Source organism: Panicum hallii, chromosome 2 (genome assembly GCF_002211085.1).
Source record: "Panicum hallii strain FIL2 chromosome 2, PHallii_v3.1, whole genome shotgun sequence".
Lineage (NCBI taxonomy): Eukaryota > Viridiplantae > Streptophyta > Magnoliopsida > Poales > Poaceae > Panicum > Panicum hallii.
The window spans coordinates 1,559,699-1,626,293 of NC_038043.1; the positions used below are offsets into that span (position 1 = coordinate 1,559,699).

The window sequence follows — 66,595 nt, forward strand, 5'->3', positions numbered from 1 at the left end:
TTAGGATCGATGTTTAGTAGACGTCCCCACGAGGTCCCGGTCCGGCCAGCAAAGGCCTCCTAAGTTGCGTAGCGAGTCAGAGCACTAGGACCTAGGTTCGGGTATTAAAGGGGTCCCGGCCCGGGTCCATGGTTCGAGGTACAACGGTACTCACCTTAGGAGGGCAGGGCGTGTAGGCTTAGGGTACGGAACCAGGCTAAGCGGCTACACAACTCTGGACCCCAGCAAAGGACGAGTACGTCGCCCTGAAGCTAGTTCCTAGGAGTCCGGTTCCTTTTCTCCTGCGAGACAGAGGTCCCGGGCAGAGACGTAGCGTAGCAACTTAAGAAAGGCCTTGGGCATGACACAGACGCAAAAAACCACGTGGGGGGTTAGCGTAACAAGAAGCGAAGAAAAATAGAATTGCATAGACTTCAAGGACACACTGAGAAATAAATTTTTCCTTAACGAATTGGTACAGAAGTGTTGTGCGATGTACGCCAGGGGCCGGGTTTACGAGGGCGGACCTCCACCGCCCTGGTCCGCACGTTGATGCTACCAATTACAAAGGAAAAATTTCCTCTCAACTAGGTCCTAGGGATAGAACTTACGGAGGTGCTCAATGTTCCATGGATTGGATAGTTGCATGCCTTCCTCCGTAGCCAGGCGAACAGATCCGGGTCGGCATACCTTTGTCACCTTGAAGGGCCCCTCCCAGCTGGTGGAGAGCTTGTGCAGGCCCTCTCGGTTTAGGATTCGCCTTAAGACTAGGTCCCCGATCCGGAGCTCCCTACTACGCACGAACCATTGGTGGTAGCGCCGGAGCGCTCGCCATCTACGCTCGTCGACAAGGTCCACGTCTTGGCGGCGCTGCTGTTCCTGCAAGTCCTCATCAAAGGCCTGGACTCGTAGAGTGCCCATGGTGATCTCCGGGGGAAGGCACGCTTCGGCCCCGTAGACCAGGAAGAAAGGGGTTTCCCCTGTTGCCCGGCTGGGAGTGGTCCGGTTCCCCCATAACACGCTCGGAAGCTCATCAATCCATCTTGCACCATGTTTCTCAAGATCGCAGTAGGTCCGGATCTTGAGCCCTCTGAGGATCTCAGCGTTAGCCCCTCAACTTGGCTATTGCTCCTGAGATGCGCCACTGAGGCGAAACAGAGCTGGATACCAATGTTCTCGCAGTACTTCTGGAAGTATTGGCTCGTGAACTGAGTCCCATTGTCAGTGATGACCCGGTTCGGGACCCCGAACCGGCACACAATTGACCTGAGGAAAGCAGTTGCTGATGCCTTGGTGATATTGACCATTGGGGTTGCCTCCGGCCACTTGGTGAATTTGTCAATGGCGACATAGAGGTACCGGTACCCGCCAACGGCCCTAGGGAAAGGTCCTAAGATATCCAACCCCATACGGCAAAGGGCCAAGAGGGAGGAATCATCTGCAGCGCCTGAGCTGGAGTGTGTATCTGCTTTGCATGAAACTGGCACGCTTTGCAGGACCTTACCAACTCAGCTGCATCCTGGAGCGCTGTCGGCCAGTAAAAGCCATGGCGGAAGGCTTTACCAATCAGCGTGCAGGATGAAGAATGACTTCCGCACTCGACTCTATGAATCTCCGCAAGCAAGTCGCGGCCCTCTTCCTGGGTGACGCACCGCATGAGAATGCCGTTGGCGCCACGGTGGTAGAGATTCCCTTCTACCACTGTGTACTGCTTAGCCATCCGGGCAATGCGCTCAGCAGATGCTTGGTCTTCAGGAAGTTAATTATCTTTCAGGTAGTCCCGGATCTTAGAGATCCATGCATCGGGACCTTCCTGAGAAATCGGGCGTGGCTCCCTGAAGTCTTCAGGACCCTCGAGGGAGCACACAACCCTTGGCGGGCTCCACGGATGGAGCGCCGCCGGGACCGGTAGCTTTGAGGTGCTAGACCGACCCCCTTCGCCCAGGTCGGTAGGCTGGGCAGAAGGCTTCAGCAGACGTCTCTGGAAGACGCCCTCAGGCACGGGTGCCTGAGTTGATGCGCTCGCGGAAAGTGCATCAGCTGCTGAGTTGCCTTCGCGTGGAACATGTTGCAGTTCTATCACATTGAAGTCCTTCTCCAGCCTCCTCATACGAATGAGGTAAGCTGCGAGCTGGGGGTTGTTACAGCAACATTCCCCCCGGACTTGCCTGATGACGAGTTGGGAGTCTCCTTTGACCAGGAGTTCCCAAACCCCCAGGGACAGAGCCGCCGTGAGTCCAAAGATTAAGGCCTCATACTCCGCTATGTTGTTGGTGGCCTTAAAATCGAGGTGCACCATGTACTTCAACTGCTCGCCATGTGGGTCGATGAGGACCACGCCAGCCCCTGCCCTCTTGCTGCGGGCGGACTCGTCAAAGAAGAGGGTCCAGTGGGGTCCGGTGAACACCGAAGCCCTGACTCCCGAACGTGCGGGGTCCGTGCCATGGTCCGGACCCCCTGGAATGCTTGGTGCTGGTGTCCACTCCGCCACGAAGTCAGCAAGGACCTGACTCTTGACGGTGTGGCACGGCTGGAAGTCGAGTTGGAATCCAGTGAGCTCAGCTGCCCACTTGGCGATGTTGCCCGTAGCGTTGGAGTTGTGAAGGATGGCCCTCAACGGGTAGGAGGTCACTACCACAATCTTGTGGGCTGGAAGTAGTGGCGGAGTTTTCTGAACGCAACGAGTATAGCATAAATGAGCTTATGCGTCTCAGGGTACCTGGCCTTTGCTTCGTGAAGGACCTCGCTGACATAGTAGACCGGCTTCTGGATGGTCCTGACTCTGCCAGGTGGACTGGATCCTTCAGCTTGAGCTGGGGACACGTCGGGCCCCAGGTCGTTTGGTACTTGTCCAGGTCGAGACCCGGCCGGACCCTCCGAAGTAGGGCCGGTTGTTGGAGTGGTGGAGGCCGCACCTCCTTCTCCTGCAGGAGCGTCCGCGGGGCCCCCTGCGGGAGATGCTCGGCCCTCTCAGTGACCAGCACCATACTGATCACTTCGACCGTTGCTGCAAGATAAAGAAACAGTGTCTCATCTAGGCCCGGAGCGACCAGGACCGGCAAAGAGGTGAGGTACTGCTTCATCTCTTGGAAGGCACGTTCTGCCTCTTCAGTCCATGTGAATGGACCGGACCCTCTCATCAGTTTGAAGAAGGGTAGTGCCCTTTCCGCCAGCTTCGAGATGAAGCGGCTGAGAGCTGCAAGAGACCCCGTCAACCTCTGGATATCCTTGACGCGCGCAGGGGGTCTCATTGTCTCGATCGCCCGGACCTTATCCGGGTTGGCCTCGATCCCCCGGTGGGAGACCAGGAAGCCAAGGAGCTTTCCCGCCGACACGCCGAAGACGCATTTCTCGAGATTAAGGTTGGTGGAGGTCGCTCGTAACTTGTCGAAGACTTGAGCTAAGTTTTCTAGGAGGGAATTTGATTCTCTAGTCTTGACAACGATGTCATCAACATACACCTCAACTATTTCTCTAACCAAATCACCTAAAGTGATGTTCATTGCACGAGCAAAGGTGGGTAGAGCATTAAGCAATCCATAAGGTATTACTATATAACAATAAAGATCATCCACTGTTACAAAAGCTGTATGCTTCCTATCATCCTCAGCCATTTTAATTTGGTGAAAACCAGAATAGGCATCTATGAAGGACAACAAATCACACCCGGAGGTGGAGTCTACAATCTGGTCTATACGCGGAAGTGGATAAGGGTCTTTTGGACATGCCTTATTAAGATTGGTGTAGTCGATGCACATCCGAAGCTTCCTATTAGCCTTCGGGACCACGACTGGGTTGGCCAACCACACTGGGTGGTAGACCTCCTCAATGAAGCCAGCCTGTAGCAGCTTACGGACCTCTTCACAGATGAAGTTTTGCCACTCGATGGACTGCTTGCGTGGCTTCTGCCGGACCGGCCTGGCGTCGGGGTGAATCTTCAGATGGTGCTCAATCACCTCTCTAGGGATCCCGGGCATCTGTGACGGTTTCCAGGTGAACACGTTGACATTAGCCCGGAGGAAGGCGATGAGCGCGCTTTCCTATTTCTCTCCCAGATTCCCCCCGATGCGGGTGGTCTGGGAGGTCTCCGCTCCGACCTGGACGGTCTTCAAGGGTACATCGTCCGTGTCGGATGGACGGACCTTGGGCGCCTTGGCCAGAACCTTGGCACGCAAGGTGGAGGGGTCGGACCCCTGGGCGCCAGCTGCAGCGGCAAGCCCTGTTGCCAGCGCATGGAGCTTCTCGATCGCCACGACGGCGGCGGCCCGGTCGCTCTGGATGGTGAGGACGCCTGTCGGAGAAGGCATCTTCAGGACCAAGTACCCATAATGGGCAATGGCCATGAACTGGTACAGGGCCGGTCTGCCAATGATGGCGTTGAAGGGGAGGTTAACCTTCGCCACCTCGAACTGCACATTCTCGGTACGGAAGTTGTCCTCCATCCCAAATGTAACCGGTAGGGTGATGGTCCCTACCGGGTACACCGGGTCCGGGCCCACTCCGGAGAATGGGCGCGAAGGAGTCAGCTTGGACTCCGGGATCTGCAGGTGTTTGAACGCCGCATAGCTGATGACGCTGAGGCCTGCACCTCCGTCGATCAGCACGTGGTGGGAGGCGGACGTTGGAGATGGTGGGTGACGGCCAGGCGACGGCGCGAAGGTGATCTGCGAGCGCGGCGCAGCCCACCCCGGACACCGGTGCCTGGACAGGTCCCTGCGGGGCCGGAACCACCGCAGCGAATTCCGCATCGAGGTTGCGACCCTCGATATTGAGCCGGCGACCTCGCGCCCGCTCAATGGAGACACGGGCGTCCTCTCCCGCACATCTGCGGTTGAGCTCCGCCCGGAGGTCCTCGGTTCGTGCACTCCTCACTGATGGTGAGTGCACAGAACCGGATGCGCCACCCTGACGACGGCGTTGCCTGGAGGCAGACCCCCCCCCCCCCCCCGCTGAACATGAGGAAGCCTGTGCCAGGTTGAGTAGGCGGTCGACGTCGTCATGCCATTGCCTCTGGGTGTCGGGCGAGGCCGCTTCACCAGGGGGTTGCGAAGCCACTCCCTGGCTGCCATGAGCGGCCCATTTGGTGGGGGCACCGATTGGGCCACGGAGGCCCGCGCCGCAGCACGCTGTGGTGCTGCCCGCGCCACCCTGAACGTTGGACGACGGGAAACATGTGGCGTCGTGGACGCCACTTCCTCGCCCAACTGGAGGTCGTGGTGACCATCCTTCCGCGCCATTGCAGTCTTGAGGGTCGACCGAGCGCAAACCAAACCTAAACCCCCCACCTGGCGCGCCAAATGTCGGAGGAAATCTCCAGCCGGGTGGCGGAATGCACCCGCCTACTCCTAGTTAAGGATGGGTTTGGAGGAGACTTAGTAGCGCTAGATCGGTGAACAAACGAACGCAGGAAAGACGCAAGGATTTAGAGTGGTTCGGGCCGCCGAAGCGTAATACCCTACGTCCACTTTGGTGTTGTATTGACTGTGTCAGCTCTGGATGGAACTTAGCCTGGACTTGTGTTCGTGTGTATGAACCTTGTCTTCTAACGAGTACACTCTCCCTTTTATAGTCCAAGGGGAGTGCTTACACTGTGCAGGGCCCCGACAGGTGGGCCCGGCCAACAGGAGCCTGCTCTATGTGATATGGAGATCTCCATCTCCAGCTCCTCGTTGTAGCCTTCACGGTTGGGAAGATAATGTGCGTATCCACAACCTGGATACGGCCGTGTGGTGCCTTGCAGGCACAGTGACCGCTGTCAGTGTTACCCAACAGTGGAGCTGTGTTACCACTGTTGGGTGGGAACCTGTCAGACGAAGGAGCAGCGCTGACCCGCTGCGCCGTTGCCTTCGCGTGCACTGTGGCAGCGCACGTCTTGGCTCTCCTGTTACAGGCCATCATCACGCCGTGCGCAGCGCTGTGACAGGACTGTACGCCGCTGGCGCACAGTATTCGGTGACACGACGCGGCGCCTTGGAAACAAGCGGGCTTACCATGGTGCCAGCCTACCTGCCCCGTGTGTCAGTGGCAGGCCACGCTTTTTGACTTGGGCACGCCCGGCCCAACTACCGCATTAAATGCTGGTAGATGGGCTGGAGACCCGCTGAGGGCCTCCAGCCATAGGCACGTGGCAGGGCCAGCCCCGCTCCCACCGTAGGGGCGGCACGTGGCGGCACCGGACCCCTTCCCGGGGGGAGAGAGGTCCGAGCCCCCGAGGCCGGTCGTTGCGGTCTGGTCTGTGATGGTCCGGCCATCACACGTGATGGCCCCGGACCTCCCTGGGGAGTCCGGGGCTACGGGGGCTACCCGAGAGCTCCCCTGCCTTCCCGGGCACATGGAGACCCCGGACCTGGAAGAGTATGGGAGGGTCCGGAGACCATGGTCCCAGCTGTCAGGCCCGGGCCGTATGCCACGTCACCCAGAAGGCGAGGGGGAGATTACGAATTGTGAGACGCCAAGGGCCTGGACACCCTAGCAGGAGGTACCCCTGTCCGTGTGTACCGACAATCTTCATGTATGAAACCTTTCCACAGCAGTAGAGCATTTTTTTTGCATTTGGTTTGATAGATTGCAGTTTTGAATAAGGAAGTTTGGAATTGTGTGTACACTAGATAGATACATATGAAGTTTGGGTGATGCCATATTTCAGATGTATGAAAATTGCCATGATTTCCGTCCGTTTCTAATCCAACGGCCCAAAATGCATGTAGCCCTAATCATCATCCTTTCTTGTTTCCGCACTGCCTCCTTCTCGAGCGATAGGAATGCCGCCAACTGCTAGCTATAGCCACCAATGCAATGCTGATTTTTGGCGCCTGGAGAATATGATTATTTGTGACAGCATTTGTATATGTAATTCGAGTTTACTATCAGTGAAACGATTCCCACCCCTTTTCACTGTCAATTCGGTGAGTATCACTACAGGTCGGTTCGTCAGAAAAATTAACATGAAGACAGGAGTTGATGGAAAACCACACAATATTTTTTCCTGAACGAAGAAAACTACACAATATTGTCTGACCTTAACAAAAGGCCAGTAGTAAACCACCGCTACTAATCTCTCCCTCCTCAATTTTTAACACACCTCTCTCTCTCTCTTTCCCCCTATATATATATTATTTTGTTATAATGCAGCTGGGTGCATTTTGTATATAAAATGCACCCACCCTCTCAGTTGCAATTGTGACGGTTCTGGTTGCAACTGGATTGTGTCCATTGCAATCGGGTCGGTTTGAGTTGCAGCCGGTTCACGTCCAGTTGCAATCGGGTTGGTCTGAGTTGCAACCGTTCGCGTCCAGTTGCAACCGGATCGGTCTGAGTTGCAACTAATTCGCGTCCATTTGCAATTTGTCTATTCTCCTAGTTGCAATCGATGTAGTCTCTCGATTGCAACTGCAAAGTGGGTGCATTTTGTACAGAGAATGCATCTTGTTGCATTTTATATATATATATATATATATGTATGTATGTATGTATGTATGTATGTATGTATGTATGTATGTATGTATGTATGTATGTATGATCATCATCACCTATGAGCATCACCGCATATGTTGGATGCCTAGCACTGGTGGTTTTTTTCTTTTCATTTTTCTTGTTTTCTTTAAATGTTATCATTGTTGGTTAAGGACCGAAAACTATAGTCCTCAACTATCATTGTGGTTTTCACCTATAGTGATGGAGTTTTGGCATGGAATGAGATGTGCCATTCTCCTATAGTGTTTGAAAGTAAAATGATGCTGGAAGCTTTGAATATGTCACTTGAGAATCTTCAAACTTTCCAGAAGTTTTGAATTCATGACTTGAAAGTTTGGAGAGATGACAAAGTTTTGAATATGTATTTGGAAAGTTCTTTATAATTCGGAGTAGATAGTTGTTTTCTGTTTATGCTTTATTTGAGAGGACTTATATAGAAAGTTGAGATCTATTATTTGAAACGTTTTTTTTTCAAAGATATGGGTAGAAAGTTTTCCTATCTGTTATTGAAAGTTGGCAGGAAATAAAATGAAGTTTGGGAAAAGTCAAAAACGAAAAGAAAACGATACAAGTCTAGCGGGAAAAGGAATGCAGTGTCCTGAGTCCTGGCAGGTCTGGTTGATCTTGAACAGTCGTTGTTGTCTCAGATAGAATCAAACAGAATGGCGATTGGTTATTAATGCCATGTCTGTCACATCACCATGGATTCTGTAAAATATGCACTTTGGAAAAAGCTTGAGATCTTAAACTGAGTTCAAAATAAAATGTTGAAGGTTCAGATCCAGCACATCTATCTCCACATGGAATTTCAGCCCACAACTGAAGCAACTCTGCAAGAAGGAGAAAGGTTGCACCCCCCCCCCCCTCCATGGAAATTTTAACTACTGGTAATCCTCGATATTTGAGGGAGACGAAACATACTTTTTCTCTATGGGTTGAATTTCAGTGTGGGACGGGCTGAAAGTATCGCTCTCAAGCTAGGGCCAGGCTCGAAGAGTTTCTTTAGCGCCTGCTTGCTAACCGGGCCTGTGGCCTGAACCTCTCATTGTGGCCCAGTTTATAAGACCAGATTTGGATTTTGCTTTTTGGTACCTACTGGCAACAACCAACAAATCTTGGGAAAATCTGACGCCACAGTAAACTCCCAAATCTGATCCCAGTAAATTTGCCGAAATTGTGTTAGATACTCAGATCATGCCGTATCACAAGATCTTTGGCGAAATTTAAGAAAGTGAAAAGAGCTCGCACGCATGGCTGCAATTCAGCGCATCACAGAAGGAGATCCCGAGTCACTGCAGGTGGGCTCCCTAGCGGTTTTCATCTTCCACCTTGCCACAACTGTCGTCGGAGTTCGGAGGGGGTCCCGAGTACTTGTAGCATCCGAACCTAGAAAGAGGAGGGAGGGAGTGGCAGGGAAGCCCGATGACGGCGGGTTGGTGGCGAGTTAACCGGTGGGCTAGGATCCGGACGAGTGTGTGGCAGCCGGCGGTGGTGATAGCGGGATGGAGGAGGCCGGATTCGGTGGCGGGAGCCGCCGAAGACGATGAAGGCAGGCGGTAGGGGCGAGCTCGTTGTGGGCCGTCGTGGGCTTTCTACGGCGCTTATCTTCCAATCGCAGGTGTGACCCGTACCACGCCGAAAAAGAATCCTCCAAGCAGCCGACATGCATCAACGAGGAATCATCGCTAATGGCACATTTCATGCAAGTTTTCATCTTGACATTTACAAAAAAAATTTACAATGCTTTTTTTTTTCCCCTCTGAAGGTATCCATGATTCATGCTTCAGGCGGCAGACATGTCCTCCACGATCGCTCTCCTATAAATGAGCGTGCTCTATCTCTTCCTGTTGCCATTGCCATCCGGCCGCCGCTCACCTCCGCCGGCCCCATCCATCTCAACCGCGAACCCTGCAAAAACCCTAACCCCCCGATGGCCGGCGGCAGCGGCCTCGCCGACGACGGCTTCCCGGCGGCGCGGCTTTTCTCGCAGGGCGTCTCCTACACCTACGACGACGTGATCGTCCTCCCGGGCTACATCCACTTCCCCGCCGACGCCGTCGACCTCTCCACCCGCCTCTCCCGCCGCGTGCCGCTCGCGGCCCCCTGCGTCGCCTCGCCCATGGACACCGTCTCCGAGGCACCCATGGCCGCCGCCATGGCCTCCGTCGGCGGCGCCGCCGTCGTCCACAGCAACGCCGACCCAGCGACCCAGGCCTCCATCCTCCGCGCCGCCAAGGCACGCCGCGTCCCCTTCGTCTCGGGCACCCCGTTCCTCGCCCCCTCGTCCGTCCCCTCCGCAGCCGACTTCGCCGGCTGCACGTACGCCCTCGTCACCGAGCGCGGGGACGCGCTGTCCCGCCTCCTCGGCGTCGCCGCCGCCGCCGACCGCAAACCCGGCGTCCCCGTGTCGGAGTACATGACCCCCGTCCCCCGGACGGCGTCTGCCGCCTTCGATTTCGAGCAAGCCGCCGCCTTTCTCGCCGACGAGGGCCTGGACTTCGCGCCCCTCGTCTCCGACGAGGGCGCCGGTGAGGTCGTCGACCTCATCACCGCGCAGGACGTCGAGCGCATCCGGAGCTACCCGAAGCTGGGCAAGCCGTCGCTCGGAGCGGACGGGAGGTTCGTCGTCGCGGCGGCGATTGGGACGCGGGAGGAGGACAAGCGCAGGCTCGAGCTGCTGGTCAAGGAAGGGGCTAACGCCATAGTCATCGACAGCTCTCAGGGGAACTCTGTTTACCAGCTCGACATGATCAAGTACGCGAAGAGGATGTACCCTGAAGTGGATTTGATCGGCGGAAACGTGGTGACCATTGCACAGGCGCAGAATTTGATCGGCGCCGGCGTGGATGGGTTGCGGGTGGGGATGGGTTCTGGATCGATTTGCACGACGCAGGAAGTTTGTGCTGTGGGCAGAGGGCAGGTATGCTTGCTAATTTCTCCGTATGGTACTTAGGTTTACACATGAATTAATTGTGTTGAATTTGTTTGCTGTTTTAATTGAGTTCATTGAGTACAGTAAAGATTACTATTCATCTGAGCTGAAATTAGGAAGGATTTCAGTAATTCATTTGACCTTGATTCAGGATGGTATCTGAATTGTTGTGCTACATTTGTGACTGGCATAGTAAAGTCGTGATGATGTTCTGGAGCTTCAGTTTTTAACCTAATGAAACGCGAACAATCAGTCGTGATAAATCAACACACTGGACAGAATGGATCCTTCTCTGACGATGAGAACTTCTAATATCTGTGGAACCAACTCCTATCCGATTGGCAGTTGCATAGTTCTATGTTTCAGTCTCGTGAAAAGCTACATTCTGAATTGGTTACAAGAATGCTTTATGTTATATGCTTTCAATATATTTTTTTTTCTGGAAGGAGCAACATGATTCATCAATAATCGCGCAGTGTATTCATATCATAACAAGTGCTTTCTACAAAGTATCTTGGTGCTTTAGTAGTGGATGCAATTATAAACTATAGGCCCTTAAACATACGGTGTATTTTACATTAATTTACCAACCAATAGTGGTAGGACCACATTCTTATCCTCCTATACTTTGCCTTTGCCACCTTTGCTTCCTTGAGGTGCAACTTGAGTTCCACTATTCTCTCATGTATTTTTCTTTTTCTCTATTATTTGTGATAGGCTACTGCAGTTTACAAGGTCACATCATATGCGAAGGATCATGATGTGCCGGTTATTGCCGACGGTGGAATTTCAAACTCTGGACATATTGTGAAGGCTCTGACCCTAGGAGCATCTACTGTTATGATGGGTAGTTTCCTAGCTGGAAGTCTTGAAGCCCCTGGTGTTTATGAGTACAAGGTACAGGATTATTATGTAGCTCTTTTCAGTTTGTCTTCTTTTGTTTTTTTATAAGCACACAGTAATTGGGCAATCAGCAATGAGTATCACTTTTTAGAACAACATGCTTTATTTGTTCAACCCACTTATGGGTAGTGCTTTTAAAAGAGATCCCTCTATATTTACTACAAAAGTGGTGCCAGTGGATAATTAACCAAAGATTGTTGTAAGAGGTTTATGTGCTCTAGAATAGAGCATACGGATTGAATATTATCATTTGCTTTCCCAGTCTCTGCTTTGTACATGAACTGTAGCAGCAAAGTATTATTATGATACTGCAAAGTATGGCGTGCTGAAAAGCAGTGTGGTAAGGTAAAATTAAATACGGGATTTAGGCATATACTGTCTGCAGAGTGCTGCTAATAATACTAATTATAGACAGCTGTGTTCCTCATGCTTTGTCGTATCGTCTTCTGCATGTGTTCATTTTTTTAGGAAGTGCCTGTATCCATTTTTAAATAGCGATGCATGTTGGTCCTGGTAAAGATATAATAACAGTAAATAAAGAAGACCTCTGTTCTTACGGATATACCAGATGCATGTGCATACTATTTCCCTCTTGAAATACATGAACTCTTATCGTTTCCCTGTTTAACTGATAATGTAAGCTCTATGCCCATGGATTGTTGGATTTTCTTTTAAGCAGACAGCAGCTAGCTTACACGACCTAGCTGTTAGTGGTTAGCTTGTAAAGTTGAAGCCTTTGCATCATTAAAAAACTTTTGTGTTGTATATGAACCTTTTGATGGCGTGAATGGGTCTAGAGGGCCTTAAACTTACTGAGTCTTCTAAATATTCAGAACTGGAATAATTTGAAGTTTGGTTTTCGACTTTTTTTTTAGGGTCACCGTGCGGTGAGTCACCCCCACCTGAATATATTGATGGGCCTTTTTAAAGCCAAAAGCTAATACATGGTGGGTTCAGAGATTAGAGAAAATACAAACTGGGTGAGAAGAGAACACCAACACCGAATTTTATTTTATTTATAACCAACTTTTAGTCCTAGGAGTGAGCAACACCAGCTACTTGGGACTGTATTATCTTAGGAATTCCTGATTTCTGAGTGATTTTTTTTGGAATAATTTATGAGTGAAATGTGATTAAACTTTACCTTCTACCGTATATGTGACTCATAATAACTAAGTCTGCTTCTATTTAAATCTTTGATCCAAGGATGGACATCGTGTCAAAAAATACAGAGGGATGGGTTCCCTCGAGGCTATGACAAAGGGGAGTGATGCCAGATACCTTGGCGACACGCTTAAGCTTAAGGTTGCTCAAGGAGTTGTTGGATCAGTTGCTGACAAGGGCTCTGTATTGAGGTTCATACCTTATACGATGCAAGCTGTCAAGCAAGGCTTCCAGGACCTGGGTGCATCCTCCTTGCGGTCAGCCCATGATCTTTTACAATCGGAATCTCTTCGACTAGAGGTATGCACATTAGATGCAATTAAAAGTGAAAAATAATATTCTCATCTATGATGCATTCAAAGTTTGCACATGAACGTTTTTTTTATTGTGAATTTTGGGAACTGATCATCTAAGAAAGCCAGAAGATTTCATTAATACAACTAGCATTCACCCAGGTCCAGGCAAAAGAATAATACACACCTTGTTATCATTGAAATAAAAGTTGAGGCTAAACATAGTTCCCCTTTAACAGCAGTCAGTAATTCTGCAGCTTCTTCATGTAAGCCAGTCAAGTATAAATACCCATAAGTTACATTGTGGTACCACCATAGAAACTGTTCTTTTCCCAGTAGTGGAGTGTAGGTTGGACTTCATGGGCTAGAGTGATCCATGGACGCCTCGTGACTTTTCAAACATGTCCTACTACTTTTGAAACAGCTGCCCTTATCCTCCCTGCTAGCTCTGAAAGTCAGGGGCAGGCCCATTGGCAACACCCTTTTTATCCCCTCAGTTCCTCAGTAAAATCCAAATAGTTCAACTGGATGTACGCAGAAGCATAACGAACATCTGTCTTTCAATTGAAGTATAGTGATCACTGCTGACACTGTATTTGATATATCCTAACCTACCTGTGCTTGACACAAAATGTAATGTGCCACCTTATCAACAAACTGATCCTTGAATAATTCAGGTAAGAACCGGAGCTGCCCAAGTCGAAGGAGGGATCCACGGTCTTGTTTCTTACGAGAAGAAGGCATTCTGATGCAGTGACCTGCATTGGCCACGGTCCAGAGCGCGCGGATGGCTGAAACTCCAATTCCATTGTGGTCTTCTCTGAAGCCTGGTAGCTCGTCTGAACCCCTGTATGTACAATTCTGGGAACTGTTGGTTTCGCTTGCCTGCAAGCACGGTGCCAAGCCCGGCACCGTTTGTAACTTTGTGGTCCCATTTCAAACACTAACTCAGCATTCCAAATGAACAACTGCTGTGCTTTTGGTGAAATAAGTTGGAAATGGATTGTTGATGGATGCTATGCATCTCCATGCCCTCTCTGATCTGATCATGTAATGGTATAGTTTGCCTGAATTGACATCCAACACCAAGCTAATATAGTGCTACCGATGGAGAAGGGACGGGGGCCGATCACTGCTACCGATCAGTGCATGCATGCAGCATGCACTGTAGGACAGCAGATCGGATGCAGGCGAGGCCGATAGCCAGGGGCACTGGGGCAGGAGCAGGACACGAAGCTGGCACAAAAGAACAACCTACGTGCGGTCCCGGTCCCAGCGGGGCTCGCAGTCGCTAGGCTTCTTCAGAAGAAGAACGTCGAGAGCTGTTAGCTAGCTAGCACCTAGCAGGAGGCTGTGTCTACGCTGAGAGATCCACTTCATTACTAGCTAGATGATCTCTTAAGCATGTCTTGGAAAATTATCGAGCAACATTGACATGTCCAAACTCTCAGTCTCAGGGCGTCCGATGCGTGCCGCAGTAAGTGCCAGCAGCTTGACCATTTCTATATTTTAAAGATTTATCCGTCTCTACCATTATAAAAAATAATCTAAAGTAACTTCAATTTATACCTAAACTAGCAGCACGGTGTCAGTATATTGCTACAGTACCCGGATCTGTACGAGACTATCAATTTTGTGCTCTTTAACTTGGGTACAGGTTGTGCCGCAACTGCATGCGGCGTTGATTGTCCGGGTTCCGACTAGGATTTCGATTGGTTTGCCTAGGTTTCGATCAGGATTCCGATTAATTTGTCCACGTTCCGATTAGGATTCCGATTGATAGATAAAAAATCATTGCTTGATTTAGAAATAGTATAGAGATAGAGATTACTCTATCATTATGAAAATAGTCCAAAATATCACCTAGTATTTATCTAAATTATTACCCACCGATATCATATAAAAATTTAACTTAAGCCCTCTAAATTTACATCTTATGCTCTTATGAAAGATAACCCATAGTAACCCTAAATCTATATCTGAGTTAACTAGTTCTGTCATTATAATTTATAAACTTGTCATGGATGTCATACAAATCCATAAAATTGGGTCCTTAAATATGTTAAATGTGCCATCTAGGTTCAAAGTGGCTAATCCCTAAGATGCTAACGTGGCATGCCATTGTGGAGGTCTCATCTTGATAAGTCAATAATATAGGGGTATTTCGGGCATTTGGATATGGACGATATTATTTAACAAGGCTAAGGACCGCATGTACATTTCACTTTTAGGAAAAAAATTATCTCAACGTACACTCATTTGTATGCTTGTAAATTATTACACGCTTCAGCCATTTTTATATAAAACAATAAAGGTCTCAGGTAGGCATGCATGTACAAGGTGAGATTCGTCGTATAGACCACACATACATGTGTCGAGAAGCGATGGGGTCTATTTCCATGCTAAACGCATAGCCCGAGCTAAGGTTTTATTGGTTGATGGACTAGTTTTTCTCAAATGTTAATGTAAGCTCAAAGATCTCTCAAAAACTGTCAAAGCAAACAGATGAATGCAAATCCAAAAACCACTTGAAAGATAAATCAATGTACACCAAATGCAAAAACGCTAACACATGAATGCCCCCAATCACACGTACATGAACACATGAATGCAAGTGAAGATTGAGCGAAGGCAATGGCGTGGAGCGTGCCCTAGCTAGCCAAACGTGTTGAACAGCAATGGCAGGTAGAAGCCAGCCGCGCCGTTGGCGGTCGGTCCTCCAAAGACGCTGCCGTGGTCGCAGCACTCGAAGGGCACACCGGTGAGGTACGCCGGCGGCGGCAACGGCACCGCAGGAGCCACTGACGCCGTGCTGTTCGCGTGAGGGAGCGCGCCCGCGCCGCCGTCGTCCTGCATGGAGGCGGAGGCGGAGGCCGCGCCGCAGGTGCCCTGCGGCTTGTTCCGCTTCTTCTTCTTCCTGCTGTAGGAGATGCCGCGCGCCCTGGCCTGCGCGTCGCGGACGTCGCGCAGGTACAGCCGGACGGCGCGCGCGGCGAAGGGGTTGGCGCTGGCGCCGTCTCCGGCGTTGTCGGGCCGCGCGGTCGCCACCCCGCTCCCGCGGGCGCCGTGGCGCTCGTCGAACGCGGCGCGTAGCCGGCCCACGAGCGCGTCGAGGCTGCCCCACGCCTGGCGCAGCGGGCACTGGCACGCCTCGGCCGCGCTTCCCGGCGCCGGCGCCGACGCCGACGCCGGCACCCGGCCGCCGCCGCCGTAGGCCGGGCACGGCTGCGCGTGCACCCGCGTCTTGCCGAAGCGGTCGAGGTAGCGCAGGAACTCGAGCACGTGCGCTCCGCTGCACCGGCGGAGCTGCAGCGGCGGGCGGTGCGCGCCCAGGTACCGCGTGAAGGTCTGCCAGTCCCGCCGCTTCTGCGACTCGTACCGGCTCGGCCGCCGCGCCGGCGACGAGCAGTCCGCGCCGCCCGTCGACATCGCCCACCTCCGATCCGCCGCTCGTCGACGCTCTCTGCACGCGACAACCTCCTCGAGATCCGACGATCTGAGAGCGGAGCCGAGGCCAAAGGGAGGTCGGGCTCGCTGAGCTTCCCGGCCGCCGGGGACGTGTGGTGCGGGCTTAATATAGAGTGGTGGTCTCGTCCCTCCTCAGCACAGCCATAGCTCCTCCGTGCGTGACGCAGCCGAGCGGGGACGATGACGCGCGCGGCTGCAGCAGGCAGGCAGGTCACAGGTGTGCCACCGAGCTAGATGCGGCAGGGGCATGCTCCAACGACGCGTCACAGTCACAGCGCAGCGGCCGCGTGTTGCGTTACCCCACGACCACGAGACGCAAGGCCGGCCGCCGGCCGGCGGGGGCAGCGCGGTCGGGGCCGTAGGGGCTCGGCCGCGGCCGCGGCAAGGCGACGAAACGTGGGTGGGCCGGGGCAGGGCGCCAGGAGTGTCAGGGTGGCCGGGACCGGGCGGCGCGGCCGCGTCATGTCAAGTCGACCAGGCAGACGGGCAGGCTGCAGTGATCTCTGATCTCTCTCTCTCTTGATTTGACTGGCCGATCGGCGATCGAGATGGGTGGGATCCACCGGCCGGCCGATCGATGGCAGATGGCAGCCGTCTGGCGACTCGTACGTCCTGTGCTCGTGCCAGTACCAGACTTGCGTCTCGTCAGTGTGCAGTAGTCGGCCTCGCCATTGCTTGGGATCGCGTGAACGATCGTGTACGGTCGGCGGCGACCCAACGTGCAGCCTGCTGCGTCGTCGCCGTACGCACGCGTGGCGCCTTATCCGTTCGTGTGGCCGTGTTGCGCCGTGCTTAATTTGGTTTTGGGCTTTTGGTCATTTTAGTACGTCTCATCAAGATCCACCGTGTGTGGCATTCATTTACCCCAACGTGGATTTGAACAACTTAAATGCATGTGTCTTCATGGATATAAATTTTTTGGACATGCAGGGGTGTGTATTTTTAAGTTAATTTTTTAACAGTGGCACTATAGTTAAGATATGGGTAATGAAGAAACTTGCCGGCCAGATGCAATGGCAGGGTATTTTTCTTGGAAAGAATTTCTAGGTTTTAACTTTTTCCTAGAGCGTCTCTCATCTAATTAAGGATTAATATGGAGGCTCTAAAATGAGCTTCCATTGAGAAATAGTAAGATGAGATTAAGTTAACATCTTCGAGCCAAACAAGCATGAGTAGGTAATCATAATCCAATAAGTGTAGCTTGTGTTTCTTACGGTGAAAGCTACCCACCTGGGTTCAAGTTGAGCATGGACACTCACTTTCTTGAATTTAAATTCTAGGAACAGATTATGTTTTCTTTCATTGGTAGACAGCTTGCTTGTGCCTTCATCAATCTCATAGGAGTACAGTGTGCATACGGTTATGTTCGTATATAGAGGTAAGTGTGCATGAGTTTATATGGTTGTGTGTATTTACTTTGTTTGAAAAGATTCAAATTTTGCATAAAAGCGGAACCAGTATAGTGCCTCTCAATACCAATAAGTAATGAAATATGAACTTGTATTATAACTGTTTTTTTAAAAAAATACCAACAATCTAACAAAATGGAAAATATGTTAGTAACTAAGATAAGAATTTTAGTATAATACTCGCCGGGCATCTGGATCCAGGAGTCGAGGGGCGTGTTAGAATTGTCATCGTGTAACAATCATGTAACAAACTCCGGGATGCTTGGACTCTACATGTCTCGGATAGAATTAGAGATAGAATAGTGTCGGAGGAATTCTCCAGCCGGGTGGCGGAATGCATCCGTCTAATCCTAATTTAGGATGAGTTTGGGGAAGCCAAGGAATGCTAGATCAAGAGGCGTATGAACACGGAAAGCACTCAAGAGATTTAGAATGGTTCAGACCGCTGGAGCGTAAAACCCTACGTCCACTGTGTGTTGTATTGCTTGTGAGTCTGAGTGTCTCTGGGACTTTGGAAAGCTTGTGTGTGCTTGTGTTTTAACATGTGCGCTCTCCCTTTTATAGGCTTAAGGGGAGCGCGTATACTAAATAACGTACACATTGGAGCCTGAAATGCTAAAGATTCGGAAATCTTCCTCTTCGGCTCCTGTGCGTATCCTCCGTCTGGATTTGGTCTTGTGCCGTCTCGCCTGCACAGGGCCTGCTGCGAGTGACATGCACAGTGGGAGACGTGCTGACACTGTTGGGTCACAGTTCCCGCTGGCAGGCAAAGGGGCTATGTTGACCTGCCGTGCTGTAGCCTCCGCGCGCACTGTAGCAGCGCACGCCGTAGCCCACCTGCAGCAAATCATAATTACCCTTTCTTCATGCGCGCGGTGCTGTGATGTGACTACACGCCGCCCGCCTGCGCGCGCAGCGTGGTGATGTGACGCGCCACCTCGGTAACAGGCGGGCTTACCGTGGTGTCAGCATACCTGCCCAACGTGTCAGTGGGCAGCCCATGCTCTGTCTTAGGCACGCGCACCCCACCTACCCGCATTTAATGCGGTAGTTGGGCTGGCGTCCCGCCGAAGGCTGGCTGCCACCGGACACGTGGCAGAGCTGGCTTAGCAGCCGCTTCCTCAGGGGCACGCGGCGGCACCGGACCTCTTCCTCGGAGGGAAGGGAGGTCCGGGCCCCCGAGCCCAGTCCAGGTGCACAGGCCCTCTAGGGGTCCGGCTTCCACACGTGGCGGCACCGGGCCACCCCGCGGTGGTTCGGGACCGCGGTGACCGTTCCTGAGCACCTTGTCCTTGTGGGCACATGGAGGCGCCGGACCTGCTAGAGCACGGGGTGAGGTCCGGAGCAACGATTACATTACCGGCAATGCAGCATTTATCAGTGAGCTCCGGTAACGACAATTGGTTGAAAATCGGTGAAAAATCGCCAAAACCAATCGGTAAAGAGACCTAAATTCAAAAAAATAAAAATCAACAATTTATCGTCGATAATCGATGCAAACTGAACGATTTATCGCTTCGCCTACTGAAAATGTGTTTTGGCAGTGGAAAAAAAATAAAGGTTTGATAGCATTTAATTTTTTAGGTTATGTATTATATTATATTAGATAAATTACACATACATGCACAATTTTACATATAGAATTGCCTAAGAAATAAACATATTTACATATTTTGCCCATAAAATTGCATAAAGCACATGAATTTGCACATGTATATAAACCACGAAGTGCATAGTTCATATAAACAAACGAGTGCATAGTCCATACAAACTTCATAGTTCACAAAAATAAAAGAGTGCATAGTTCATACAAATCTCATAGTGCATAGAAACAAGAGTACATAGTCTATATAAGTCACGTACAAACTAGCAAGCATATAGTCCATACATGAAGGCATTCGGCGTATCAATTTAATCATTCTTCGGTCTCTTCGATTATTGACGCCACGATCAGCTCCCTCGCTCCCAGCTGCAGCATCATCGATAATCGCCGCATATATATTGATTATCGGCCTTAATCGCATGAAAATTGGCCTTAATCGCACGAGTTAGTGGATGGTAATGGGTAGTTAGATAAAAATATTTTTTTCTAAGCAAACAATTGTTGCTTTCAACATGTGACAACATTCTGGAATCAAGAGAAGGTCTAATTTTTTATAAAAATAAGTTCTCTACTTTTTATAAATTTTTTTAAATTTTTGAATTTTCCATTGTAATCCAGCAAAATTCCAGTCGGTTTACGTTTTCAGCTAGCATCGGTAACGATAAATTTCACCAATAATCGCGATTATCGAGCGGTTTTGTATTCCATGGTCCGGAGACCGTGACCCCAGCTGTCAGGCCCGAGCCGTACGCCTCGTCACCCAAAGGCTTAGCGCGAGGTTACAGATAACCTCGCGCCCCTCGGGTTGGACACACTAGCAGGAGGTACTCCTGTCCGTATGTACCGACAAATAGATTGCTCTACAAGTTTGTAACAAACATATATGAGTACAACTCCTCTCTTGTAATTGTGTTGGCAATTGCCTCCTATATAAACATGCAACCATGATGCTGCCGATATAGGCAATCACGTTACCTCAAACTTCACATGGTAATCAGAGCTACTCTTCCATAATACATCCACACACCTTCCAAGTTGATCCATGGCATCCTCATCAACTTCATCGGTGCCACAGCTTGGCGTTGTCTTGGAAAAGCTCACCCACGACAACTATCTTTTATGGAGGGCGCAATTCCTCCCTGCCGTCTGCGGTGCCCAGTACATGGGAATTTTCAACGGATCAGATCCAGAGCCGCCCCAAACTATCAAGGTGGCCAAGGCAGACAAGAAGGAGACGGTGCGTAATCTAGAGTATACCTCATGGATTGCCAAAGATCAGCAATTGTTGAGTTACCTGCTGAATTCCCTCACCAAGGAGGCATTAGCGTCGGTTGCAACGGCGACCACATCAGCAGAAGCTTGGAAGGCGCTTGAAGAGATGTTCTCGGCACACTCCAAGGCAAGGGTGGCAAATCTACGCATGAAGCTTGCTACTCTCAAGAAGGGCAATATGTCCTCATCAACATACTTCACCAAGATGTGCTCGATCAAGGACGAGCTTGCTGCTGTTGGTAAGATCATAGATGATGATGAGATGGCTCACTATATACTTACTGGTCTTGACTTTGAATACAACCCTTTTGTATCATCTGTCCTCATCGAGTTGGTTCCATCTCCTTGAGCGATCTGTACTCTCAACTCTTGGAGTATGACATGCGCTTGAAGATGTACCATGATGGAGGACAATATCAGTCTTCGGCCGATACAGCTGGTCGAGGCCGAGGAGGAAGAGGTCGGGGCTATGGCAATCGCGGTCGTAGCAGTGGTGGCCGTGGAGGTCAGAACTACAACAGCAAGCAGAAGGGATCTAGCACCAAGCCCATTTGTCAAATCTGCAAGAAAGAAGGACACGAAGCCCCAAGATGTTGGTACAGATATGATGAAGATGAAGAAGATGACCAACACAACAAGACAGCTGGCGCAGCTACCACTGACTACGGCTATGATACAAATTGGTATGTCGATAGTGGAGCTACACATCACATGATAGGAGAACTAGAGAAGCTATCTGTTCGTGACAAGTACAATGGGTGTGATCAAGTACACACTGCCAGTGCTTAGGTATGAGGATTAGTAAGGTTGGTCATACAATTCTACATACCCCTAATAAAGATTTGCATCTCAAAAGCATCTTTCATGTCCCTCGTGCTAATAAAAATCTAGTCTCAGTTCATAAATTAGCATGTGATAATCATGCTTTCCTAGAATTTCGTCGTAACTTCTTTCTCATTAAGGACCAGGAAACGAAGAAGGTTCTACATTGAGGTAGATGTCAAGGTGGTCTCTACCCCTTTGGCCCAAGTTCGGTCAAAGAAGATTCAAGTAAAGAAGTTTATGGAGTCAATAAACCATCTACTACAAGATGACACAGTAGGCTAGGACATCCTACCCTTCCTATTGTAGATCGTGTCATAAGTAGCAATAGTCTTCCTTTTGCTACTAGTAAAGATTTAAATTCAGTTTGTGATGCTTGTCAAATGGCCAAGAGCTATAAGCTTCCTTATTCTAGTTCAAATAAAGTGTCAAGTTCTCCTCTTGAGTTGATCTACTCATATGTTTGGGGGCCTGCCCCTGCTTCCGTTGGAAAATACACCTATTACGTCAGCTTTATTGATGATTATAGCAAGTACACATGGATCTATTTATTGCAAAGGAAATCTGACGTGCTCCTGTTTTCCAAGACTTTCAGAAGCTTGTTGAACGCAAATTCAACAAGAAGATCATATCCATACAATCTAATTGGGGAGGAGAGTATGCGAAGCTAAATTCCTTTTTCAAGAAGATAGGAATCCCTCATCGTGTCTCTTGTCCCCATGCACATCAACAAAATGGTGCAGGCGAGCGTAAGCATCGTCACATTATGGAAGTAGGCCTCGCTCTCTTAGCAAACTCTTCTAAGCCACTTAAGTACTGGGATCAAGCCTTTCTTACTGCCACCTATCTCATTAATCTCCTTCCCAGCAAGGTGATCAATTATGAAACTCCTATTGAACGCCTCTTCCATGAAAAACCAGACTATCTCTTTGCACGTTTGGATGTGCGTCTTGGCCTAATCTTAGGCCATATACTCTAGGAAGCTCTCCTTTCGGTCCATCAAATGTGTTTTTCTTGGTTATAGCTCTATGCACAGGGACTTTAAGTGCTTAGATGCTAAATCAGGACGAATATATATTTTAAGGGATGTCGTATTTGATGAGAATCATTTTCCCTTCGCTCATCTACATCCGAGCGCCAACCACTACTCATTGGACAGATGTCAAGAGGATCTTGAGATATGTCAAAAATGCATTGGATGTTGGGCTGAACATCACTAAGTCTCGGTCAAATGCATTAAGTGCCTTCTCTAATGCGGATTGGGCTGGTAGTGTTGATGATCGAAGATCTACGGGTGGTTTTGCAGTTTTTCTTGGTCCAAATCTAATCTCTTGGAGTGCTAGGAAGCAAGCAACAGTTTCTCGTTCTTCTACTGAGGCTGAGTATAAATCAATGGCCAATGCAACTGCAGAACTTATTTGGCTCGAGTCTCTGCTCGCGGAATTAGGTGTACACTTGAATCAGCCGCCGGTTCTTTGGTGTGACAATTTAGGTGCATCAGCTAATCCAGTGTTCCATGCACCACCAAAGCACATTGAAATAGACTTTCATTTTGTGTGAGAGCGTGTCACAAAGAAGAAGCTCCAAGTTTGGCTCATACCTTCCAAGGATCTAGTTGCTGACGGGTTTACAAAAGCATTACTAGTGGCAAATCTAGAAGATTTCAAGGTCAATCTAAATCTCAAAATGAAGAGAAGTTTAGATTGAGCGAGGCTATTAGAATTATCATCGTGTAACAATCATATAACAAACTCCAAGATGCTTGGACTCTACATGGCTCGGATAGAATTAGAGATAGAATAAATTGCTCTACAAATTTGTAACCGAGATATATATGAGTACAACTCCTCTCTTATAATTGTATCGACTATTGCCTCCTATATAAACATAAACATGCAACCGTGACGCTGCGGATACAGGCAACCACGTTACCTCAAACTTCACAGGGCGTGTTAAGCTCTTGTGGACAAAAAGTGTGGTCAAGATTGTCGGGTTCCGAAAAGGTGCGAGGTAGGACGACGTCACTGCTGGCTGGCGATATGACGCCGACAATCTATCAGTTTGCTAGTAAGCCCATCCCGGAGCTATATCAGTGTAGTAGCTAAAGATTCTAAGAGCATCCACAGCAGTGAGTTGATTCATCCAAAAATCGAGCCAGCATTCTCCAATGGCGTGTGGAACCAACAACCGAAAGATTCCCTCCCCTTTCCTCTGTTGCACGTCCGCAAGTGCTCTTGAGCACTGTCATTCTAAATTTTCAATTTTTCGGTGGCTATGAATCGATGCATATCTTTGCATCGACTCTTCTCTCTCCTCCGTGATTCGAGTTTCTTCAACAAATGATTCGACTCCTGCAGAGCCCATGGAGGACGATGCATCACTTTTATTCCCACTGGAGATGGCCTAAGGCTTCCTCCAACGGCTGGCGACATCGCCAGTAGAAATAATATTCAAATCGATGAACAGTTAAAAAAGAGCTCGCTAGCGCTACGTTAGTCGCTGATCTCGAACGGATTTAAAAGTTCCTCTTCTCACTGCACCTCAACCGAGATGTCTGCCTGCGTGTGCTGCTCTCTCTCCTTCGTCTACTACCGGTGATTTCGCCACCCCGCTGGAGGAGGCCTAAGAAGGTGAATCATCATTTCTCGATCGCGTAGGTAGGGGTCCGGACAAGGGTGGCATGCATGCAGGGAGGTACTTTATTTCGTAGTACTAGTAGAATGGTACCACCTAGCTGTTGGACCTGCCTGCCTGCCATTTGACTGTGCATGGGGTAGTATACGTGCACTCGTGGTACATAAAGTGGTAACAGCATGTTTAGTGGGGTGTGTGTGTAGAACTGTAGATCGTAGTTCATCGTCCGATAGAAGCTAGACGAATGGTTTCTCTACACGACACTCGGTGTTTTTTATTACCTATCCGAGTTCATGGAGCCCGACTTTTTCCTTTTGCCATTAGACAAATATATGTGCAATGGCCGTCCTCCATTTTCTACCTCCAGCAGCCGCCAACGCCGAAGCCATTCTTCTTCTTCCCCATTCCCCAGCCTTCTTGCCTCACCAAGACCCTATAGCCGAGAGACCTGAAATGGTGGTGTGTTGTTAATTGATTAGCCGATGGGTAATACATGTGGAAAATTTGCCTGATCAACAAGAATTAATGCTGCACTGCTGCAACATCAAAGAAAGAAAAAAAGGTTTTAGCATTCTTGCTCATGTTTCGAAGTCAAATTGCAATTTTACCACTATTTTTTCGACCGTGCGAATTTGTCTTTACTTTTTGAAAAAGAAGGCACCGTTTACCCCTACTTTTAACTCTCTTAGTTAGAGGCTAAAAAAATAAAACAAGTTGGAAAAATATTCAGAGCGATAAGAAAAAATTGTAGTACCCACCAGACTTGCTGCGGCGTGGCGTGGGGCGGCCAACTTGCGCCGACTAGACTCCTGTAGTAGCCCATGGGCTGGGTTTCCCGCAGCTGATGCTCTGGCCCACTGACCGCATCAACCGGCCTGACCGAGAGTTGCAGCTGGGCCAGGCCAGATTACACTCTCATCGCAATCATCGGCGGCGGAGCATGAGCGCGTGGAATCGCACGTGACGCCTCCGCTTTGCCAGCCACTGACAGCAGGCCCCCGCACATCAATAGTACTAATCATTTTTATCGTCGGCGGACAATCAACGGGAAACACACGATAAACAATAAAATGCGTCGTCGTCCCTTTTTCACTGGTTGCACGCACATGCGATTATGATCTGTCTGGACAGGAGGCGCCCATGCAGGGGCTATTAGCGGTTGCATGTGTGACTAGGTGCAGAACTATGGTAGAAAGCTCCCAGCCTCCCCCGCCTTGGGCCGGCCCGGCCTCCCCTCGTCTTCTTCTCCTACATCCTCGTCCATAGCCCCGGCCGGCACCCATCCATCATCATACCGTCGGTCTTGGATCCAGCCATCTTCATATCTCGTCACCGGCCACCGCCCATCGAAGATCTAATCTCGCTGGGCCGGCAGTGCTCCCGCACCGTTGACCGAACCGTCACCACAGCCAGACCACCGCCGCCGGCGACCTCCCCTCTCTAGAGCCACAAGTAATTGGAAGCCCGACAACTCGAAACTCTAGTCCCGCCACCTCAACTACCACCCCAACCGCCGGTGACCTCACCGGCCGCCGCTCTACCCCTCGCCCCTCCCCTCCCCTACCTTGATGGCACGGCGGCGGTGGGCCACTGTCATCAAAACCTTCTGCGACCCGTGGACTACCACCCGTGCGCATGACCCTTAATATTAGCGCCTATACATGCATATATATGCTTCTTGCTCTCCATCCTACTCGTTGTCGGCCACCTTTACTTGTCTTTATTTAATATATACACTTTGTTATTTTAATTGTACACACGAGTAATATAGTTATTAATTGTATCGCTAGCTGTGTACCACATGGAGAGAAGAGGAAAGGATGTCGGTCGGTGGCGCAGGTTCTGCTGGTGGCTCGTCGACATCGGAGTGACAAATAACTGCTTAGTGACGTAGTGCACTGACTCAGTTTGTCCGTTCTAGTTCTGACGGAGGATCTTGCAGAGCTCTCGGATTTGATGTGCCAACGATAGCAGTGACAGTGATTTGATGAAACTTTAGGCACGGTATGTTGGCAATGACACTTGGAGGAAGGATTCTTCGCTTTTGATGCTGGAGGTGCGGAGGTGATTTTCCGCACCAGCAAAAGGTGCAGACTAGGGTTAGGCAGCCGTAGTGTCCGGCAGAGGAAGATGGCGCGTGGATGGATGAGGAAACCGTGTCCGGCGCGGTCTACGTGGCTTCCTCGGCTACCGGGCACGTCACGCGCAGGTCACCCCATCATCCGCTCGGGTCGACCGCCGACGACCCGCGTGTGCACAGCTTCCTCGCCCTCCCCCTCCCGTTGGAACTGGAACTCGTACGCAGCGAGCCAGCGACAGGCAAGGCGGACGAGGACAAGATTGGGAGTGCGGGGACCACTGAGCGAGGCAGTGTAGGATCTCGCTTGGTGTACCTTGCACCCAGAACAGGTGAAGCTGAAGCTGGTAAAGTAGAAAAACAAGTTTCGTCTAGTTTTTAATTTATTTTAGCACGAGCTTATAAGACAAACAGCTTCTTCTAATTTATTTTAGCACGAGCCTGTAAAACAGAACACGCTGCGGTATCGCTTTGTTCGGTAGGTGGCCGCTCCCAACGACACTCTCCTCCTCCGCAGCAATCACCCGCCATTCCACCAGGCAGCCCCCGCCGCACCGCGCCTTTCCTCTCCCTCCACCCAGCAGGCCGCCCGCCACCACCATAGGAAGGAAGGCGCGCGGCGCGGCGACCTTTTCTTGGCGGCTTCCGCGTGTCCCCGTCCCGCGATTCCGGAGGGGGGCCGCCGCGCGCGACCGCCCGCCCCGCTTAGCTTTCCTTCCCCTCCCGCAGAGGCTGTAAAGCGTAGCTCCCTCGTGGCCTGTCGCCGCCTCCCTCCACTCCTCCCCTCGCCGGCCTGGATCTGCCGCGGGTCTGCACGGTGCTCCACCCGGCGGGGTTCTCATCTCTCCTGCCCTGAGGAGAGGCCGCCGCCGCAGATGCTGCCCACCAACCGGAGCAGGCCGCAGCAGAGGCCGCCGCCCAGATCTTGGTCCTTCTCAGGTCCCTTTCCTCCTTACAATTGAGGCGAAAAACCGCTGCAGATGTTACATGTTTGCTGAACCCGCCCGGCGGCTCCTCCTCCCTGCCTGCACTGCAGAAATGGTGGACTTCTCCGACCCCAAGCGCAGGCCGCGCTACCTCAGCAAGCTCGTCATGGCCGCGCTCCTCACCGCCATGTGCGTCCTCATGCTCACCCAGCCGCCATGCCACAGGAGGGCCGCCCCCAGCGTGGTAATATATATACATGAGTACCTCTTCTTTCTACTGCTACTCCTCTTTCACCACTATGCACTGTGCTTTGGATCCGGCTGAATTGGGGGGATAATCAGGTCAACGGTGAACTATTATGGGCAGTACAACCATTTTGTACTACAAGTGCTATAGTAACTGATTATCTTGTCACTGACACTTCAAGTGGCTGACGTTAGGATCTTCACTCTTGTCATGTGCTCAGTTCTCCATCCATCAACCTGGGGTCACACACGTGCTGGTGACTGGTGGCGCCGGCTACATCGGTTCGCACGCTGCTCTCCGGTTGCTCAAGGACTCCTTCAGAGTCACCATAGTGGTACTTTCCTCAGAACTTTGCATTGTTGTTTCTAGCACGAATCCAGCATCATTAGGGCCTTGTTTAGATCGCAAGTTTGTATAACATTTGGAACTTTTTGCTACTGTAGCGTTTTCGTTTGTATTTGACAAATTTTATCTAATTATGGTCTAACTAGGCTTAAAAGATTCGTCTCGTGATGTACAATTAAACTGTGCAATTAGTTATTTTTTTACATACATTTACTGCTCCATGCATGTGTCCCAAAATTGATGTGATGGAGAGAGAGTGTAAAAATTATAACATTTGCAATGCATCTAAACGGGGCCTAGGACAGCTTACAAACCTTTGGTCTCTCCCTCTAGGACAATCTTTCAAGAGGAAATATTGGGGCCATCAAGGTTCTTCAGAACTTGTTTCCAGAGCCTGGGCGGTTGCAGTTCATACAAGCTGATCTAGGAGACCCGAAAGCAGTATCCTAATATGTTAATAATCTTTGTGATTAATAATGGGATATTTCTCTGCATTTGAAATGTGCCCGGCATGACGGTACATTGCTTTCAAGATATGATTCCTTAACATAAGTCTCAGGTTAACAGAATATTTGCAGAGAATGCATTTGATGCTGTCATGCACTTTGCTGCTGTCGCTTATGTTGGAGAGAGCACACTTGAACCTCTGAGGTACTAGAATGTTACTTGTCTTGTCAGTCAACTTTCCTACCTGCACATGTACTGAAACACTTCTTACAGGTACTACCACAACATCACTGCAAACACTTTAGTGGTACTGGAAGCTATGGCAACACACAATGTGAAAACTCTGATCTACTCTAGCACATGTGCTACTTATGGAGAACCTGAGAAGATGCCTATCACTGAAGAAACTCCCCAGGTCAGCTGTTGCTTCTGCAATTTTTAGTTCTTTGCAAAATAAGTTGCAGGTTTTTTTAAGATGGCATAAACAGAAAGGTGAGAAATTTGCAAAGTTTTCCTCTCCAGTTCTGAGCTAAATTATTTTGTGCAGTTTCCGATCAACCCATATGGCAAGGCCAAGAAGATGGCAGAGGACATCATTTTGGATTTCTCAAAGTCCAAGAAAGCAGATATGGCTGTCATGATTCTAAGGTTGGCACAGTTAAGTATCTTTTTCTAGACATCATCTGATTGCTAGTTTACTAACGAGTGACCTTACAATACTAGATACTTCAATGTCATTGGCTCTGACCCGGAAGGGAGGCTGGGTGAGGCTCCTAGACCTGAATTGCGTGAGCATGGCCGTATATCAGGTGCATGCTTCGATGCAGCACTGGGTATAATCCCAGGTTTGAAGGTGCGTCGACTAACCATTGCTATCTGTTGCGCAATTCTTGTCTGAAAGCAGTATCTTACTATCTTTTGCCTTTTAGGCATATTTTGTGTTCACTAGCTTATAGTAAATCATTGATTAATATCACTTGCCGCTGCAGGTTAAGGGTACTGACTACGAAACTCCTGATGGCACTTGTGTAAGGGATTACATTGATGTCACTGACCTGGTCAACGCCCATGTTAAGGCACTCAACAAGGCAGAAAGAGGCAGAGTTGGCATATACAATGTTGGCACAGGAAAAGGTCATATATCCTCAGATCAGTACTTTCTGATGAAAAAACAAAGAAACCGAAGACCACACTGGCATATTGTCTGTCACAGCTTAGGACATTAGCTGAACTAACACATTCATCTGGTTTGATTGGTCAGGTCGGTCAGTAAAGGAGTTTGTTGAAGCCTGCAAGAAGGCGACCGGAGTCGATATCAAGGTCGACTACTTCCCCCGCAGGCCAGGCGACTATGCTGAGGTGTACAGCGACCCCGCTAAGATCAACCGGGAACTGAACTGGACGGCGCAGCACATTGACCTCCACGAGAGCCTCAGGGTGGCGTGGACATGGCAGAAGGCGCACCGGAGTGGTTACGAGCCACCCCAGGCCATGATTTTGTGAAGATGATGGTTGCCTCCTAGCAAGCAACCAGCTGGCCGAAATTATTATTAGACTTCTCCTTGAGGGCCCGTAGTTGCTCACTCACATATGGCGGTTTATATATACATAGTGCTCATGGTCATTCGTTCTATTCTTGAGGGTTCATATTTATTGAAGGCCTTAGCTGATCATTGTAATAGCATAATACAAATTCATTATAAGTTATATAACAAAAGTCCAATAAGCTTGTTTGTGGGATGAACTCGATGTAGGGGTTAGGTTCTAGTTTTCAGCCAATGCATCACTTGCTAGTAGCTACTTTTGCTGCCACCATGCACTTGCTAGTAATTGTCAACCATGGTGGGAGACAAGCACCGAAGTATCCCCGTACCCGTACAGTTTTTATCGTCAAGTGCGGCAAAATATGCTGTTTCAAGCATACGCACAAGACACTCGCACCGACTTCATATGTGGTCAATGTTGACGACAATTTCAGGCAGTGGTCATCCGGCCAGCACACACCAATACACAAGCACCGGCTTCATATGTTCATGAACGTCTTGGACAATATTGGCTATCGCCAAACGCTCATTCATTACACAAGCGAATCAATGAACCGCAACTAACGCACTAAGCGTCGAGTACCAACTGGAAACGACTTGCCGGGCCTCCCAACAGTCCAATGACAGTGTCATACGATCTGAGTTTCCCAACTACGCTAGTAACGTATCACGCATATATTTAGGACAGCACGCATCTATCAAAAACGTCAAGTTCAAGCCAATCTTATGTGATACTTTTTGCAAGCACTTACAGGTTACAACTACCTGTGTACGGAGTACCAGTTTGGCATCGACTGATCACATCCAGGGACCACTGGTTCTGTTGCGAACAAGACTCCTGCACAAGAGCAAGCAGCACGGTAATGCATCCGCGAAAACAGCTCATTATAATAGATGTCCTCCTGGTAGTTAAAAGAGACCTTGCGCAAAGGAATCTGCTACAGAGCTGCACAAATAAAAGGCAATGTGTGCCTGATGACACTCCAGCTTATGGGCACCATCCTGAAGAGAGCACGGTAAGAACATTTTTCCTCACTTGAACCTGAACACTGCTAGATGACATTTAACTACACCTTTGGGCATTCCACGTATACTGATTGTAATCCCCACAGGGAAATCATCTTCATTGAGAAACTAAACCCTTTCAAGCGTTGCTTTCTGCAGCCACAAAAGCAAGAAAATATGTCACTACTATAGAGCAGCAGAAAGAGTAACAGTTTCCAAAAGAAGGCAAAGCCCGTACCGAAATGTCACATTAAGGTCTTTTCACAGCAGCAATTCTCGTCAATATTATACATCAACTTCAATTATCTTCTGTTCCTGTCGGTTCCTTTCATACGGGCAAACGACAGGCAATTGGCAAGTCGTGTGGATGGAGAGTGTTTATCAGCATCCCCTTCAGACATATCTATCTGCTTGGGTCTGTACACAAAGGGGGCAAAAGAAATATAGGAAGCAACATCAACCATCACCTTCAATGTTGTATACATGCACCAAAACATGAAAAAAGACAAATGACAAAGTAGAGTGGCATACCTTGGGGTTGACTTTCTTCTCCCTTTATCTATATTTCCAGCATCAACAACTCTTTCTTCAGAACGTGTACTAGGAAGGCCCAACTCAGGGGAAGCTTTCGCCACATCCTCTGCCGTCAAATTATCTCCAGCTGATTTCCTCCTGAAAAAAGATGAAAAGCACACTCTTAATGTTTCGTGAACTCTGAAAAAAAATGGAATGTAAATGGTATCACAGATTATCTACATGCAAACAGTTGCATGGAAATGCCACCTTGATGGTGCTCTCTTCCTTTTCGTCACACCGCCATGATTTTCAGTGGTGACAGAACCCGTCCTCTTTTTGACTACGCCTTCATCACCAACAGGGACAGAGGCCCTCATTGTTTTTCTGGCAGCCCCGTAATTGCCAACAGGTTTTGAGCGCCTCATTCTCTTTTTGACTACTCCCTCTTCACCAGAGACAGGGTCCCTCATCATATTCGTTCCTGCCTCATTATCGGCGCTGATAGAGCACCTCCTCTTTCTGGTAGCCCCCTCACTGCCAGCAGGTTTTGAACGCGTCGTTCTCTTTTTGACTACTCCTCCATCACCAATAGACACAGGATCCATCATTGTATTTGTTCCTACTTCATTATTAGTGCTGACAGTTCCTCTTAGTTCAATTGGAACAGCCTCAATACCCACAGGGATAGATCCCGTCATTATCTTCTGTTCAGCTGAGTTACCTCTAGCAGGTTTCGAAGGGCTGGTTCTCTTTTGGACTACTCCCTCTTCACCAACGGACACAGGGTCCATTATTCTATTTGTTCCTACCGCATTATTAGCGCTGTCAGTGCCCCTCAATTCAATCGGAACAGCCTCATTGTCCAGAGAGATAGATCCCCTCATTCTCTTTTGTACAGCTGCATTGCTTCCAGTAGTAGATTTCCTCTTTCTGGATCTGCTACAGCCACTAGATAAACCGTTGAGACCATCAGGCACAGCAACATTCTCTTCAGTTTGCTTTTTCGATTTTTGTCTGCAATAGCAAGTGTGGCACAAAATAGTGAGCAAGCATAATGATAGAATTCATTCTTGAATCAAGTCAAGCTTCCTGACATACCCTGTTGATTTCCTCCTTGGTCTTCTTGAAATTGTGTTTGAAACAGTATCAGGAGCAACAAAATCAGGAGCAGTTGAACTGGTGACAATGTTGGACACAGCTAGGTTTTCTTTGGTTTGCTTTCTGGATCTATCTCTGCAAAAACAAATGCGGGACAAACTAGTGAGCAAGCTTGTGTCAAGCTTTGTAATGTTCCTCCTTGAGCTTAATGTGGTATTGTAATTGATATCAGTATTAAGCTATCAGATACAGATGAATTCATAAAAAATGAAGACTTTGGTCCGACAGACCATCCTCAACAATAAATTGGGATTAATGAAGAAGATAATATACACAGATCTTAATGAAATACAAAATACACAATTACACTGATGGGGTATCCTTGACTATAATTGAGATTAATGAAGAAGAGGTATATGAAAGTAAGCAGATCTTAATGAAATACAAAGTACACAACTGCTATATAGAAATTTGCAACAAGATTACCTTGTGTTCTCTCCAGATCCGTCATCTTTCGATTGCACAAGTGCTATTAGGTCGCTGGGGGCAATTGCAGGCCGCTCTTTTGCTCTATCAACAAAATTGGTTTGAAAAACAGATTTCTTTAGTTGAATGGCAGCTTTAACTGCAGGCAGCTGATGTTTACAAAGTTTATTCCATCGTCTGCAGATGACAACAAAGAAGCTATTAGCAAGGAAGTTTCTCCTATTTATGAAACATATTACAGATGGTAACATGCTAAATGAGAAAAGAAGTTAGCTTTACCTAGAGCACATATTATCATTACGGCCAGGAATCATCATAGCAATCTTGGACCAGCAAGGCCCAAACTCAGATACTGCAGCCAATAACTTCGAATCTTCCTCAGGCCGCCATTTCCCAAGATCTATATTTGGATCAAGAATATTACACCACCTGTTTCAAAAGCATAAATAACTAGCATCACTATCAAACTTTGAGCTAAAATGTTGAGACCACAATATTACCTCTCATGGCATTGCGTTTGTGTGCGGCCAGGAATAAACGGAGCAATCCTACTCCAGCTGCCAGATCCAATTAGCTTAACAGAAACCATGAGGCGTTTGTCCTCATCCATATGCCATCTTCCCACTCTTGTCCTTGTAGGGTGCAAGGTTTTCCTCCACCTAGAGTGACAAGAGTCAAATGTAAACATATTACCAAGAAAAAAAACACAGATGAATGAAAGCAAAAGATAAACCTGATCATTGAAAGCAGTATCACTACTGTGATAGAAACAAACTAAATAGCATTGGCAAAAACCAGTTAAGAACGGAAGGGGCAAAGAATTACACGTTACCTATTAGAGCACTGATTGCCAGTGCGACCATCGAGGCTAGCTGATACAAGTTGCCACTTCTCACCAAAGGTCTCAACAGCAGCTTGAAGTTGAAGATCCTCCTCTTTTGTCCAAGCCTTGTTCATTATGTGGGGATTAAGACTTCGTTGATAACGAACAAGACATTGGAAAGGAGTCCGGTAAGTGCCCAATGTAACTGCTATGTTAATCCAGTTGTACATTCCCTTTTCTTGAACAATTAGTAGAAGTTTTGTTTCCTCCTGGGCAGTCCAGGCTTCACGGTTAATCAATGGATCATCACAGTTTAGCCACCTGATCAAAATATCAAATACAATCAGAATTATTTAGGAATGAACATTTGTCACAAAGATGCATAAAAGTTGTAGAAATTACAGAAATCACATCATAAGCATACAGTAGTGTGATGTGAAGAGAGAGATAAGCATGCAGCAAACATGAAGAAAGAAAAGTATTGAGAACAAAAGTACCTTGATTCACATTCAGCACCAGATCGACCAGGCAGGTACATAGCAGAAATTTTATCCCAGTTTATTAGTGGAAGTACCGATCTAAGACTTTCTGGAGTCACCTCAAAATTACCAGCAGCATTCGTCAGTGCATATGCCATATCAACAGCACTGAAGTCACCAATGGCACTGCAGCACAACAATTATATCGTTAGCAAACACAGTAAAATACTAAAATTACATTCAAATCACAAGGATGGCACAAGCCTATATTTCCTTTTGTTATTACTGATAGATATTCAACCCAATGCACGTACAGAACACACTAATGTTATTTAACAGGCTACATTATTGAGCAGAAGGATTACTATTAATAACTTGCATTAAAGCATCATAATTTTTTTCTCGTCTTCGATGTGCTTGACGCATAATAAGAAAAGTATTGCAAACAAAATTGAACAAATATATAGTTTGCAAACCAAATTACATGATCCAAATAGATGAGGAAATGTCCTGTTGGGTCAATAATTAATAAATTTGATATTACCTTCCATTATTCAGCGAGTCCAAAATCAATGTTTCTTGATATTGCTGCTTTATTCCTCTGGCAAGTTTATCTTTCTCCACATCTGACCATGGTTGCTTCTTAAATGACATCGGGAATTGCTCCAGCACCATTTTATACTTTGAAACATGGGGGTTCTCAGCTGGCCCAAGAAATAGTGCCGGCATCTTTCTGTTATTATTCTGCAACAAATAGATTTATCTTTCATAGGTAGGTGTATTTTATGATTCAAGTAAATCCTAAAGACTAAAATGAGGCAGACATTTGAATGCTACAATGCTTGCACACAGGATGGGAACCACGTAGTACGAAAGGCAAAACTTCCAAGGTCAAGAGCTAAAAGGTTTAACATTCTCTTCATTTTGATATGAATAACATTCTCTTCATTATGAAAGGAAAAGTGGTTTGGATAACATACAACTAGGGCATACTTCAACCTGGCACATCTATGAAGTTTACTTGTAAACTAACTGATAAAGTATGATAATAAGTTGCAATGAAAATAAAATCACAAATATATATATATATTTTACTTATTGTCAGTTGAAACACCTAAGAAATTAGCCAACATGACTAAGAGGAGTATTTTATCTGAATAAAATTGCAATTCCATGGGTACCTACAGAAGCCACTACAGGAAAAAGGAACTCATATTATTTAGTCTAAGCTAACCTTACCATGGGTAGATTTTGGAGGATGAATAATAATTGGGGACAACAATAGAAGGCAGTGTTTTGTATATCCTAATGCAGTAATGCGCATCAGGCAACATCCAACGCATAGATGTATATACAGATGGCAGTACCTTTTCAGACAGCCGAGTTGGTTTCCGAGAAGAAATCAATCTGACACGAGGATCCTCCTTCTGGCTTAAAGTTCTGCTGGCTGATCTTCGGCAGCTTAACTGGTAACCCAAAAGACATTTTACACGATCCCCAAGATCCTTATTTTCTTCAATTTTCGCTTCAATGTTTATCAATTTTCTTCTAATAAACTTCTGGCATGCTCTGTTCTTCTTTAGAGCATCCACTAATAATAGCGCAGCTTTTGGGAACCCAGTTCGATTAGGAGCCTTTGTATTCTGCTTGTGTGCAGCAAACTCGTCATCATTCCTGTCCGCAAAAAGTTCGCTGTGCACTCCCTGTGACGCCTCAGGTTTCATGGTCTTTGGTGACGTGGTAGAGGTACCTACATCAGGTAAATAAAAATTTTAATAAGGACCATTCATCAAAAATGTGGTGTGCGCATTTATCTGATTCAAGAATTAGAGAGACATTGCACATGCTGAGTTGTGAATTTAGTACTAGAATACCTCAGCTTCAAAAGAACAGACATAGAAATGCATGTGATGAGTATCCTCTGGAATGTACCGTAGAATGAGTAATACATTGCATACAATTTTTTATCATATACCAGTCTTTGGGTTTCCAAAAGAAGGAGCATGGAATCAGTGACTGTTTTGATCTCACGCCCAGGAACTCACCCAGGTATCAGAACAACACCACACTCCGGAAGCACATTCCAATACCATAGTTCATGATCTAAAGCTAACGTAGTCAACATGCTCATATTTACTTAGTACTGGTCTCTTTAATTCCTCCACGAGAAATCGGAGCAGGACTATAAAACTCAAGCGAGGACAACTATTCATGTTTCTAATGACCAAAATGTTCGGAGCATTGTCTGTTATCATCAAAATTGTGTCACGTTCATAGTTTCAGGTGTCTGTCTAGCACGAAATTTACTGCTAAATGATTTGGCACCACATAGAGGCCCACAAGCCAATTGACTGTGACCGTACGCGTAGCAATTTCCCAATTCCAAAATCAGACAAGATCGAAGCGGATCGCAGGGAAACTCACTGGAGTGATAGTGCGAGAAGCGGCGCTGGATGGCGCGGAGCGTCTCGAGGTCGTCCTCGTCCTCGTCCGTGTCTGACGGCGGCCACGTGCAGATCGGGCGCGGCGAGGAGGAGGCGTCGCCACCCCCCGCGGCGTCGCCTGGCGAGGCCCTGTTGAGGCGGTGGAGGTTCTCGCGGATGCTGCGGACTAGGGCCAGGTCCTCGTCGTCGTCCGAGGAGAGGCCATCATTGCCACCCGCCGCGGCGAGGGCGGGGGTGGAGGGCCCGGCGAGGCAGGCGGAGGAGACCTGCGCGACGGCGGCGTCCGGGTCGGCCCCGGAGAGGATGCAGGAGCGGCGCAGCGCGTCGAGGTCCTCCCGCAGGTCCTCGTCGATGTCCGGGTCCGAGTCGTCGGAGTAGAAGTCCATCGCCGCGCTCGCCCGGAATTCAGCGGCAGTGGGAGTTTAGGGTTCCGCGGCGCGGCGAGGGGGGGGGGGGGGGGGGGGCAGCAATTGGGGAGGAGATGGGCGGCTAGGGCTGCGAGCTCGCTCCGCTCGCTGAGGCGGCGGCGGTGCGGGGGATTTGAATCGTCCGCGAGAACAGGGCAGCAATTCATGATTTTTGAAGGAACCAACCAAAGACTGCTCATGATTTTGTTTCCATATCCATACGCGCAAAAGGGTTAAAATATGGAGACTAGGAGGCATTTACCCAGAGGAGAGGGTTTACATGCCGGTAAACCTTGCACGCAGCGAGCAGTACGGGACTATGCAGGGAATTCATATGCATCGGTTACGAGAATTTTTATGAAAACATCTCATTTGCTTCTCTTTCATAGAGACTTCCCCTAGGGTAGGGAGTATTATAAAAAGAGGTTAATCATAGATTATCAAAAAGCCTAGAAAAAATTCTTCCTGGGTCGATGCCCGAGCGGTTAATGGGGACGGACTGTAAATTCGTTGACGATATGTCTACGCTGGTTCAAATCCAGCTCGGCCCAAAAATCTAGGGCTTCGTGAATATGAACTAAATCCTTTATTTTGTATGGAAGAAAAAAAATGTCTGATCCATAGAAATAAAGGATAAAGATAAATGGGGAGAGATATTTCTAATTCATATCTCTCTGATTTTTTATAGAGTTTTTCTTATGGAAAGGCATATTAGGGTTTGAAACTTAGGTAATTAACTTCTTCTGCTTAACCCAAGAAGAAATTGGATTGATTTTTGAGAAATCGAATTCAGTTAATATAGGGGAAATTAAGATAGCAATTTCTGAGCCGTATGAGGTAGGAAACTCTCAAGTACGGTTCTAGGGGAAGGAACTGCCTATTCCGACCGAGGAGAACAGGCCATTTTACAGGGCGATTCGGAAATTGCGGAAGCTTGGTTTGATCAAGCTGCTGAGTACTATATTGTAAATTCTATGCCATCTCTTCAACAAGTTTAGTAATAAGCATAGGCAGACTAGCAGGCCCACTTTTAGGAGTTGTGATTGGGCCGAAAGTCCATATATCCACAGCAACGCGAACGAGCCGTTTCTTATTAACACACAAATACCATGGCACAGCACGAATACAGGATCCTGACTCTGGAGCGAGCGCAAATAGCTAGTATAATGCCAAGCATCGCGAGAATCAGAAACAGAATCAGAGAGAATCAGGTAAAGATTAGCCAACAAGCTACCAACCTAAAAACAAACATGCCATGCGAAGATTATTCTCTGAAAAATGTCTCGGAACCATATTCGGAATTTTAGATGACCATTGTATTCATCACAAAACAGACACGCTGCTCGCAATGGTTTCAGATACATTACACAACCCCTTCTTATACTAATGAAAACTAGAATTGATCAGTAAATTGCCACCGAACTGCAGACTCCAAAGCACGGACGAGGCAAATCTACTTGGATCTCTGCCTCATCTTTCGGCGCTTCCTCTTGAGCCGCCTCATCCGCTTCTTCTTCCACTGCATATCAGACCAACAATCAGCAAAACTGCAAATAAGTTGCTTACGAAAAATCAGTAGACACTTCCACAGTCACGCCAACATCTACTACCGAGATTATATTATTTCTAGGATCAGAAGTGGAAATTTCTTTCATCAACAGATTGTCAGAAACACAGACCAATTGTTTCTTCTTCACCTCCCAAACCATTAAACAAGCTCTAAATCCTTAAAAAAAAGACCAAGTTAGGTATTTCTAATCACATAGATTAGATATCTTACCTCATCATGCCAGCTTAAAAACACCAAAAGCAAACAAATGAAAAACAGAAAAACTAGCTAAAGCACATGTGTTCTCTCAGACAAATGCCTCCATTGTCCCCATGGTTTAATGGAATGGATTAGATCGGACTCGTCATCTTTGTTTGTTCATCACAGAGAACACAGTGCCAGGAAACAAACATGAACTTAAACACTAACAGACACCACAGGTATTTAGTTCAGATAAGCAGCTCAATTACGGTAACACAAGGTCAACAAAGCTCAACTACTGTAAGCAACTATTCCAGGACCACATCCAAGAGCAAGCAGGTACTTGGTTCAGACACATCAATGTTCCTACACCCTTTGGATGCAAGGTACAGCCTAGGGATGCCAGGGCTGCAAAAGCCCCAAGGTGAGTACTGGTTGTAGGCAGTGACATACCCAACAACACATAGTAGGCCAACAATGACACAAGAGTTGGACAATATGTGAGGTGAGGGTTAGCTATGCCACTAAGAAAGATGGCAAGTGTGGAGCAGCTCCTCCATAAGCCAAGGTCATCCAACAACAAATCACATGCAACATTTCAGCCACCTATTTATTATGTGAGACGACATATTCCACTTGTTCTCACTGCAAGGTAGTAGAATCTTATTGCATTACCAATCAGTTTTGTTTTAATTGCACTGCTCTAAGATGTGCAACAGTGGATCCTCTAAACAAATATATCACCCCATAATAAATACACATTGGCATTCAGAATGAGTAGGAGGAATTTCTCATCCAGTGGATCAGAAAATCAATAACTTTCCTCATCATGCCAACTATCGAACAAAAAGAAAATAAACAACGAAACGACATGGAACACTACAGAAATATTGCTGCGTTCTCTCAGACAAATGCCTCGATTGTCCCCATGGTATAATGGAATGGATTAGATCGGACTCGTCATCTTTGTTTGATCATCATAGAGAACACGGCATATTACACTTCTTGGCCTACTGCCGAAAGAGAAGCATCTAAATGGTTGGATATTCAGCCCAACTGGAGGGTTCTTCAAGTCAAATGAAATGCTGCATTGGCCCTAACAGCCAGATTTGGATTCATTTGCACTACCCTAACAATCGGCCCGACTGTTTTCTTGTAAACTTTTTTTTCACCAAAAAGGAAGACATGACAGAACGTAGGCATTCAGAATGAGTAGGAGGAATTTTTCATCTAGTAGATCGGACAATCTATTTTTTTCCTCATGATGCCAACTAAAGAACGGCAAAGCAAGCGATCAAAAACACATGAACAGGAAAAAACAACTAGCATCACTACATAAAGATTGGTGTGTTCTCTCAGACAAATGCCTCGATTGTCCCCATGGTTAATGGAATGGATTAGATCGGACTCGTCATCTGTGTTTACTCATCACAGAGAACCACACCACGAACCAGGGCGCTGCATGTTAGCGAAGAAGCGGTCGCAGCGGGATTCAAGAGAGAGGGGTTCACCTTGGCCCTCATCGCGGCGGGGGAGCTCGCTCGCCGGCGCGACTCCTCTCGCTCTCACCCAGTGGGAGGGAGAAGCGGGCGGCTGAGAGAGGGTTGCGATAGCAGCGGCGGCTGGGCGAGCTCTCGCCGCGGTTCTATATAGAGGCAGTGGGCTAACCCTAGGTGGGATCGCTGGAGGGCCAGTCCTGGGCCAGATCCTCAGCTGCGCATCAGCACCCATGGGCCTCCATCAGAAAAATCCGTGGGCCTCTAAGTTTGCACTTCACGACGAGCCCATCTCAAAATTGCACTGCGCTCTTCTTCTAAATCCTCCTCTCAAATCGTTTACTTCTATGCTTCTAGTATAAAACGTGCCATAAAACCACATCGTTTTTATTTATTTTTATTTCAAACAATTTGCATGTGCCCATTTTGTTAGACAGAATATACAGTATTTTTCTTCGAATTTTGCTGCAATGGGATATTTCAGATGTTGAGATTGTACAGTGCCAATGTTGCAATGACGATTATTTTTTTTTCTTTGCGACCAGACATTTTGAGATGTCAAGATTGTGAAATATTTAACAATGAAACGCACGCAACACCAGGATAAAAATGACGTTTATTTTTTATCTCATTTTCTTCCTTATCCCAACTTTATATAAAAATGTTAGCACGCTTACAATTGAACTACTTAGATTTATGAAAATAACATAAATGAATGGCACCATGGTGGTTTGGTCAAATTCTTTCATAAATATTTGATCACAAATTTAGGCTGTGTTTAGTTCGGCACGCGTAAAGGCAAAAAAAAATTTTGCAAAGGAATCTTACCAATTTGAAGTACTAAATAAAGTCTATTTACAAAAAAATTTGCATGGATGGGTTGTAAATCGCGAGACGAATCTAATGATGCTAATTAATCCATAAGTAAGCAATAATTAGCGGATGGTACTGTAGCATCACTGTTGCAAATCGTGGATTAAGTAGGCTCATTAGATTCGTCTCGCGATTTACAGCTCATCCATACAAAAAGTTTTGTAAATAGACTTCATTTAGTACTTTAAATTAGTAAGATTCCTTTGAAAATTTTGCGTTTACGGTTTTTTTGTTTATGGGGTGGAAACTAAACAGAGCCTTAAGTGACCTATGTTTGAAATCAGGTTGAGTAGTCTGTATTGTAACACTCGGACCTTCTTATGGTCATAATAACGACACGTTATACACCAACACGGTCTCCCATGCAAATACAATTGTACCCGGTAGTTTTTGGTTCAAAATATTTATTTCCACTGGTTTAAAATATAGGTAATTCAGGGTTCATACCAGTTAAACTTATTAATTTTGACATTGAATATAATATTTTTTAGAAAGAATAAAAATATAAGCCGATATTACTAGGTTCACCGTGAAAAGAGCCTACTATTAGCTTTAATTGCCATTATTTGAAACATCTTATTTTCACACAAAGTAGCGATCAAAGCTTCAACTAAGTAGACCACGTCAATGTCATAGTAAATGACAAATTGAATTAGGGGAGCATGAGATATGTTGCAAGTATATTACTTTTATGGAACTGCATTTGGAGCCAAATCAAACATAATTTTAAAATGTCTAAGCTTAACATGCAAATTATAATTTGTAACCAAAAAGTTTATAATGGTTTAAGAAAATAGATGACTTTTGAAAAGAACTAGCGTGCTTATAAGGATTGCTTTAAAAACTACCTTGAGGTTGGCCAGAGCTCAAACAAACTAGCCGTGGCTTGGTATGCAACAATTAATAAAAAGATGTAAATACTCCAATCCTAGCCGTGCAAACGCAGATTCGCCTTGAATCACTGCCATTCTTGAGAATTTTAGCCATTTGATCAATTGCAAAGCTTAATCACAGTCCACGGTCAAATCAAGCTAGGCAATCTCTATGCTAATCTCCGGAACGCTGTTGGCGCTTCTCGTCATCCTCGTCCACTGGTCGGTCACCATCGGCGCCGCCATCAGATGCAGGAACGGGTTCGCCGGAGGAGCGATCTCCATCTCCCCCTCCAGCATCTTCACCACCGCGCGCATCGGCGGCCTCGCCTCCGGCGGCTGCTGCACGCACCAGAACGCCACCTTGCACATCCTCTCCACCATTTCTTTACGCTGCAGCTCGTCGCCCACCGCTGGCACGCTACGACTACCGTTGCTGCCGCTCCGCGCGGCGACGAGCTCCATGATCTCGCCGGCCTCGTACTTGGCCCACGCCAGCTTGGGGAACCACTGCTGGCTCTCCGGCGCCGCGTCGTCGAAGTTCCTCCGCCGGCCGACGATCTCGAGGAGCAGCATGCCGAAGCTGTACACGTCGCACTTCTCGGTGACGCCCGACATCATCCACATCTCCGGCGCGGCGAAACCCGGGGTGCCGCGCACGCAAGACACGGACACGTGCGTGTCCGCGCGGTTCACCAGCCGGGCGAGCCCGAAGTCGGCGACCTTGGGCGTGAGCTCGCCGTCGAGGAGCACGTTCCCGGGCTTGATGTCGTAGTGCACGATCTTCTGCTGGCACTCCTCGTGGAGGTACCGGATGCCCCTCGCGATGCCGACGGCGATGCCGCACAGCGCCGCGACGCCGGCGTCCTGGCCCCGGCCGCCGAGGAGGTACGCGTCGAGCGCGCCGTGCTCCATGTACTCGTACACCAGCGCGCGCAGGGCGTCGTCGAAGCAGAAGCCGAAGAGGCGGACGAGGTTGATGTGGTGCGTCCGGCCGATGGTGCCCACCTCCGCCATGAACTGCTCCTGCTCGGCCCGCGCGCCGAGCCCGGCGTGGAATACCTTGACGGCCACGGCGAGGCCGTTGGGGAGCGCGCCCCGGAACACGGTGGCGAAGCCGCCGGCGCCGAGCCGGGTGGAGTAGTTGCGCGTGAAGCGGGCGACCTGCCGCGGCGTGAACCGGAAGGGCCGCTCGTTCCGGATCTCCCAGAGGAACCGCTCGACGGTGGCGTGCCGGATCTGGCGGTCCGACACTACCGCGTAGCTCTGCGACGCCGACGTGCTCCGCACGACGGCGCCGGCGCACGCCCCGCGCCGGCGCGTGCACGCGAAGAGGAACACGGCGGCCAGGAACGCGACGATGGCGACGAGAATGACCGTGCCCCTCACTGAAAGAATCGAACGAAATTAGTATGGAATTGAAGCTTCTTAATTGACAGCTGCTCACGCACCAATGTCAGCGTCTGCGATCAGCGCCATCTCCTGGCCAGCGAAGGAATGCAAGGTAGAAGAAACATCAATGCCGCAGTAGGTTAGCTATGACAATGGATCTGCTGGAGCAAAAGTCAACGATGCCAAGAATTTCCATCGGCGTCGCCGACCAATGGGCCGTCCATGTTGACGGCTGACCATGGGATGGAGTTTATCCTAGTGATATTAAAATGGTGATCGTCATTTTTGCCAAACACTTCGCCGTCATGCAGCGACGACCTGGAGTTTTCTCTTCCACCGTCCTTTAGTTCTTGCCAAAACCTAGAGCCAAAACCTAGAGAATGCCACGCCGCGATGGATGATTCCTCGTTCCCATTGGATCGACAAGCAACGTTGACTTTGACAAGTCGAAGTCTTCCTCAACGCCGCGTTAGGAGCCATTATTGGAGGAGGAGGAGGAGAAGAAGCTGCTCAGCGGGGGTGTCAAAGTTGAGTTGTGATCTGTGAACACACGCACGTAGCGTCGTCAATTCGTTGTCACTGATCAATATGTACCTCGCAGCGTGCATGCTTTCCTGAATTCAGATAATGTGCTAAATTGTCGAAGAAGTGTCAGCTCAGCTGGATTGTTAGACTAATGCCGTCACCGCTGTCGTCAACCAGCGTTAAAAGACTTAAGGTGTGTTTGGTTCAGCTGTGAGCTATGAAAAAGCTGCTGTAAGATGACAGCTGTGAGTTATGAAAAAGCTGCTGTAAGATGACAGCTGTGAAAAAGCTACTATGAGATGGCAGCTGTGAAAAAGCTGAATACTATTTGGTTGAAGCTGTTGTAAAAAAGCTGAGAGCTGTTAACTAACCATTCTATTAATTCCCAAATATCAATTAGCCATTCCAGCTCTCAATTACATTAATTCTCAAATCTTAATTAACCATTCCATCTCTCAATTATATTAATTCCCAAATCTCAATTAGCCATTCTCAAATACGTATCAAGGGGATGGGCGAGATCCGACGGCCTGCGAGTCAAGGAGCGAGCTCCGGCTGCTGTGGCGGTATCGTGCGTTCTGTGCGCTCTAATAGGGAGAGTCGGGAGGGGTGGAGAAAAGAACATAAGCAAATCAGTATCACTTAACGGATGGCACTTGCGGGTAATTTCGGCGACTTTCCATCGCCTCCAACGCTGTGAAAGCAGGTTCGACCTGCGGTGGAAATTGCACACGGAAACGCAGCTGCTTTTGAAAAAGCAGGTGTCGGCTGGGCCTCCTTTGGTTCGGCTTCAGCGTTTTCAACGCAAACGCTGCCTGCCAACGCTCAACCAAACGGAGCCTTAATGACTTGACGCTCAGTTAAATCTTAACAGACAAAAAGCCATTGTAATGTAAGCAATAGATGGTTTAGAAATGAGCAAAGATTGTATATACATGACAAGAGTACAGTCCATCAGACTACACCTTTCCTGCCAGCCAGACTGCACCCAAACCGAAAGATTGGCAAAATGAGCACATTGTTGGCAGCGTGGCGAAACTTGGGCAAATCTGGAGGTGACAACCTAGAAGCCATTGACGTAGAACGGAGCTTGCTTGCATTGGCCTCAGTTTTGCTCGGCGTCATCGACCATCTTGCTGATGAACTCGGGGATCCGGACGTCGTACCCAAACAGCGACATGTCGTGCGGCAGCTGCGGCATCTTGGGCCCCGACGGCATCGGCGGGAACGAGATGTCCGCCAGCCCGGAGAAGTCCGGCATCTTGGGGAGCTGCGGGATTTCGGCGGCCGGCGCGCTCCCGGGCGCCCCGGGGTGGCCCTGCTGCTGCTGCTGCATGGCGGCGAGGCCGGCCACCATCTCCTGCGTGACGTTGGCCGGCAGGTGGTTCTGCAGTTCCGGGAGCTTGGCCAGCACCTCCGGTGGCAGGTTCGCCGGTAGTTGGCCCTGCATCGCCGGCAGGGCGGCAATTAACTCGCTGGTCTGCAGCTGGCCCTGCGACGCCTCGATGTTGGCCAGCGTCTCCGGCGGGATGCTGGCCAGCAAGTCCGGCGGGACGTTGGCCGGAAGCTTGGCCAGCAAGTCCGGTGGGATTCTGGATACCACGTCTGGTGGAACGTTGGCCGGAAGGTTATTGGAAGGCATAAAGTTCCCCGGGAGGTTGGCTGGCATGTTCACTGAGACGTTGGCCGAAATGTTCGTCGGAATGATCTCTGGCACTCCAGCGGGAGAAACCGGCGCCGGCGCTGTAATGTTGACCGACAGGTTGGCAGGCATGTTCGTCGAAATGTTGGCCGGTATGATCTGTGGAACGCCAGCAGGAGAAATCGGCGCTGGCGCCATAATGTTGACGGGCATGTTCCCCGGGAGGTTTGTTGTCATGTTCACCCGCAGATTGGCGGGTATGTTCGTTGTCAGGTTGGTCGAAATGATCTCCGGCACTCCAGCAGGAGGAACCAGCGCCGGTGCTATAACATTGGCCGGCAAGTTGGCGGGTATTTTCTCCGAGAAATTGGCTGGCGTCTTCACATGCAGGTTGGTCGGAATGATCTCCGGCAGGTTGGTCGGAATGATCTTGGGCACTTTGGCGGGAGAAACCGGTGCCGGAACGTTGACCGGCAGATTTGGGGGCACCTTCCTCGGAAGATTGGCTGGTGTCTTCACATGTTGGTTGGCGGGCGTGTTTGCCGGCAGGTTGGTCGGAACGATCTTCGGCTTTCCGATGGGAGGAACCGGTGCCGGAATATTGATCGGCAGATTGGCGGGCACCTTCCTTGCGAGATTGCTTGGTGTATTCGCATGCAGGTTGGCGGGCACGCTCGCCGGCAAGTTGGTCGGAAAGATCTTCGGCACTCCAGCGGTAGGAACTGGCGGTGGAACGTTGACCGGCATGTTCCTCGGGAGGTTGCTTGGCATGTTCACCTGTAGGTTGGCGGGTATGTTCGCCGGCAAGTTGGCTGGAATGACATCCGACACTCCAGCGGGAGGAACCGGCACCGGAATGTTGATCGGAGGGTTGGCAGGCACCTTCTTCGGGAGGTTGGCTAATGTGTTCACCTGCATGTTGGCAGGCACCTTCTTCGGCAGGTTTGCTCGAATGATCTTCGACACTCCGGCGGGAGGAATCGGCACCGGTGCAGGACCTGCTGCTGGCTGGCCATTTGGAATTGTCACGGGCCCTTCAGCAGCTAGGAGGAGACGTGAGGATGCACAAAGATGTAGGTCGGCAGACAAAATGGCCAGGAAAGTCACGTAGAAGAGAGATTTCATGGCTTTTCCTGTGGAATCGAGATTCCAAACCCGACAGAATGGAGGGCTGCAAACAAAACATAGCAGTTCCGATTCTAAAATAAGACGTTGAAGCTAAATTTAGCAAGGTGTAGAGGTTTGCCAGATGAAATATTAAATGGTAACTGAACATAAAGAAAAATCAGCTTACCATAATCTCTGGAAATAGCTCTAGAATGCAACAAGCAACTCATGCTAAATATAGCAGTTCCATTTTTCTGGTAGTTCCTATACATTATCCAGCCATCTAATCTACAATAGCCTTCTCCTCACTAGCCAAGAATAGATAGTAGTCCAGAAATGGCCGGCCTTACTTCATAAGAGGGATTGATGTGATTTCACATACTAACCTATCAACCCGTGCTCCCGCACGGGCTAGTTAGAATTAATATAAAAATAAGACTTACAGCTAATAATATTATAGTTGTCTATCCCATACTCTCTTTCATCTATTAAATATTCTAACATACAATACTCTGAAGATACATACTCATCATTATCTAGTTATAATATATTTAGTTAATAACAATATTTTTCACTTTGTATCACATCTCCATATGTATTTGATATATATTTAATTGAACTATCTATTTAAGCTACGTGAATAATATAAAAAAATTGGTATTCTTATATCTTCCCATACATAACACGTACCATGGTAATATTTTTATATAAACAATAACATAAATAATATATTAATAATGATAGACATAGTAATTTAAAATTTTATATTGGTGCACTTTAAAATTTTGTTGTAATTATATAACTTAGATTTAGATTTAGGAGTTACTAAATTTTAATAATAACATAATTAAATAATTTATATACAAACTTAGGGGGGTTATTTGATATTATTTTTATAATAGCATATGTGGGTAATTTGCATGAAGATTAGAGGGTTACTTCAGATTATTTTTTATAATGATAGAGGTGGGTAATTTAGATACATGTTTAGGGGTTCCTTTAGCCTATTTTTATAATGGTAGAGGTCAGTAATTTATTAGAAAAAATAATAGATCCAATGGCTATTATGATTAGAGTCATCGGATTGATTGCCAGATGTTTCTATTTTTATGAGAATTTCTCTATTTTTTTAGAGTATCCACTTAAGATTCTAAGTGGTTTCACGTGAAGGCTTCAAAAGAAGTCTCCAATTAGTAATAGTAATATACTCCAAAAATGTAAATTCATAATTCACATGGGTGGTGTGCCCGCATGTGAATTTAGGTCTATATACTCTTAAATTATAGATGTGCATATTAAACTTGACTTCATGTGTCATCTACTCATCCCACTAAACTTTATAAAATGAATATATCAATATATATAAAAACTTAAAGTTTTAAATGTGATTTTTCTATGTTTAACTTAATTTTGTAAAACTGAATGTGCGTATCCAATGCAACTTAACTTTAATCACTATATCTCAATCATTTGAAAGGTTCAATGTATTAATTATTACATTGCATAATATAGCACATGTGTAAAAGTTAAAAATGTCATGTTAAGTTGATAAAACTTATTTTCTTATAAGTATATCTTAAATATAGTCATGAACACCTTGAATTACCAAATGAAATATTGAGAAGCTGTAGGAGCAACAAAACTAGTTAGAGGAGAGGCAATGAAAATAATGGCTTACTTAAGAGCACACGTTTGACCCATTATGCATGATTGGTGGGATAACGTTGCATGATATTCTGAATGTATAGGGACTTTTATGACACCCGAAGTCATATTCGGAGGAGGGGACAGACCTAATATAAAAGTAATCGACCAAGTTAGACAGCCGGATAAGTTTATGGTCTAGCCATGCTCTTACCTCAAACATCAATAAGTATGTTTCCTTATTTCCTTAGAGCAACTTCGACATATTAAGAAAACAGATCCGCTTCCCTATATTTCTGGTTAAAAGAGATTGATGGGCAAAAAAAAAAAAAAGAAAAACCAGCGCCACCCGACGAGTCTGAAATCTAACTTATAAGTATACTATGATGCAATGCAACGGAAGCAAGAGCCATAGCCTTTTATGCTTTATCCTATTCCCACAAAATCTGAACGCCATTCACAGTTCATGGTTCAATAGACTTGCCGTTCCAGCAAGAAGTCGTGACGTAGCACCGCTCGGAGGGAGGCAGTGAAGACTGTCCCGGATGGTTTATGAACGTGACCCAGTGTGTCGGTGTAGTAGCATGTGGCGGAGTGCAGCAGAGAGAAGAAAAATATCGCTGGCATGCATGGCCCTCCAGGCTTCTGAAATGTGTGGCTCCAACTCCAAGGATGCCCTGAGCCCACAGCCCCACACACACAGCCCAATCAGGCAAGCAGGCCCCATGGCCCACTGTCCCTTTCCATGAACCAATGGCTTCTTCCCCCAACTACCAACCAAACCTTTCCCCTCCCTTCTCCAATCAGCTCCTATCCACCTCGCCATTGAACAATCTCCGATAGCTAGCAGCTTGCCTGATTCATCATCCCGGAAGAAGATCAAGCCCACCGATTCCAGTTCAGTTATTCACCGAGGTAAGTTTCATCTCTCTTATCCGGTCAATTCATAGCCTTTTCCCCTCTCTGTTTTTCTCCGTTGCTGTCTGCGCAAAACCGTAGCATCTTGCTTTGCTTTACCTTTCCACATGAATAAAGTAGAGTTTCCAAGGTTCAGACGGTTAATTTAGTGTCGTGATTACACGCTGTGAATTCTATTTAATTTCTTGATGAATTAATCACTCCATCCAGTAGCAGGTGTGAGCTTTTTTTTAATGGTTTTAGCAAAGCTTTTTGGCCTTGCTCCGTAGACCTCATCCAGAAAATTAACATGGCTCTGAATCTACTGAAATATCTGCTGAATCAGGTCACTGAAATAACAGATGGCAGAGCGTTCGGAGAACGCGGCGGGGGACATGATGAGCAACATCATGGACGCCATCGCCGAGAACCTCCCCAACAAGAAGTCCGTCAGGTTCGACGACGGCGAGGGCTCCATCTCCGACCAGGCCAGGAAGCTGTTCGGTGGCGGCCAGGGCGGCAAGAAGTCTGTCCACCACATCCTGGGCGGCGGGAAATCCGCCGACGTGCTGCTGTGGCGGAACAAGAAGATCTCGTCGAGCGTGCTGGGCGTGGCGACGCTGTCCTGGGTCTTCTTCGAGTGGCTCGACTACCACCTGCTCACCATCGCCAGCTTCGCGCTCGTGGTCGGCATGGCCGTGCAGTTCGCCTGGTCCGCGCTCGCCTCGAACGTGCCCCGCGTCGAGCTGCCGGAGGAGCTGTTCGCGAACGCCGGCAGGGCCGCCGGCGCGCAGGTGAACCGGGCCCTGGGCGCGCTCCAGGACATCTCCTGCGGGAGAGACCTGAGGCGGTTCCTCATAGTAAGCGAAGTGGCCGGCTGAGCTGAACATGTCTGCGTTCCTTCAGTGAGAGCGTTTGGAGCATCAGACTGGGCTTACCCTCCTTCCATTTTCCTTTCAGGTGATCGCCGGGTTCTTCGCGGCCGCGGTCGTCGGGAGCTTCTGCAACTTGCTGACGGTCATCTACATCGGTAATAATCCAGAGATCCCATGATCTCGCTTCACCGTCTCTCTGACACTTTTTTGAGTCTGAAGATTCACATTGATTGTGTTCAGTAACTGCTGCTGTCCGTTGTTGGATTGATGGTGTGTGGTACGGTTTCAGGGTTCGTGTGCGCGCACACTCTGCCGGTGCTGTACGAGAAGTACCAGGACCAGGTGGACGAGTTCCTGTACAGCATGCTGGGCCTGCTCCAGAACCAGTACCAGAAGCTCGGCAGCAAGGGCGTCCTCAGCAAAGGAAAGCTCAGGAAGAGCGACTAGTTCGTTCAATCAGCTCTGCTGTGTACATGATCAGCTGGGCTGGTCCATTGACACGCCTGCCCTAGCTAGCTAGCCTCATTGCATGTAATATGCAATCAGCTGCCATTGCCTGAACAGCGGGTGTCTCTGTCTCCGTTTCTGCTATCTCGATCCATGCTCTCTGTACAGTGACGAGGAACTACTACTACTACTTGTGTAGTGCAATAATGCTTAGCTTCGGACAGCACATTAAACGAGGTTCAGATGGTTCATCTTTTTTTTTTTGGGAGCTGTTGTCACCTCAAAACTGCAATTTTCTTGTTTTTAAATTTCAAATATATAAATCTGGGGACAAATCGGCGTATGCGGTCTCAGCATTTTGTACTCCAAATGACTTGCTTTCAGAGAGCACAGAGAGGGGGCTATTCGCATGCAGTCGTATCATAGAAGGCCCACGACGGCCCACGGCTCCGTCGCTGTCAGCCTTTCTCGTCTCCGGCGGCGGCCCGCCACCACCGTCGAGCTGCTGCGTAAAGATGTTAACAGGGATAATATCCACAGGTTTTGATACCCATAGCAGCCAACCTGTACTCATACCCATCCTCGTACCCGCCCGTGGGTAATAGATTGTCCCATACCCATACCCATATGGGTAATCGGGTACCCACGGGTTCCCCATACCCATAAATTTTAGCAAAAATTGTTAAGTTTTTCCAGCATTCAACATAGATTAAAATTAATGAGTTCACACAATAGCAGTATTTGTAGTACAAAAACCACCGACTACACCAACAAAGAAAACAAAGTAAACTCGAAACATATAAATGCAACCAAATATCCAGCAACTACACCAACGAAGAGGCTGTTTAGTCTAGCATACTGTACCTCAAGTCCTCAACATTCAACAAAGCGTAACTTCCTGCAGCAAAGCATGCAAAGAATTTTAAAAAAAGCAAGAATGCAATATTGGAAGAAAATTAAACATATAGGTGACAATATTGAACATGTACCTCAACGCCCTCCTGAATCTCTTGAAGGCAGCTCCAAAATGATTCAGGCCTGTCACCAATATCACTATCTTGATACTTATTTCGCAGCCATGCTTGTGAGCACATGAGCGCCTCCAATATCTCCGGAGTAAGCCTGCTGCGATGCTCACTAAGTACCCTCCCACTAGTGCTAAACGCAGATTCTGAAGCAACCGTGCTAACTGGAATAGCAAATATGTCATATGCTATCTTCCTCAAAATAGAAAACCTTGTTCCAGCCACCTTCCACCATTCAAGAATCTGAAAATTCTCTGTTTCAATTGGAATCAACTCATCATCCAAGTACTGCTGTAGCTCACAATTAGCTATCATGATTGTTGGCCTTCTTATTGCAACACGTGCACTAATTGAAGACAAGAATCCAGAATTATCAAGTGGAGGAGCTGATGATTCTGTGTTATCTTGTTCCTCTTCCACTTGATACTCCCTCATCAATTCATACAATGAGTTTCTAACTTCATGAACTTTCTCCATACACACTTCAATGGTATCACAAAATAGTATCTCAAAGAAACCAAGAAGATAGTCAGTCTTAAACCGAGGATCAAGAATAGTTGCTATTCCCATTGGCCCATGAATATCCTTCCAATACTTGTCAAACTTCTCAATCATCTTAGTTGACATTTCTTCTATGATGTCATTGCCACATACAGACCATTCCCTAATTTTCATTTTAGCCTCACAAATTTTAAGGAGTTGAAAATTCGCAGTCACATAATTGGTTCCATATCATTAAACATCTTCAGCCTTTGAACCACATCTTTAGCAAAAGTCCATTCTTCTCTACTTGGAGCACAATTATATAGTTTCTCAACACGTATTGCACGGTTAAAAACAGCCTCATAAGGAATAGCAATAGTAAGCATCTTATATGTAGAATTTCACCTAGTTTTGCAATCAAGAGCTAACTTGTGATCAATGGGAACTCTAACATACTTGGCAATTTTCTCAAACTTTTCTATTCTTTTAGGTGTAGCTGTCCAAAAAGCAATACTTTCACGGATTTTTGCAATAGCAGGTTGTATCACCTCTAATCCATCCTTCACTATTAAGTTCAGAATATGGGCAGCACAACGCATATGCAACAATTTCTCCTCTAGCAAAAGTTTAGTTTCACCAATCTTCTTGATAAGAATAGGAATTACCGCATCATTTGTGGTGCAGTTATCTAAAGTCACGGTTGATATCTTCTCGTCAAGATTCCATTCAACCAAAGCTTCATATAGCTGCTCACAAATGACTTCAGCAGTGTGTGGAGCAGGGACATATATGAACATGAAGGTAGTCAGTAAGGAATACAATCAAATTCTGATTCAAAGAATATAGAATCGTCAAATACAATTCAGTTTTGCAATCACCTCATAATTATTTTTCTTAGACTCCAGGAATCATCAATGAAATGGGCTGTGATAGCCATATAACCTCTTCTTTAGTTATCAGAGGTCCACATATCTGTAGTAATAGCCACTCTTGATTTTGCTCCACCCATGTACAGCAAGGCCTTTTTCTTTTCTTCCTTGTATGCATCCATAATGTCCTTCCTACATTTCAATCACAAATGGTCAAATATTGCAATTTACAGGTGAAAGAAACAGAAATAAGGTTACATTCTTACCTAATAGTGTTTCTAGTCACCATCTTGAACAATGGCTGAAGTGCACTTACGAATCTTCTAAAACCAACATGGTCCACAATACGCAAAGGATATTCATGTAGTGTGATCATAGCAGCAAGCGCTTTTCTAGCTACATCTTGGTCAAATATGTAGTGCTCGACAGACACTTTTCCTCCCTCTTGGGATTTCATCCTTAGAGATGATTGTGCTAATGTCTTTTTCATCCCACCCAACTTGATCTTCCGTATTGTACATATATTCAGGTGGAAATGAAGATGATTTGTTCCACTACTGCTTTTGGCACAAAGCTTCTTGTGGCAGTAATTACATTGAGCCTTTGGTTGACCCATGACTTCTACCTCTTTAAACTCCTTCCAAACAGAAGAAGCGCGCTTCCTCTTTGCTTTTGTATGTGTGTTCTCATCTCCATCCTCCCCATCAACGACATCATCATCAATTTCGATACGCTGTGACTGTGAGGTATTCCCATAAGATTCTTCTTGCTGGATATTACTCCCAGACACAGTAAATCTGCAAAATTTAATGCAAACATATAAGTTTTAAACGACCATAAACGATACACATCTATATCTATTGATCCAAATCTGAAAAGCTTCGGAATCAAACCCCAAGGAGTTGAATAGATCGACACCGGAGGAAGTAGCATCTGGGGTACTCGGGGTTAGTGGACTCGCAGGCATCGGTGTACACATGGTCTTGGCTACAGCTTCAGCAAGACCAAGACGACCTTTCTTGACAGCAACACCTGTCCCGGGGTGCTGTGGAGGCCGGCGACATGCAACCGTACCAGCTGTTCTAGTTCTACCGCCATCGTCACTTGATTGTACAACAGGGGTGTCGATTGAAGTAGTTGGTGGTAGTTGGTTCGTGCCAGTGTCCCTTCACCATGCCGGCGTGGCGATGTTAGTGTTAGAGGTTAGAGCAAGACTACGCGAATGCGTACTAAAAAAAAATCCAAACAAAGCCGGATACGGAGGGAAGACAAGATTCTCACCTTGCAGAGGACGAGTTGGTTGAATCCATGGCGTCCACGTCCACATCCATGGCAGCGGCGACCGGCAGGGGCGAGGCGAGGAGGACGCAGGCTCGCGGCGATCTGCAGGGGCGAGGGGCGAGTCGAGGTCGCCGAGTGCCGGGGCGCGGCGGTCCCAGAACACGTGCTGGTCGCGGTTGGCGCAGAGCGTGGCGTTGGGGAAGCACTCGGCCTCCGCACCGAGCCGCCCGCTCCCATAGCACGCGGCCTGCCGGGGCGCGGCGGCGCCAGGCCAGAAGGGCAGCGGCGTCGGGCCGCCGGCGCAGGCTCGTAGGGAGCACGGAGCAGAGGAGCGGCAGGGGGCAGGGCCGGAGGGGGGAAAAATAAAAAAATAGGAGCATGGCCTGCAGACTCTGCAGTCTGCACGGAGCAGAGGAGCGGCAGGGGGCAGGGGGAAAAATTAGGATTGAGGTTAGGGTTTGAGTTGGGCCAGTTGGGCTTCTTTTTTTGATGGGCTCCTAGCAGGCTGCGGGGTTATTCGTGTATGCGGGTAAACAGGGATGGGTACTTAGTTCCCGTACCCGCACCCGCTGTACCCGATGGGTGTGACTTCTTCCCTATTTACATACCCGTGGGTACAAAGTGTTACCCAAACCCGGCCCCTAATATGGTTTTTACCCGTTGGGTTATGGGTAACGGGTACCCGTTGACATCTTGACTGTTGCGTCTCCGCTCCAGTCTTGGCCCACAGGTTGTCACCCCAACGGCCGCGGCCGGCAGCTCCCGCCATCTCGCCGCACCGTCCACTCAACCCGCACCACCGACGGTCGTTCCTATCGCCCCCACCCTATCTTCTAAGACCGTCGGCCACCGGAAGCTCCGGCAGCCCCCTCCTCGAACTCCAACTGCCGCTGCGCGAGGTAGAAAAAGAACAGGAGGCCAGGGCCACCTGGCACCAACGTGGCTTCTGCGACTCCTTGACACGCAGTAGCGCGACTCCTTGTGTCCGTGACAGAGGATGAGCAGTGGCAAGAAAAGAAGAGTTTTTTTTAAAAAAAGGGTTAAAAAAATTCAAATTCTAAAAAGGGGTTGCGGCTGAGAACATTTGGAAAAATGGGTGCCTCCCGCCCAATAAACGGGCGGGATGAGACATCTCGCCCATCCAACGGGCGGGGGGTCGGCGGGGCTCGAAAATTTTTTCGCAGGGGCCTCTTCGCGAAAGTTACGCGATGTCCTGCCGTTCCAACGGGCGGGGTGCCTTCCGAGGGGCCTCCCGCCCGTTGGGAGGGCGGGAGGTTACCTCGAGGGGCATCCCGCCCCCCTAACGGGCGTGAGGTTGCCCCGAGGGGCATCTCGCCCTTCCAACGGGCGGGATGTCACCCCCTCCACTGTTTAAGCCCCCACCCACCCCTAATTCTCATAATATTCATTAAAAATCAACAAAAAAAGAAAAGGAGGAGAGGAGAGGAAGCGGCGAAGCTCTGTCCACACGTCAGTTTGGAGGTATTATAATCATATAATTATTATTAATTTTTACGAATATTTGTTAGGGTAGTTATACGTAGAATAGTTTTCAGTATTTTCAATAGCTTTTAGAAATATTTGTTAGGGTAGTTCTATTTTAAATAGTTTTGAGTATTTTTAATAGTTTATAGATATATTTCTTAGTGTAGTTATATTTTGAATAGTTTTCAGATATATTTCTTAGGTTAGTTATATTTCGAATAGGTTTCAGTATTTTTAATAGCTTTTAGAAATATTTCTTAGGGTAGTTCTATTATAAATAGTTTTTAGTATTTTTAATTGTTTTTAGATATATTTTTTAGGGTAGTTATATTTCGAATAGTTTTTATAATTGTAATAGTTTTCAGATATATTTCTTAGGATAGTAATATTTTGAATAGTTCTCAGTATTTTTAATGGCTTTTAGAAATATTTATTAGTAGTATTTTAAATAGTTTTTAGATATATTTCTTAGGGTAGTTTTATTTTGAATAGTATTTATAATTTCAATAGTTTTCAAATATATTTTTAGGGTAGTTATATTTCGAATAGTTTTTAGTTTTTTAATAGCATTTAGAAATATTTGTTAGGTTAGTTCTATTATAAATAGTTTTTAGTATTTTTTAATTGTTTGTACAAATATGTGTTACGGTATAATTTGAATTTTTCATGCAGATATGGCGCAGACACCGGAGATCCTTGACGCGCACATCGACGAACGGCACAGGTCGTACCTGGCAGCGGTGGAGGGGCAGGAGCTTCACGAGTTGCGCCCTCGTGTAGCAAAGGAGTTGCTGCACCTGGACGACCGCTGGCTTGACAGGTGATACTTTATATTTTTTTACGAAAGTAATGTATAGCTTGTACGATAATTGTAACCACAATGCAAAATATACAGGTTACGTGAGGCTGGTTTGCTGCCACTCGCACGTATGCTTCAGGCTGGCGACGGCCAAGACGGTGGCGCCAAGAAGCGGATGCAGCTGGACCGCTCTCTACTTGCAGCGTTGGCGGACAGGAGGCGTCCGGAGACGCACACGTTCCACTTGCCGTGCGGGGAGATGGCCCCCACGTTGCAGGACGTGTCGTACCTGCTCGGGCTTCCTATTGCGGGTGAAGCTATTGGCCCGGTTGCCGTGCCACCTTTCTGGAGGGCGGAGCTGCAGGAGTGGTTTGTTCCAGCGAACCCGCCACTTGTTGTGAACGTACCTGATTTGCCCGACCCCGCCAAGAGTTGGGTAATACAATTTAGGGTACGTGCAATTATTTTTTAGTTAATTTAATTGAATCATATGTGACTATCTCTAAGTTTTGAACAAATATATTTCAGGCTCGGGATCTGCACCCTCTGGCTGGGCAGTACGAGGTGTCGCGATACGTGGAGGCATATCTGTTATGGTTGTTCGGATGGACTCTTTTCTGCAACTCTACCGGCAATTATGTGGACAAGGTGCTCATGCAATAAATACGCGCGATTGCGGATGCGGAGCCGGGCCAGGTACCTGGGTGGAGTTGGGGATCGGCAGTGCTTGCAGCCACGTACCGAGGTCTTTGCCAGGCCTGTTTGAAGACGGAGAGGACCGCCATCATCACAGGCTGCCTACTTCTGCTGCAGCTATGGTAGTACGAGCGATTCGCCATAGCACGTCCCCTAATCGGCGAGGTGCCTTATCCGCCCGAGATGTATGGGATGTGGGATGAGCATAGCCCCACGATGGGTTCGCTTTGGACCGATCGACGGGTAAGTTCTGTTAAGCTCTTTAATTTACTGTTGTACGTTTCTGTATATGAGGAGTACCGATGCAGTTGTGTAATTCTGCAGATGAGCTGGGCACATCAGCAGGTCCGAAAAGCATACCCTCAGTTCGTGTCCGAATTTGATCGGATGCGGCCACAGGATGTCATCTGGACACCATACACCGCTGTGGCTATCCAGACACGTGCGCCGCACGGGTTGTCTTCCCTCTGCACGCGTGACGAGGAGTACTGGCTGACAAAGGCGAACCTAGTGTTCGATATTCTCATCGAGCCGTACTGCGTCGAGCGTGTGATGAGGCAGTTCGGGCGACGACAGCACTTTCCTCTCCTACCTCGAGCGTTCCAGGCCGTGCCGCGCAACGTACACGAGTAAGTTTGTGATAACTCGTTTTGTATTAATTATATATTCGTTATCATAAAGCAATGTTGTCTTTCAAATGTTTGCAACAGATATTCGCGCAGGGGATATCATGCCAACGAGGTCAACTGGGTCGTCAAGATGCAGGAGTACGTACAAGGGTGGCTTGACGCACTTGATGATGTGTGGGACGAGGGGCACCCACACACGGAGGCGTCATACGCCGCATACCTCCGCTGGTACCTCGTTCGCACGCGTCCGTACGTCACTCTTTCACGCATTGATGACGCGGAGCATCAGCACCAGCCGACCATCTCGGACACGTATCCATTGTACCGTGATCAGGAGCACCGTGGCGCGGTACGTCTTTCGCAACTTGAATTATTTAATCTTTTTTTATATAAAAGATCGATAATAATATTACTCTGCATCCCATTATGTATGCAGATTGATCTGATCAACTACGCGGAGGTCGAAGCGTCATCTCAGATCACGTTGCTTGAACGTGGAGTCCGTGTACCAGAGTCACAGTACAAGGACACCTTGCGTAAGATTCAAGACAACTTGACGCGAGCGTTACGTGCACTGACGTGTCGCGGCAGAGACGACGTGGGGGCCTCTAGTTCATCTCATGCGTCGGCCCACGTGTACACAGCTGGCCCGTCGACCTCTGCAGCACCGCATGCAGTGTCCAGCGGTACTGCCGCTAGTTCAAGCTGTAAGTCCTTTATAATTGCCATTTCGATCACCTTTGATTTACACGACTAATTTTGTTTCTTTTTATAGTCATGCACTCCATGGCAATGGGACCTCCTCCTGCAAGAATGGAGCCTCAGACGTTTGGCGCGTATGCTCTAGGAACGTCTCTCCCGTCAGGTTCGACGCCAGCTGCACCAGCTGCAGCGTACTCTCAGGGCTACGTTTAGCGTGCATGGTCGACGGGAGCTCCTGCGTACGGTGGTCCATTCGGTGTGCCGGACTGGGACGACTGGGAGGGTGGCTCCACCACTTGGTCAGAGCTGGTGGGCGGCGGCGCCGAGCCTGACATCATTGGTCCATCCCAGACGTATGACGCTCCAGGTGTACAGTCCCAGGATGACCCCTTCACGCCTGCACCTCCTCCGCCTCGTCCTCACCGTGCTCCAGATGCATTTACGTACTCCGAGGATCACATACGCCGACGGGCTAGGACTAGGGAGGGAGGACCAAGAGAGCGTGAGGTCCGGGACATGCGGGGTAGATACTCCTGATTCGGTCGACTTTTTATATTTAAACTGTTTTGTATGATACTATTTTCTTTTTAATTTGTTGTTATATCGTAGTATCGTAATATTTGGATTCTACGTTGCAAAACGTTATCGTTTAACCATATTCATACGAGTTTTAGATAGAGCAATCTTCCTCGTAAAATTGAATTAAAATTTTAAATGTATACAAAAGAGTATGGCGAATTAATATTGTATTTGAAAATAGTCTGAATTTCAAATAGATTGTAAATCATAAATTCCAACAGAAAATAATAAAAAAAATATGCTGTCAACATCCCGCCCACTGGCCGGGCGGGATGCCTCCCGCCCTCTGGCCGGGCGGGATGCTTCCCGCCCTCTAATCGGGCGGGATCCCTCAGGGACCTCTTCGCGAATAAGAAACTTTTCTTATTCGCGAAGGGCCCTCGGGAGGGGCCTGCAAAAAAATTTTGGAACATCCCGTCCTCTCGATGGGCGGGATGTCCCCAGCCCCACGCCTCCCGCCCGATCAACGGGCGGGAGGCACCCATTTTTCAAATTATTCCCGGCTGGCACCCCTTTTAGAATTTTAATTTTTTTTAACCCTTTTTTTAAAAAAAGTCAGAAAAGAACGAGCAATTTGCCAGCCCGGAAACGGCCCATCAACCGGCCCATGTTCCCAATGTCCGTGGGCTAACAAACAGATTACGCGCAGCCCATAGAGAGAGTGTGGCCGTTCTCGGCCTGTCCTGTTCGTGTCCACCATGGCGCGGGCGCCGTGCATGGGGGCTGAGGAGGGAACGTGCATGGCGGGGCGCCACCACGTGGAGACCGTGCCCGGCGGCCGCTCGCCATGAGCACCGCCTCAACCCCGGTGGGGCCCCGGCGCCACCTGGGACGGCGGTCTCCAGGCCCCCGGAGGCCCGATCCCCTGTGCCCTGCCTGCTAGTTACCCCCTGTTCAGGCTCCGGGCAATTTTTTCTTTTCCATGCCCTGGCAATGCTTATTAACCTAGCTAGGGGATTAGGAGCAGTGTGTTGGGGGCAGCAGCGCTGAAGCCTGACAGGTCACGATCGTTGTTGTCGACTCGTCGTCGTGCTAAATCATTACACTTACAGACCCGCTCTTTATTTGCAACATGATGACTCTGAAAGGGCATTTGAATAATATATAGTGTCTAACCGTAAGATAAGAAGAATAGGTCAACCAAGTGATTAACCTTTCCATGATCTCTTACCAGGTGTTAACTACTCCGTCACAAAAATGTCACCTAACTAAAGTAAGTACACGTCCGACGCATCAATATAGATCGAAGTGCTGATTATACATTATGTGTCCTGTACTCCTTCCGTTCCAAATTATAAGCTCATAATTTCTGCTATACATCTACATATATATTATGTCTAGGTATATAGCAAAGTTTATAAGTATATTTAGAAAAACTAAAATGACTTATAATTTAGGACGGATGAAGTAATATAGATTATTAATTCATCACACGAGGGATCAAACTTGAGCCCCTTGCGTACCCTGTGAAAAATCCTCGGAGAGAAGAGAGCACGTGGAGGAGGCAGATCGAGGATTGCAGGTTATATATTGTAATCTAGCTAGAAAAATATAGTTTGCAAGCTGCAACTCACAATCTGCAGGCTGAAACAATACCGTACCCGGGGGGTTAGTGGATTTTGATGGAGATCGATTGGTGGATTTTGATCCAGGTCTAGAATATTACCCACTCGCACAACAGTTTAGTACCGATAGATGGACTAGCTCCTCCTCCAAGGGAAAAACTGTTCACTGGCTGGCACAGACAATCCAACGCCGTGAAGCCACGTCGGATCACGAGGGTGCACTCTTGGAAAACTGAAAGGTATAGTAGCAGCCAAGCAGGGCCAGGGTATCTGTGCTCCTAGCTTTACACACATGCACAGAGATCTGTCGGCTGCTTGCCTTGTGCAAAGCTACGCATACAGTCGTAAGCCCATCATGTCATCATCTTTCAACAGTCTGCCCAGATGCAATAAGATCTTTATTCCCGGCGATTAACCCCTCTACTCCGTGAAGACAAGCAGCTTCGATCTGGACCACGTACTCGATCGATCTCCGGCCGCGACGTGGCAACACGGGCGCCGAGGGAGGGGGGGGGGGGGGACCAGCAGCTGCTAGCTAGTAAGCAGGCATCAGCAATGGCTATAAATGGCACCACCTGCTCACCAAACCCTCCAGCAGCAACCTAGCTAGCTAGCTTTCACACCAGTGAGCTCCACACTCACTGACTCACTCTTCTTCTGCTGCGGCTGCTTGCTCGAGGCAGTCGAGGGGGTGAGAGCGAGGCATGGCTGTGGCCAGGTCCGACGATCAGTACGGTCGCTTTGTGTGGGCGCTGCCCATGGAGGGCAACCTCGGGGGATGCGGCAGCACCGGCGACGGCGACGACGACGATGACGACTACGACGTGGCTCCGGCTGCTTAAAACTGACGGATCTGCAGGATGATGCACGCGCACGGTCATGATCTATGCGCTGAGATAGATCGTATATGGCGATGAGTACGTTTAATTTTGCTGAGGTTTCGAGGTGCTGTATATTTCATGGCTCCGACGAGATAATAATTTTATTACTCCCGTAATAGCTTGCTTAGCTAGCTCTAGTCTTTATTACTTGTTATTACCAATAAAGAATTGAAGCATCCATGTATAGTAGTATGTGGATCGGAGCAGCTAATTAATGTGGAGGTTCTACAGATAAATATTAGTCGAAAATCAGGATAGTTGGCTGTCCAGGGGCTCATGCTTGATATGATGGATGTGCTGGAGCGAGCATCATCGATCTTAATTTGTTGGTGCTCATTAATTCTCTTTTTTTTTAAAAAAAAGGAGAGTTCATGACTAATCTTAATTGAATGATTGTTTGCTTTTTCCCTTTGGTTTCAATTCTTTGTTTGGGTTTCAAGTGGGAGGGGTTTATTTACACTAGCAGAGTTTTCATCTTTCTTTGCAGATTTTTTACAAGTGACCAGTGTTATTAGTACCTAATTGGACATGGCTGAATGTACAACAAAATGACACAAAGAAAACAAATGAACGTAACTGGTGTTTCATTACAGAACAAGATATTTAATCTTAACTCAAAAGTTATTTTTTACTTTAACCATGCAATTTCTACTGGGTCTTACTACTGGTTTTTAATACATGAAGGAAAAAACCTCTGGTCTGTACCGCAAATTATGAAAGTTAGTTTTAGCTTAAGTTAGACTGCCTAGGCCTCACTTCTATTTTTGTAATACAGTAGGCAGCTCTCCTGTTGGTTTGCTTTAAAAAGAAAAATCTCATGACCACTGGGTCCAAAAATATATATACTACAAAAATAATATTCGGGAAAACAACCGATCTGAAAAGTTTATAGGATTTCCCTAGGGCACCATGTAATCTTGTTCTAAATTAAATCCTTCTCCTTGATTTAGCATTGCTGAAACAATTTTTCTCCGAGCATCTGCCAGAAAGATTTGTGGCAAATCCTTTTGATAGTAACTCAATTAATCATATACTTATTTAAGAGAATTTTGAGATGCTTTTTACCATTTTAGCGTAAACAAGGATGATTATTCCATTGGAGTGCATCTAGTCATTTATATATAAGTATCAATCTTTATTTTGTGAGTTTTTGGTTTGAAATGCAAACCCATTTCTCCATATTTTATAAGCATTTGTAAAATCGACAAGAGTAATGACGATAATATATTTCATTTCATGGCTAAAAGTAATTAAGAAAAACTAATTAAGGATGTTCATCATGGCTAAAAGTAAAAACAGGTACTACGTTGAAGATGAGCCACATAACTAATTATTTTTTACAAGAAAGAAACAATTTAGAAAAAAAATTATTTCTTATGAAAAATGCAAACTTAAGACTTCAATGCTATATGCTCCCTATGCATCTACGTGAGAGGTTTCTCTTGCGTTTTAATGCAAAAACTATTTTTATACTATGATTATATTGGCGTACCTAATAGATGTACAACTTCAATCTGAAATGAGTTTCAGTTTTCTGTTCATTGAGGGTATTCATTTCATATATTTTATCCATATTCGGTATACTTTACTACTGCTTGAGCACATATTATGGTGCTTAATTATGGTCACTTTTGGTATGAAGCAACCAATGATTAGTATATACAGCCCACCACAATAATTGCTGAATTTCCCTGATAATTAATATTAGGTTAACGGGACGACTTTGTCTTATGCCAAGATCAGCAGCACACTGCTTACGTAGGCAGATAAGTCATCGACTCGGTATCACTACCGGAGACGGCACCTTTGCGGAGTGCAAAAAATTTTGCCGAGAGCATTTCATCGGGCACTCAGCGAATAAGATCTTTGCCGAGTGCCGCAGTCGGCAAAAAGAAACACTCGGCGAACAATAGATTTGCCGAGTGTCAAGCACTCGGCAAACAATAACACTCGGCAAAATCTATTTTGCCTAGTGCCCTACACTCGGCAAAGACAGACACTCGGCAAAGCTCCGTCAGCTGCAAACGACAGCAAACGGCCGTTAGCTTTGCCGAGTGTCGGTATCACGGACACTCGGCAAATGTGTGATTTGCCGAGCGCTTTTTCTGGGCACTCAGTAAAACATATTTATTTTTTTCATTTTTCCACCTAAACTTTTTCTGTTGTGATTCTAGATTACCTTGAACTATATATGCAAGTTTGGCACATTACTCGAATTGTTTGCTATATTTAGTCAATTTATTTTATTTCATTGAATTTCTTGGAATAATTCAAATTTGAATTGCAAGTCATTCAAAGAGTGAAAAAAAAATGAATCAAAAAATGATATTCATATTATTGAGTCTACTTCAACACCTTATCCATGAACAGACAAGAATTTTAAACATCTCATGTTCACGAAGCATGACCTCAAACTTGGGGTCCGGTTGTTTTTAAATTGTATAAAAAGCAAATTTGGTCAGAAAATTATGAAACTTGCCCAGATGTCATGATATCATATGTGGAGGATGTGATAAAAATTTGGCTAGGTTTCATAAAAGTTTGTCAGCTACGATGCTTAACACCTAGTTGGTCTTCACATGAAATCATGAAACTTATTTGGACATGCTTCGATTTGTAAGCATCGTATGTTACAACTTTCACGAAACTTTATCAAATTTTTATCACAGCCTCCACATATAATATCATGACATCTGGGCAAGTTTCATGATTTTCTGACCAAATTTGCTTTTTATACAATTTAAAAACAACCGGACCCCAAGTTTGTGGTCATGCTTCGTGAACATGAGATATTTGAAATTCTTATCTGTTCATGGATAAGGTGTCGAAGTAGGCTCAATAATATGAATATCATTTTTCGATTCATTTTTTTCCACTCTTTGAGTGACTTGCAATTCAAATTTGAATTATTCCAAGAAATTCAATCAAATAAAATAAATTGACTAAATATAGCAAACAATTCGAGTAATGTGCCAAACTTGCATATGTAGTTCAAGGTAATTTAGAATCACAACAGAAAAAGTTTGGGTGGAAAAAGGAAAACAATAAATATATTTTGCCGAGTGCCCAGAAAAACACTAGGCAAATCACACCTTTCCCGAGTGTCCAGTTTGTGGACATTCGATAAAGGTTGCCACATTTCAACAGTTCACGTTGATGCGTTGAAAAATAAAAAATAGAAAACTTTGCCGAGTGCCCGTGTTGTGGAACTCGGCAAAGATCCCTTTGCCGAGTGCCCGTGATCTGGCGCTCGGCAAAGGGTCTTTTATTCCTTCACAGGCTACCCGAACACTTGTGCACTTTGTCGGCACTTTGATTCCTTTCCTCGCCCAGCTCCTCGTTGCCCAGCTCAGCTCCTCGCCGCCGCGCCCCGGCCGCCGCCGCCCGCCCCCGCCGCGCCCCGGCCCCCATCACCTGGCCGCCGCCGCCGCCCGGTAGGCGCATCACGTCACGGCAGCAGCAGCCTCTGGGGGTGTGTCTCCGGTGACGGTGACCTCCAAGGCTGCACGTCGTCTTATGCACTTGCAGGAACAACTACATCCATAGCTTCATTGGGCTCAGATAAGCCTCCGAGGTAGATTCTATTTGCCTTCATCTCCTTTCTTCTCTTATGTTTGTTTGATCCACTACATCCCATCTTAAGGTCTTTGAAGCTCTGAGTTTCTGGCATAATGTGATTGTGATGGCACAACACCATGTAATTTCTTCATGCTTGCTTAGGCTCCTGCTTGAGAAATTGCTGCAGTCTAGGTTAATTTTGCATCTTAGTAACTAGTATAATTATGATTGCGAGCTGGTATCACCCAATAGAAATTTGGATGGTCTGCCCTGGTGATTGCATCTCGTGATTATTTCAGAATATTAACTATTAGTATAATTATGCATCAGTGCTTCTGTACAAGCTTTTGTTTAGTTGTCCATTCCGTTTAATAGCAGTTATGTCTTTCATGTTGGGTAGGGCTGTGCTTCTTCTTTACAATTGTGCTGCATAGGTTGCACTAGCATGCCTTGTTCCATTAACATTCTCTTCTTGCTTAGGCATGTATTTATGGATGTATGTGATTCTTCAGTGACACTTCTCTGCCGCCCCCGCCCCGGCCCTCGCCGCGCCCCAGCCCCTTATTAAGGCGCGTCTCGCATTTGTCCCTTCCTGCTATTTAAGAAAAGAAATAGTCACGACATGTACTGCTGAACGATGAGCACCGACAAAATCCCCCTCCCCACCAACGTCCCGAAGACCGCGGCACTCGGCATCACCCTCCGCGACGCATCCTCCGAGACCGCCGCGCTCCCGGAGTGCACCGCCTTGGAGATCACGGCGGTCGCCACCACCGGCAGATCTGCGGCGCCTCCTTCGAGACCGCCACCAGCGGGCTTCTCCCGGAGCGCGCCAACACGGGGACCACAGCGCCCATCACCACTAACATCCCCCGCGCATCAGGATCGGGTACCCCCCATTGTTACATGTATTTGTTGGAATCATCGCATTCTGGCTGTATCTGCATCAGCAAACCAACAAAACCCACGGATGAAGTTTCTCTTTGTTTGCTTTAGTGGTAGGATTCTATCGATTTCTATTTTCTCACAAAACCCGAGCTGGTCCAAGATCAAATTTCCGAGTTGGTCGAAGCTGTTTAGCTGCTTCGGCGGCTACCTCCCCAGCAGCAACTGCTCAACCAACGTAAGCTGCTGTGGCACGATAACCAACAACAATTACGGGGGGCAGGAATCAGAAAGCCAAGCTAGCGCTAGTAAGCAAACTGCATTGCCTGATTTAATATCCATGTAATAATTAATATCGATGTAATAATAATTGCTGGATTTAGGTAGACCAATTGCATCTGTGAGATGATTTGTATTGTGAGATATGAGATGTAATGTATTTTTATTCTTCGAGCCGGGAACTAATGTAATGTAATGTAATATTTGTGAACTTTGTGAATTTATCCGTTGAACTCTTGTAAAACTATTTTGCATTGCTTGTTAACTTCGTCGTTAAACTCTTGTAAAACTTGTGGTCGATCAACTTGTTTGATGCATCTGTGTAGCTATTGTAAACTTGTAAAAACTATTGTGTGAGGCTTCCCAATCGGGGAGGGAGAGAAAACAGACATTTCAAAAAAAATTATACCTTTGCCGAGTGCTTCTCATGCGGCACTCAGCAAATAAATCTCTTTGCCGATGTCAACTGCAACCCGGATGACGGGCCCAAGCATACAGCAACACGACCTCCCACAGCCGCCTCAATGAGTACACATCGATGGCAAGGGAGGTCCATTGTCCAG

General features: G+C 47.4%; 7 protein-coding genes, 1 long non-coding RNA gene, 5 other non-coding genes and 1 pseudogene across 20 annotated transcripts; 4 read left to right on the plus strand and 10 right to left on the minus strand.

Annotated features, from left to right (window-relative positions):
• The first annotated feature begins 8,980 nt into the window (after window positions 1-8,980).
• On the plus strand, window positions 8,981-13,783 carry LOC112879658 (inosine-5'-monophosphate dehydrogenase-like). Its single transcript, XM_025944014.1, has 5 exons — window positions 8,981-9,070; window positions 9,218-10,372; window positions 11,102-11,281; window positions 12,494-12,751; window positions 13,422-13,783. The coding sequence occupies exons 1-5, from the start codon at window positions 8,996-8,998 to the stop codon at window positions 13,491-13,493; spliced, it is 1,740 nt and encodes a 579-aa protein (XP_025799799.1). The 5' UTR covers window positions 8,981-8,995; the 3' UTR covers window positions 13,494-13,783.
• Window positions 13,784-15,399: 1,616 nt separating this feature from the next.
• On the minus strand, window positions 15,400-16,373 carry LOC112879659 (protein G1-like). The gene has a single exon (XM_025944016.1). The coding sequence runs from the start codon at window positions 16,171-16,173 to the stop codon at window positions 15,400-15,402; it is 774 nt and encodes a 257-aa protein (XP_025799801.1). The 5' UTR covers window positions 16,174-16,373.
• A 4,367-nt stretch (window positions 16,374-20,740) lies between these two features.
• LOC112883679 lies at window positions 20,741-20,838 on the plus strand (annotated as a pseudogene).
• A 3,426-nt stretch (window positions 20,839-24,264) lies between these two features.
• On the minus strand, window positions 24,265-37,043 carry LOC112880330. 7 transcript variants are annotated; one of them, XM_025944883.1, is made up of 17 exons: window positions 36,370-36,775; window positions 35,313-35,695; window positions 34,490-34,689; window positions 33,964-34,131; window positions 33,476-33,787; window positions 33,144-33,302; window positions 32,923-33,072; window positions 32,644-32,820; window positions 32,158-32,292; window positions 31,327-32,073; window positions 31,075-31,215; window positions 30,782-30,960; window positions 30,612-30,696; window positions 30,459-30,540; window positions 30,301-30,376; window positions 24,711-24,936; window positions 24,265-24,400 (listed from the first exon to the last, which is right to left on the minus strand). In XM_025944883.1, the coding sequence occupies exons 1-12, from the start codon at window positions 36,773-36,775 to the stop codon at window positions 30,846-30,848; spliced, it is 3,093 nt and encodes a 1,030-aa protein (XP_025800668.1). In that variant the 3' UTR covers window positions 24,265-24,400; window positions 24,711-24,936; window positions 30,301-30,376; window positions 30,459-30,540; window positions 30,612-30,696; window positions 30,782-30,845. The 7 variants fall into 7 exon arrangements, with proteins under 7 accessions (XP_025800668.1, XP_025800673.1, XP_025800667.1 ...); XM_025944888.1 differs by lacking the exon at window positions 24,711-24,936 and having other exon boundaries at window positions 30,304-30,376; XM_025944882.1 differs by lacking the exon at window positions 24,711-24,936.
• LOC112880331 (probable UDP-arabinose 4-epimerase 1) lies at window positions 26,506-29,720 on the plus strand. Its single transcript, XM_025944889.1, has 10 exons — window positions 26,506-26,968; window positions 27,066-27,199; window positions 27,423-27,536; window positions 27,881-27,988; window positions 28,107-28,198; window positions 28,268-28,409; window positions 28,542-28,642; window positions 28,718-28,847; window positions 28,984-29,128; window positions 29,256-29,720. The coding sequence occupies exons 1-10, from the start codon at window positions 26,905-26,907 to the stop codon at window positions 29,495-29,497; spliced, it is 1,272 nt and encodes a 423-aa protein (XP_025800674.1). The 5' UTR covers window positions 26,506-26,904; the 3' UTR covers window positions 29,498-29,720.
• Window positions 37,044-38,035: 992 nt separating the features above from the next.
• On the minus strand, window positions 38,036-40,179 carry LOC112879544. Its single transcript, XR_003226098.1, has 2 exons — window positions 40,058-40,179; window positions 38,036-38,315 (listed from the first exon to the last, which is right to left on the minus strand). It is a non-coding gene; the product is annotated as an uncharacterized LOC112879544 (long non-coding RNA).
• LOC112883646 lies at window positions 38,648-38,735 on the minus strand. The gene has a single exon (XR_003226900.1). It is a non-coding gene; the product is annotated as a small nucleolar RNA SNOR75 (small nucleolar RNA).
• On the minus strand, window positions 39,315-39,382 carry LOC112883661. Its single transcript, XR_003226916.1, has one exon. It is a non-coding gene; the product is annotated as a small nucleolar RNA Z105 (small nucleolar RNA).
• Window positions 39,445-39,532, minus strand: LOC112883647. Its single transcript, XR_003226901.1, has one exon. It is a non-coding gene; the product is annotated as a small nucleolar RNA SNOR75 (small nucleolar RNA).
• On the minus strand, window positions 39,750-39,817 carry LOC112883662. The gene has a single exon (XR_003226917.1). It is a non-coding gene; the product is annotated as a small nucleolar RNA Z105 (small nucleolar RNA).
• LOC112883648 lies at window positions 39,897-39,983 on the minus strand. The gene has a single exon (XR_003226902.1). It is a non-coding gene; the product is annotated as a small nucleolar RNA SNOR75 (small nucleolar RNA).
• Window positions 40,180-41,882: 1,703 nt separating the features above from the next.
• Window positions 41,883-43,266, minus strand: LOC112882886 (G-type lectin S-receptor-like serine/threonine-protein kinase At1g34300). Its single transcript, XM_025948077.1, has 2 exons — window positions 43,239-43,266; window positions 41,883-43,175 (listed from the first exon to the last, which is right to left on the minus strand). The coding sequence occupies exons 1-2, from the start codon at window positions 43,264-43,266 to the stop codon at window positions 41,947-41,949; spliced, it is 1,257 nt and encodes a 418-aa protein (XP_025803862.1). The 3' UTR covers window positions 41,883-41,946.
• Window positions 43,267-44,643: 1,377 nt separating this feature from the next.
• On the minus strand, window positions 44,644-46,471 carry LOC112880043 (BCL-6 corepressor-like protein 1). Its single transcript, XM_025944506.1, has one exon. The coding sequence runs from the start codon at window positions 46,469-46,471 to the stop codon at window positions 44,810-44,812; it is 1,662 nt and encodes a 553-aa protein (XP_025800291.1). The 3' UTR covers window positions 44,644-44,809.
• A 2,305-nt stretch (window positions 46,472-48,776) lies between these two features.
• Window positions 48,777-50,579, plus strand: LOC112883452 (reticulon-like protein B8). 2 transcript variants are annotated; one of them, XM_025948753.1, is made up of 4 exons: window positions 48,777-49,012; window positions 49,357-49,854; window positions 49,955-50,024; window positions 50,159-50,579. In XM_025948753.1, the coding sequence occupies exons 2-4, from the start codon at window positions 49,357-49,359 to the stop codon at window positions 50,314-50,316; spliced, it is 726 nt and encodes a 241-aa protein (XP_025804538.1). In that variant the 5' UTR covers window positions 48,777-49,012; the 3' UTR covers window positions 50,317-50,579. The 2 variants fall into 2 exon arrangements, with proteins under 2 accessions (XP_025804538.1, XP_025804537.1); XM_025948752.1 differs by having other exon boundaries at window positions 48,780-49,012; window positions 49,341-49,854.
• Window positions 50,580-66,595: the final 16,016 nt, after the last annotated feature.

Excerpts from the sequence above, each read along its gene's own strand:
- LOC112880331 (XM_025944889.1), top strand. The coding sequence starts at position 26,905 with ATGCTGCCCACCAACCGGAGCAGGCCGCAGCAGAGGCCGCCGCCCAGA. Across the intron at positions 28,410-28,541 it reads TCACTGAAGAAACTCCCCAG|TTTCCGATCAACCCATATGG; the intron begins GTCAGCTGTTGC and ends TATTTTGTGCAG. Across the intron at positions 28,643-28,717 it reads ATGGCTGTCATGATTCTAAG|ATACTTCAATGTCATTGGCT; the intron begins GTTGGCACAGTT and ends TTACAATACTAG.
- LOC112880043 (XM_025944506.1), bottom strand. The coding sequence starts at position 46,471 with ATGAAATCTCTCTTCTACGTGACTTTCCTGGCCATTTTGTCTGCCGAC.
- LOC112879658 (XM_025944014.1), top strand. The coding sequence starts at position 8,996 with ATGAAGGCAGGCGGTAGGGGCGAGCTCGTTGTGGGCCGTCGTGGGCTT. Across the intron at positions 9,071-9,217 it reads CGCTTATCTTCCAATCGCAG|GTATCCATGATTCATGCTTC; the intron begins GTGTGACCCGTA and ends TCCCCTCTGAAG. Across the intron at positions 10,373-11,101 it reads GTGCTGTGGGCAGAGGGCAG|GCTACTGCAGTTTACAAGGT; the intron begins GTATGCTTGCTA and ends TATTTGTGATAG.
- LOC112882886 (XM_025948077.1), bottom strand. The coding sequence starts at position 43,266 with ATGGCGCTGATCGCAGACGCTGACATTG. Across the intron at positions 43,176-43,238 it reads GATCGCAGACGCTGACATTG|TGAGGGGCACGGTCATTCTC; the intron begins GTGCGTGAGCAG and ends CGATTCTTTCAG.
- LOC112883452 (XM_025948753.1), top strand. The coding sequence starts at position 49,357 with ATGGCAGAGCGTTCGGAGAACGCGGCGGGGGACATGATGAGCAACATC. Across the intron at positions 49,855-49,954 it reads ACCTGAGGCGGTTCCTCATA|GTGATCGCCGGGTTCTTCGC; the intron begins GTAAGCGAAGTG and ends TTTTCCTTTCAG. Across the intron at positions 50,025-50,158 it reads GCTGACGGTCATCTACATCG|GGTTCGTGTGCGCGCACACT; the intron begins GTAATAATCCAG and ends GTACGGTTTCAG.
- LOC112880330 (XM_025944888.1), bottom strand. The coding sequence starts at position 36,775 with ATGGACTTCTACTCCGACGACTCGGACCCGGACATCGACGAGGACCTG. Across the intron at positions 35,696-36,369 it reads CTTCTCGCACTATCACTCCA|GTACCTCTACCACGTCACCA; the intron begins GTGAGTTTCCCT and ends TACCTGATGTAG. Across the intron at positions 33,788-33,963 it reads GGTGCTGAATGTGAATCAAG|GTGGCTAAACTGTGATGATC; the intron begins GTACTTTTGTTC and ends TATTTTGATCAG.
- LOC112879659 (XM_025944016.1), bottom strand. The coding sequence starts at position 16,173 with ATGTCGACGGGCGGCGCGGACTGCTCGTCGCCGGCGCGGCGGCCGAGC.